The sequence below is a fragment of the Lissotriton vulgaris genome, chromosome 3_1, assembly GCF_964263255.1.
Source record: "Lissotriton vulgaris chromosome 3_1, aLisVul1.2, whole genome shotgun sequence".
In the NCBI taxonomy this organism is placed as follows: Eukaryota; Metazoa; Chordata; class Amphibia; order Caudata; family Salamandridae; genus Lissotriton; species Lissotriton vulgaris.
In genome coordinates, this window is record NC_141689.1 from 1,692,192,299 (window position 1) to 1,692,264,387 (window position 72,089).

The following is a 72,089-nucleotide window of genomic DNA, read 5'->3' on the forward strand; positions in this document are numbered from 1 at the left end:
CTGTACTGATAACAGAGAATTAGATACATTTTCAACTACTTATGTTTTAGGGAACTGATAGGACATGTTTATATATTACTGGAGGAAAGGAATGCGGCCTAATATGACATGTGCAAAAACACTCAGTGATGTGGCTTTAGTTAAAGAGTTTCATTTCTTTTAATTCTGAAATTACAAAGACCTGCAAAACAACCATATCAGTCTACTCTGTACTATACCATGTATCTTGCATACAGGTGTTCTGAAACTGTCCTCTATTTCATACCTGTTTTCATTGGAATTTTCTGGCACACATCTTGTCCATTCATCTTCCTTTTCTTCAACTGTGTGAAAACACGGTCCATTGTGCATTTTAAGAATACACACAAATTAATAAATCACATCATCTTCCACCAGATCTCTGCATGCGAAGCACCATCAAGTGTGTTACGTGTGTGTTCAGCACAACAATATAAAACCCGCCTAGAGCCAGATTTTGGCAGCAGCATGTGTGTTATGTCTATGAAGGTGCGAAGATCTGACCTCACAACAACATCGTGTCGAGTTATCCTTGCAGCCTTCAGCACTCACTGTGCAGACAGTGTACCGAGCAAAACTGATATCAGAGCAATAACATATTATTTCTCAAGTAAATCACGAACCTCTTCTGGGTTGAAAGCTAAAACAACAATTATGTGTCATGTGCAAAATGAGGCAGAAAGGTAAAATGGCGTTTAAACATTTAAAAGCTCATGCTAACTTAACACAGTATATAGAAAAGAATCAGCTATATGATAAGCTTCCTGTGATTAATCAAATGTCCTTTTGTTTGTTTCACCAAACATCCTTCGCAACCAATGACTCTATATTTTCCATCATTGATGTTCTCTGTAGTATTCCGTTAAAAGTGTAGTTTTGCAGCACTTCATAGAGACACATGATGACTTCTGTCTGGGTAATATGTGTCCAACATATTTGTTTCCAAAATATCTGTACTTTCTGGATCTTTTGTTGCTAAATATTCAATGTCATGTACAGATTTCAGTACTCGATTTCACATTGCTGGAAGACCTAGACTCACATAAAGGATTCTTCTAGATTTGGAGTATAGACTTGCAGATGATAACCGATCTAAGCATTCATATGCTCCAATTTCTGGATGGGAAAACATCTTCAAACTGAAACTGTATAATTTCTTACGCCACATGTCGAGCAACAGCAATGCAATTGTTCGCAACATATTGAATATGCATCTTAGCATTCCACATGGACAAAATGACTGGGTTGTAGTCATTTATGTATTTTGACTCTTCATTTCTTCTTAAGTTGTAGGTATTTTTTGGAGACTTTCTTGTGAGAATACGACGCAAAGATGACATACAACTGTTCACTCTTCCTTTGGTTATTACAGGATGTGGAAATGCAAAACAACATTTGGTGTAGAACTTGTCCTTAGATTTGTACTTTCGTCGACAGTATTTTCCACATCGATGGCTTTGGAATCGTAACACTTGTGCTATTAAGTTGTTTTCTTCTGTGCTTTTGGGTACATCACATGTTGCATATTGTTAAATAAAACTGAAAACCGTATCATCTGCATCTGTTCCAAATTTGGGAGCATCCTTAATCCATAACAGCATATGCATATGAGGAGCACCTCTTGCTTGATAATCCTTTCTCCAAATTGAGAAAAATCCTAATTTTAGGACTTTCGGTATTCACAGAAGGCATTTAGGAGTCCTAAAGTTAGGAGTCTTAACTTTACTACTACTAAATTTAGAAAAATCCTAATTTTAAGACTTTCTGTATTCACAGAAGGCGTTTAGGAGTCCTAACTTCTGTGAATACCGAAATGAGTAAGTTCATTCTGTGAATACCAAAAGTAGTAAGTGCATTTTGTGAATGCCAAAAGTAGTAAGTGGAATCTGTGAATACCAAAACAGTAGTACGTTTAGGATTGAGTCTTAAGTTCATTCTGTGAATCGGGCCCAGGGTCACTGCAAGAGTACATGTATTTATATGTCTGCAAATACATAAACCAACTAACTCATTGTCTCTCAATTTCCCCAAATGGACACCGACTCACAGTGTGATTCCAGACAAATACCAATATTTCTTATAAATGCATTAGTAGGGTAGTATATTGGTGTTTGGGTAGTGTAAGAAGTCTTGCTGTGATAGATTTAAGCATTAGGGTAATGAAATGGTGTGTAAATAGTGTAGGCAGTCATGCTGGGATAGTGTTCTAGCATAGTCCAGTAGTGTGTACGTACTGTACAGGGTCATGCTAGGGATAGTGTTTCAGGGTTTAAGGTAGTGCAGTGGTGTTTGTGTAGTGTAGGGGGTCATATCAGGGTAGTGTTCTAGGAAATAAAGTGGTGTGTGGGTAGTGTAGAAGGTTGTGCTGGGGTAGATTTAAAGTTTAGGGTAGTAAAGTGGTGAATGGGTAGTGTAGGTGGTTGTGCTGAAAGTAGATTAAGGGTTTACAGTAGCGCAGTGGCGTTTGGGAAGTGTAGTAGGTAGTTCTGGGATACATTTAAGGTTTAGGTTAGTGAAATGGTGTTTGAATAGTGTAGGCTGCCATACTGGAGTAGTGTTTTAGGGTTTAGGGTACTTCAGTAGTGAATGGGTAGTGTAGGTGATCGTGCTGGAGGTAGATTAAGGGTTTAGAATAGTGCACTGGTATTTTTGTAGTGTAGGAAATCATGCTAGGGATAGTTTCACTGCAAGAGAACATTTGTTTATATGTCTGCAAACACATACACCAACCAAATCATTGTCTCTCAATTTCGCCAAATGGACACTGACTCACAGTGTGATTCTAGACAAATAACAATATTTCTTATAAATGCAAAGGTATGGTAGTATAGTGGCGTTTCTGTAGTGTAAGAAGTCCTGCTGTGATAGATTTTAGCTTTAGGATAGTGAAATGGTGTGTAGGTAGTGTAGGGAGTCATGCTGGGGTAGTGTTATAGCATAGTGCAGTAGTGAGTACGTACTATACTGGTCATGCTAGGGATAGTGTTTTAGGGTTTAAGGTAGTGCAGTGGTGTTTGTGTAGTGTAGGAGGTCGTGGTAGGGTACTGTTCTAGGAAAGTACACTGGTGTTTGGGTAGTGTACAAGGTTGTACTGGGGTACATTTAAAGTTTAGGGTAGCGGAATGGCATTTGAGTAGTGTAGGCAGTTGTGCTGGAGTAGTGTTTTAGGGTTTAGGGTACTGCAGTAGTGAATGAGTAGTGTAGGTGATCGTGCTGGAGGTAGATTAAGGGTTTAGGGTACTGTACTGCTCTTTGTGTACTATAGGGAATCATGCTAGGGATAGTGTCACTGCAAGAGTACATGTATTTATATGTTTGCAAACACATAAAGCAACCAAATCATTGTCTCTCAATTTCCCAAAATGGACACTGACTCACAGTGCGGTTCTAGACAAATAACATTTCTTTTAAATACAGTAGTAGGATAGTATAGTGGTGTTTGGGTACTGCAAGGAACCCTGCTGTGATATATTTAAGCTGTAGGGTAGTGAAATGGTGTTTAGGTAGTATAGAGAGTCATGCTGGGGTAGTGTTCTAGCTTAGTGCAGTGGTGTTTATGTACTGTAGGGGATCATGCTAGTGATAGCGTTTTAGGGTTGAAGGTAGTTCAGGGGTGTCTGTGTAGTGTAGTTGTTGTGGTAGGGTAGTGTTCTAGGAAATAAAGTGGTGTTTGGATAATGTAGGAGGTTGTGCTGGGGTAGATTTAAGGTTTAGGGTAGTAAAGTAGTGAATGTGTAGTGTAGGTGATGGTGCTGAAGGTAAATTAAGGGTTTACAGTACTACAGTGGTGTATGGGTAGTGTAGGAGTTTGTTCTGGGGTAGATTTAAGATTTAGGGTAGTGCAATGGTGTTCGAGTAGTGTAGGCAGTCGTGCTAAAGTAGGGTTTTAGGGTTTAGGGTACTGCAGTAGTGAATGGCTAATGTAGGTGATCGTGCTGGAGGTAGATTAAGTGTTTAGGGTAGTGCACTAGACTTTGTGTAGTGTAGGAAATCATGCTAGGGATACTGTCACTGCAAGAGTACATGTATTCATAGGCCTGCAAACACATAACCCAACCCAATCATTGTCTTTCAATGTCCCCAAATAGACACTGACTCACAGTGTGATTCTAGACAAATAACAACATTTCTTATAAATGCTATAGAAGGGTAGTATAGTAGTGTTTGGGTAGTGTAAGGGATCCTGTTGTGATAGATTTAAGCTTTAGAGTAGTATAATGGTGTTTAGGTAGTGTATAGAGTCATGCTAGGGTACTGTTCTACCATAGTGCAGTGGTGTTTATGTACTGTACGGGGTCATGCTAGGGATAGTGTTTTAGGGTTTAAGGTAGTGCAGTGGTGTATGTGTAGCGTAGGGGGTCATGGTAGGGTAGTGTTCTATGAAATAAAGTGGTGTTTGGGTATTGTAGGAGGTTGTACTGGAGTAGATTTAAGGTTTAGGGTAGTAAAGTGGTGTTTGGGTAATTTAGGTGATCGTAATGGAGGTAGATTAAGGGTTTACAGGAGTACAGTGGTGTTTGGGTAGTGTAGGAAGTCATACTGGGGGTAGTGTCACTGCAAGACTACATGTACTTATGTGTCTGAAAAAACATCAAGCATGCATTCCATATATTACAGAACTGCATTTTACTATTAATGCTAAACTCATTTTGGAAACACATAACCAATGACTATTTTCTAATTCTACCAAAATGTGAGAACACAATACGTTTTTAACCAATTACATGTTAGGAAAGACATGAATTACCACAATGCTTCTCTCAGAGTGATTCCTAAATGCACAGACTCACTGTGTGATTCTACTCAAGCAACTCTATCCCTTGCATTTTACCAAAACACTTTACCACTCAACACTTTAGGTGACTCTACATATTGCACACCATTTTCTACTACACATTAGTATAGAGTGCCTCTATCAGAATAATTCCTAAATGCACACAAGATGCACTGAGAGACTCTGGACAACCAACACTATCCGTTGCATTTTAACAAAACACATTTCATAGTCTAGAGTGAGTATTGCATTTTAATGTAGTCATTTTTGCAAATAAATAAAAAATAACTGGTTTCTAATTCTACGAAAACATGAGAACAGCATAGTTATCTGTCTGCAAGCACATAAAATACACAAATGCTTATCTCAGAATGCTTTCTAAATGCACACACATACTCACAATAAAATTCTAGAGAAAAAAAAGTTGTCCCTGCGCTTCAGCAGGACAAACACATTAGTCTGATTAACATCAAAATGCACCACATACATTCCCTCAAAAAATTAATAAATCACCTTTCCAAATATTTTGTAGAATAAGAAGTATATCAGTCACACAGCAGACTTTCTTATACAGAATCTCTGTTTTCAACACCTCTCACCTGAACCAAGAATGGCACACTTTCCCTCTCATTTTAAACACATATACACCTTCACATCAAATCACATTGCTTCCCACATTAATTAAAAAAGAAACACATATTTCTATTGGTTACAGATTTCAATCCTTTCCAAATGACATACATCTCAACCCTACCCCCATTCTGCCTTCTGCATATTACCATAGAAACACTTCATGGAACACTTAACTGAGCCAACAGGTCAAAAGTTCATCGCACAATGTTGCTAATCAAAACAGCAAGTATGCTCGACTTCTCAATATTCCAGCTTATCCTATGTAATGTTCTTTTCAATCATTTTTTGTTAACTAATAAGAATCATGCTTTTAAAAAACAGAAACATGCACCCTAGTTTTCAGTGTAGAATGTTATCAAACTACCAATCATTTCTTTTCTTTTTTCAACACTGCATGTTATCCACCATTTTAGAAAAGTCTTAGTTTTTAAACTGACACTTTATTTACAGAGACCATCTGAGTGCATCCAGACTTCCCTTCAAGATGCTTAGAGTGTAGGTTGTGGGACACAACTATATTTTCTGTAGCCAAAGGTATGCAGAACACAAAGGAATTCACAAAGTCCTAGGTTTACCAAATGTAGACATTAAATGGATTGGACAGAGAGGATTAAAGTGGCATCAATTGATGCCATTGGTGAAATCATTTATGCATCTCCAACACCATGACCTCATAATTGTGCACTGCAGTGGCAATGACCTAGGCACTTTGACTGGGTTAGATCTGAAAATGCTTATGAAGGACACCTTTGGAGAATTGATGTTACTTTTCCCCCAAACTGCCTTTGCCTATTCTAACATATGTCAAAGGCAGAAATGGAACTGGTCCAATCAATTTAGTCCACAGATTGAGAAAGCTAGGAAACATGTGAATAAATCTGTTTCTGCTTTTCTCCGAGATTATAGAATGGGGTCCATATACCACAACAATTTGCGTTTCAATATGCATGTCATCTATAGGAGAGATGGTGTACATTTTACAGATGAAGGGAACAGAATCTTTCCGCTTGAACTTTAGACTCTGCATCAATACTTACTTGTAGGTACTAAAATGTCTCAATAAACACAAGGGCTCTTTTTAGAGCCACCTAACAACTAAACACATAAGCTTGATATATATCCGAAAAATATTTTTTGTCTTTTGGCTTGGAGTTGCGCACCCAACATGACAAAGTCGTGCAGCCGGCACATGCAAATCATGCACCACACCCGCTGGAGTCACGCACCCTACGAATTAGAAGCTGTGTATCCAACGCGTGCACATGAGGGGCCGCACTGAGTGCCGCACTGGGTGCGCGACTACTAACTTTTCAGTCAAAAATAAATTTGCCCCTATCACAAATTTGTATCGATTCCCCCAGGGCTTATATAATACGATGGGGACCGTGGGGGGAGCCCCAATGCCCCCGCGGTGCCAGCCGGCTCCCTGCGTCCATTGCTTTTCTTCAGGTAGAGCAGCTAACATGCTGCTCCCCCTGAGGAGCAGCAATCTGCTTTCCTATTTGGAAGAGAGAGGAGGCATAAAATGGCTGGCAACAGTTTCTAGTTTTGAATGTTGACAACCACTTGACTGCCAATTAGCATTCAGTGAGGTGATCGGCAGGGTGAGCTCATGGTGCGCTCCGGGTGCAGGTAGGGTGCGCGGAACCACCGCGCCCATTGATATAATGGATGTAATTTTCACAGGAACTACTGAATGGATTTACACCAAATAAGCAAAAGGCACGCGTCTAAACCAAGGACTACCTCTTTGCCAAATTTTGTGTAATTCCATTCAGCAGTTCGGGCTGTAGCTGTGGTTAAAGGTCCTATGGGAATGGGAAATTGCATGGGGAAAACACGTTTTGGGACCCCCTTTTATCTCTGCCCCCACTTAATGAATCATCGTGAAACCTTCTGGATAGGAGCGGACCGGAGCTGGTCATTTTGCGCAGATTCGTCAATCGGCGCCAAAGTTAATCCAAATAGATTGTTGCGGATTTTCTATGATAATAGGTCCTAACTATAACTATCTACTGGCGACCGCCATTAGATAACACACACACACACACACACACATATATATATATATATATATGTATATATATATATATATATATATACATATATATATCCTACTGGCGATAGCCAGTAGGTATATATAGTTAGGACCTAGCTACCATAGGAAATCCGCAACATTCTATTGGGAATAACTTTGGCGTCGGTTGAGGAATTTGCATGTAATTTTCCAAAGTTTTGGCCAGCTCTGCTCCGCTCCTTCCCTGAAAGTTTCGGGAGGATTCGTGAAGTGGGGGCTGAGAAAAAAGGGGGGTCCCAAAACGTGTTTTTCCCATGCAATTTTCCATAGGACGTTCTGACATGGCTACAGCACGAACCGCTGAACGGAATTACGCCACACTTTGCAAAATTGTAGGGACTGGTATGCAGATGTGCCTTTGTATATTTGGTGAAATTTTCTCCTGTGGTTTTTATGAAAATTAACTCCAAAAGCACATATATATCTGGGCGGAGCCTAACCACAGATCTCATCGTGAGATCTGATTGGCTGTCAGCACTTCATCCAAGAAGTGTTGGCAGCCATCTTGGGACCAATATACATGAAAGCACCTCATTAAAAAGCATTGTAGTTAATAGTTACATTATAAATCATTTGTTGATTGTACCATACTCATTTTAGGAATTGTGGTGTGTTCTAAGGTGATTTTACCATGTGAAAAAGTCTTCTGCTGGGCTATCATGAATCATGTTTGAAAGAAAACTATTATCTCATGCTTTTCCCACAGTGGTTCGGAAGGGAATCTATAAGCTAAACTGAAAGCATATTTTCTGTAAATTCACATTATCTTTCTCAGTCATGTGAGAATAAAGTCAGACATTCTAAGTAAAACATGTACATACAACAAGGACAGAGACTGTCAGTTGATTCCTTTGTGTTCTACTGCAGCCTCCTAGAGTGTTCTAAAGAACAACTAGAGCGCTAACAGTCCTACTTATTACAAAGGTATGGCCCACCTGAAGCCATCTTGATTGGAATAAAGTGGTAACTATTAAAACATTTAATTTAAAAAGGAACAAAATGAGGGGGTATATTTTGCCATAGAAAGTATGATTAGTGCTGCAGAAAAATAAATGTGGGCACATTTTTAGTGACTTCTCAAATCCTCTTCTATTTCATTAAAAAAATTCTGACATGCAGTCTCCCAAGATGGCCACCAGAGGCAAAAGAGCCCAAATGTAGCCCAAATATCACCCATATGTAGCCCAAGTATAGCCCAATGACAGAATGTCCCAGAGTGTTCTGAAGAACAACTAGAGCACTAACAGTCTTACTTATGACAAAAGTATGGCACACCAAAAGCCATCTTGATTGGAGTGAAGTGGTAAGTCTGAAAACATTTAATTTAAAAAGGAACAAAATGAGGGGGTTCATTTTGCCATAGAAAGTATGATTAGTGCTTTAGAAAGAAAAATCAGGGCACATTTTGAGTGACTTCTCAAATACTCTTCTATTTCATTAAAACAATTCTGACATGCAGTCTCCCAAGATGGCCACCACAGACAAAAGACCCCAAATATAGCCCAAATATCACCCAGATGTAGCCCAAGTATATCCCAATGACAGAATGTCCCAGAGTGTTCTAAAGAACAACTAGAGCGCCAACAGTCTTACTTATGACAAAGGCATGGCACACCAGAAGCCATCTTGATTGGAATTAAATGGTAAGTCTGAAAACAAAATGAGGGGGTTCTTTTTGCAATAGAAAGTATGATTAGTGCTGCAGAAAGAAAAACGAGGGCACATTTTGAGTGACTTCTCAAATCCTCTTCTATTTCATTAAAAAATTCTGATATGCAGTCTCCCAAGATGGCCACCAGAGACAAAAGAGCCCAAATATCACCCAGATGTAGCCCAAGTATAGCCCATTGACAGAATGTCCCAGAGTGTTCTAAAGAACAACTAGAGTGCTAACAGTCCTACTTATTACAAAGGTATGGCACACCTGAAGCCATCTTGATTGGAATAAAGTGGTAACTCTTAAAACATTTAATTTCAAAAGGAACAAATTGAGGGGGTATATTTTGCCATAGAAAGTATGATTAGTGCTGCCGAGAGAAAAAATAGGGCACATTTTGAGTGACTTCTCAAATCCTCTTCTATTTCATTAAAAAATGCTGACATGAAGTCTCCCAAGATCGCTACCAGAGACAAAAGAGCCCAAATGTAGCCCAAATATCACCCAGATGTAGCCCAAGTATATCCCAATAACAGAATGTCCCAGAGTGTTCTAAAGAACAACTAGAGCGCTAACAGTCTTACCTTATGACAAAAGTATGGCACACCAGAAGCCATCTTGATTGGAATGAAGTGGTAAGTCTGAAAACATTTAATTTAAAAAGGAACAAAATGAGGGGGCTCATTTTGCCATAGAAAATATGATTAGTGCTTCAGAAAGAAAAATGAGGGCACATTTTGAGTGACTTCTCAAATCCTCTTCTATTTCATTAAAAAAATTCTGACATGTAGACTGAAACATGCATTTTGAACACAAGCAGCAGACTTCCCTGGTGAGCAGTAGCTTTACTACAGTGATCTAATGAGCAACGAGAGTGCTAACATTCAGAATTTATGGCAAATGTGTGACACATCTGAATGGCTTCTTGATGGAACCAAAGTAAACAAGCATTGAAAATGCAATAGATCTCGCCCTCGTTTAAGTTAAAGCCATTCTGTTTGTAATGAGGTGGCTTTTTAGCTTTGCTTTTATTAGTGTTTTTAAAACTTTCATGTAAATACCATGCATATGTATGCATATATGTATATGTATGCATGCATTTATATTTGTATTTATATAGATATGCAGATTATATATGTTTATAGATGTATGTATATATATACACATACATATATAAATGCATATGCATATATACGCATATATATGTGTATATGTGTGCATGTAGAGAGAGGTAAAGAGGTAGAGGTGTAGAGGTAGAGAGGTAGAGGTAAAGAGGTAGAGGTAGAGAGGTAGAGACTAGTAGAGAGAGAAGTAGAGAGAGGTAGAGAGGTAGAGAGTAGAGAGTGAGTAATAGAGAGTAGAGAGTGAGTAGTAGAGAGTAGTAGAGAGCAGTAGTGAGAGTAGCAAAGAGTGAGTAGTAGAGAGTAGTAGAGTGAATATTAGAGTGAGTAGTAGAGAGTAGTAGAGAGTGAGTAGTAGAGAGTAGTAGAGAGTAAGTAGTAGAGTGATTAGTAGAGAGCAGTAGAGAGTGAGTAGTAGAGTGTAGTAAAGAGTGAGTAGTAGAGAGTAGTAGAGAGTGAGCAGTAGAGAGTGAGTAGTAGAGAGTAGTAGAGAGTGAGTAGTAGAGAGAGAGAACAGTAGAGAGTAGTAGAGAGTGAGTAGTAGAGTGAGTCGTAGAGAGTAGTAGAGAGAGAGTAGTAGAGAGTGAGTAGTAGAGAGTGAGTAGTAGAGTGAGTAGTAGAGAGAGAGTAGTAGAGAGTGAGTAGTAGAGAGTAGAGACTAGTAGAGAGTGAGTAGTCGAGAGTAGTAGATAGTGAGTAGTAGGGAGTGAGTAGTAGAGAGAGAGAGAGTAGTAGAGAGTAGTAGAGTAGTAGAGAATGAGTAGTAGAGAGTGAGTATTAGAGAGTAGTGGAGTAGTAGAGAGTAAGTAGTAGAGAGTAGTGGAGAATATTCCAAAGTTTGGCACAGCACCACTTGCACAATAAGTCCAATCAAATCATATCACTTAGAGTCCTTATTGAAGCGCTGAATCTTGGAGTATATTCAAACGCTTTTATTTTCCTTAAGTTTATGTACCACAGCCAGCCGACGCATTTCGTTCTGTACAACAGAACTTCTTCAGGGCATACCTATTTCCTTCAAGTTATGTCGGTATCCTGTTGTCATATAACTAGATATTTCTTCCAAATGTTAGACGAGACGTAAGTACATTCTTATTCAAAGTGACTAGGTATCAATTCTACCCACACAATTCGGGCAGACTTGAGTAATTTATAGCGTCCTCAAAGTCAGTCTTTCAAAAATTCCAAAGTAGAGGACATGATAATCCAAATCCAAATGTTTTTCAAGAAAAGTCATTTTCAATCGTTCGGAATATCGGCGTTTGGGCAGATATGACCCAGAGACCCCCGGTATGCAAGGGGAATTAGTCCCCCCTCTGCAAACGCGCCAGTGGCCTGCGTTGCAGAGAGGTGTAAAAAGGGGCATAGCCTCTTTACAACTCTGTGCAATGCAGCCCCCTGGCGCATACTGGAGGTACCAGGTGGGCTAGTTGGCCCCCAGGGACCCCCAGTATGCAAGGGGAATTAGTTCCCCCTCTTCAAACATGCACGGGGCTGCGTTGCAGAGAGGTGTGAAAAAAGGTGGTGTGGCCTCATTACACCTCTCTGCAATGCAGCCCCCTGGCGCATACTGGAGGCTCCTGGTGGGCTAGTTGGCCCCCAGGGACCCCCAGTATGCAAGGGGAATTAGTTTCTCCTCTGCAAACACGCCAGGGGGCTGCGTTGCAGAGAGGTGTAACAAGGGGCATAGCCTCTTTACACCTCTGCAATGCAGCCCCCTGATGCATACTGGAGGTTCCAGGTGGGCTAGTTGGCCCCCAGAGGCCCCCAGGATGCAAGGGGAATTAGATCCCCCTCTTCAAACATGCACGGGGGCTGCGTTGCAGAGAGGTGTGGTTTCATTACACCTCTCTGCAATGCAGTCCCTTGGCGCATACTGGAGATTCCTGGTGGGCTTTCAGGCCTTATATAGTTAGGAATTAGCTTTAAAAAAACTTTGAAATTCACTGAAAAAACCATAGGTTTCAGGCCTTATATAGTTAGGAATTAGCATTTAAAAAAAACTTTGAAATTCACTGAAAAACCCATAGGTTTCAGGCCCTATATAGTTAGGAATTAGCATTTAAAAAACCTTTAAAATTCACTCAAAAACTATAAGTTTTAGGGGTGTTATAGTTAGCTGGACATTTCACTCATACAAAACCATTGAAATTGCTCCTATATAGTTAGTTGTACTAACTATATTTCGCGCACCCGAAATCCACTGCTGATGATGTCACATATTACATCATTCATGACATTGTCAGTGACATCACTGGTGACATCTCAAATGACATCACTGATGACATCACTGTTGACATCATCCACGTGACAATCACATACACCTTTTCATACACTAGATAATGTAGGATGTCTGTTTAATCAGAGAGGCACACAACTTTGATTTGAGAAGCTTTCCTCATTTCTTCTGATTCCCATAACTACCTTGCAACCGCCAACTCAAAGTACTCCTGTAGATTGTTGCAGGTCTGCACATCCAATTTCACAGGATTAATGAGAGCTTTCAATATTCGAACTGCTTGTCTTCTCTTAAAACTCAATTTTCCAAGCAAACAAATCCCTTCCCTTAGAGCACCAAGGTGATGGACCTGTTTGGAACTTCCTTATTTATGTTTCGAATTATTGACCTCTGCTTCAAGTAGATGTTAAGTAATGCTATGAAGGAAGTGAGTTTCAACAAAACAAAATACCTCTGACACCATAAATCACACTGTATTTATTCACAGAAGTCCCTTTTATTGACTCTGTGCTTGTTTAGTTATTTTTTGTGGTTATTTATACTTTTTACACCTAGGTATTCCTTTCACCTTGTACACACACGATTTTCAATTTTCTTAAAAAACATTTACATTTAAAAAAAAACAAAAAAAAAACTTGACAGTGCTCTCGTGCTTGAATTGCAATATAACAATACAGATGACTACATTCAAATATTTGAGATTTAATGAAAATTACACTTTCATTCTGTCACTTCATAAGACAACGAACATGTAGTGCTATTATTGACTGAAAAATGTATTAGCACAATTTGAATTCCTACAAGATTGTCCTGTCCTACTATTATCTTTTGTGTCAAGACCATGGAGGGTGTTAGTCCTGTACACATATCTTGTCTTCTGGTCCTTTCTGGGTGGTCTGAAAGAGATTTACAGTTTTTGTGGAGGTGGATTTATCTTGTTCCAACTCAGCCAGCTGAAAGAAGCAGCAGCTTCTTTTTAACTAAATCTTTCTAGACCACTGGATGTGCCGACGCGTTTCGACCTTGCAGCTGTGTGACCACAACACTTTTTTTACATCAAGGTCTTCATCAGGGCTGTTTTTGGTTGAGGTTAGACAACTTTTGGGGTTGCCTTTGTAGCTGAAGAGAATTACTCTTTTCTGCTACCATATCTCCTGTGTCTGAATTGGACCGAGAGAGGGCTTGATCTTAATTGTCGACTTTTAACAGTGTTATTTCAGCTCTTTTCTTCTTTGCTGTTACCAGTGTCAAATTTTCCTGGCACTTTACTCCGCGGCAATGTTCACGCTCAGTTCGGAAGTGAGGCCACTGCAAAGTTTGTGACACAGTTTTCCAACATTATATTTGCATGGTTTAAGTGCGCTTATGGGTGACACTCAACTGCCAAATGTGTGACACTTTGTATGAAACTATCTCTCAATAAAACCAAGCAATAGAGTGCTTGGAGAGAGAGAAATATTACAAAGTACACATTTTTGGTCAATGAGAAGTTCTAAAATAAATCCCTTAAATGAAAGTAAAGAATACTGATACATCTGTTCAGGGTGTCAACATCACATTGTAACAGTAACAAATTGTTGTAACTTTGCTCTTGGTATCTCCCACCCTCCTCTTTTCCCCCCTCCATTTACTTCCCTCTTGGTATGGCCTGTGCTGTCACTTGAGGCAGCAGTAGAATGTTCAGGGTTTCGGTCCTGTCAAGCTGGGAGCACCATGGTGATTTGAACTTAATAAACGTTCTGGAAACTAACCACGTGTGGGCTACTTTACTACATTTGTGGCGACGAGGTAAACGGAGCTGAGCCAGGGTCAGTGGGGTGCTCTCCCGTGGAATAAGTTGAGCTTGGACGAGGAAAAAAAAAGAAGAAATGATTTGATGATCTACTTCGGGCGTTCTTATGAGATTGAGATTGTGAAGAGGAGTAAGACCCGAGTTGATAAGCTTTGAAATAAGCGAAAGTTCGTGAGTTGAGCAGTGGAAGTTTATGAGGAAAGCTGAGCGAAGGAGGAAAGAAATGCCTTTTTAGTCGCTTTCACCGCGAACTAGAAACTAGAAAAAAAGAAGATATGAAGATATGAAATGATAAGCTACTTCGGGCGTTCTCATGAGATTGAGAATGTGAAGAGGATTAAGACCCGAGTGGATGAGCATTGAAAAAGGCGAAAGTTCGTCAGGTGAGCAGCTGAAGCTAATGAGGAGAGCTGAGCGGAGCTATGGAAAAGGCGAAAGTCCGTGTAAAAAGGGGAGGAGTGAGACCCAAGTAAATGGCGAAAGTTCATGAGGTGAGCAAGTTCAGCAAGTGAGGAAAGCTGAACAGAGCGGGGAACGCATTTGCAATCGTTGACTCCATGTTTGAATTTGGTAAAAATTGAGCCTTGGTGACAGGGTGAGAAAGCGAGCGAGGCAGGAGTGCCCAGAGTTCTCTGTTTCAACATGAGATATTGAGGGGAATCAGCAAAATTAGCGTTTGGAAGTAAACCCTCCTCAGCCTTTCTGTGTGCAGCCAAAGTTCCTTTACGTTTTATAAAATTCTCCACAAATCCGCCGAGGAAAAACAAAATACAAAACCATCACAGGGAAGACACTGCCACCGTGTGGACATTTCAAGCATTGAAGTGTGTGATAAATCTCTATTCAGCGCATGACAGTTCAACTGTGTAACGGGGAAGTGAAGCAAAATTTAGTGGCGGTTTCCTTTGGGTGGAAAATGCCGGAAGGAATGAAGTGGAACTCTCCTCAGTGATTTGCGTAGGAATTTAACCACACCAGAGCAGAAGAGCAGCGCCAGAAAGAGTTGAAGGAAAGGAAAAAGAAGACCCGGAGCTTCCTAGTATCTACTAAAGGCAACTTGGTGAGTTATTGGGTCTGGGAGGAGGAGCAGTGAGAGAGGCAGGGAGCGAGCTTCTCCCTGAAACGGCATTTGGAACTTTTGTGAGGCACGGCTTAGTGCAAGGGGGAGCCATCCTAGGGAGAACTTTAAGGTTACAAAGGCTGTTGTGATTTGAAAATAAGCGCGAAAAGAAGCAGCTAAGCTCGCAGGAGAGCATGTGGTGGTAAAGAGAATTTGAGTATCCAATAGTTTAACACGCAGAGCGAGACCTGGTTCATGGAACAATTACATTAAAAGTGCAGCATAAGTGGTATCTTAACAGATGTGGTGGAAGAGAGACATTGAGTATTCAACACGATAACACGCAGAGTGAGGGCAATGCTCAGGGAATAATCACATCAAAAGGCGGTGCATAATTGGCGTCAGGGCAGTCGCTATCCCCTTGAGACTTTATAGGAAACGCGAGACCTGGTTCATGGAACAATTACATTAAAAGTGCAGCATAAGTGGTATCTTAACAGATGTGGTGGAAGAGAGACATTGAGTATTCAACACGATAACACGCAGAGCGAGGGCAATGCTCAGGGAATAATCACATCAAAAGGCGGTGCATAATTGGCGTCAGGGCAGTCGCTTTCCCCTTGAGACTTTATAGGTACAAGATTGAGAAGGTAAATCTATAGAGGCTTCAAATTATAACTTGACGAAGAGGACACTGCAAGCACTCCAATTGTGTTTCCTTTTTGTTTTCCAGTGTTCAGTCAAGAGCAACCGTCATAACGCAATTGCGTCTAGCGGCCATTTTGTGTCAGGGAGACACCTATCGTATTTGCCTATTAAATGCGCGTGGGTTGTCATTAAAAGAAGCTGATCTCATATTTCACCAGTCGAGAGCATATATTCCTACTCTTTTCACCCTTAGCGTGTTACGCTAGTAACTGTACCGAGAGAAACCTATAGGTTGTGTTCCATTAACCCGGCTTTATAGCAATATTAGCATGGAAATAAACAAAAGGAACAACTTATCTCCAACGGAGCCATGTTTTGAAAGAGAGGGCAATGATACTAATACCAGGGAGGAGTGGATGGTGTATATTCATAATTTTGAAGCAATAAAAGAGAATGAAAAAAAAACATTACTTCCCAATGAAATGGTGAAAATGTTGTTTAATAGATTAGGTGAAGGAGGGAAAGAAGCCTACTTTGACATTGAAAAGAAGAACCAAGAGGGAGCTCAGAGAAAGGTAGGTGTAGTAGTTTTGGAAAATATAGTGGATCAATACATGCAAGTTAAGTCCCGTGATGTACAAAGGTACGAAGTTATCGGTGATGACAAAGTGGGAAAGAACATGAGTAAAGGTAACCCGGTGTGTACTATCAACTCAGGAGGTAGTGAAATTGAGAAAAACATTGATGCTAGGTCACATTATTCTACTGTGAGCACGAGTTGGTGGAAAAGTAAGTTAGCTGGAGCTTTTGGCTTTGAACTCAAAGGGACCAACATACCTCTTAATACGCATATAAGCGATGACAATGACGTAAAAGGGAGCAAAGAGCTGGAATGGAGACACAAGAAAAGAGGTACAAGTAATACTATTTACGTCACAGTAATTGAACCCTTCGATCTAAGAGGGGTGGAACAAAGGAAATCTAGATTTATGATATACCTAGAAAGTAATGAACACAAGAGTAATCTGGAGAGAATCAACAGTGAACAAATAGCCAGGTTTGAGTGGTTTAAAGAAAGGAAACCACCATATAAGGGTGAGATGGCATGGAAAGGATCTGCATGGAGAGTGGAATGGAAAGCAAATGTTGTAATGGACAATCTCAAAGTAAAACGTGGGACGCTTAAAGGACTAGGAAGGAGAAAGAATATGAGCAAGGAATCTGTGAAGGAAAAAATTGAAGAAGGTAGGAACAAAGAAATAGAATTTGTTAGTAAAGAAAAATGTAAGGCAACCCCAACCAAAGGAGTAAAGGAGAAAAAGTGTAGTCCTATTCACCACAATGTTTGGAGAGAGTGGCTAGAAGTCTCACGGAATGAACCCACGTCAAGAGGTTCAGGGGCTGAGTATGGAAAGAGATTCGAAGTGGAAGGATGGCCTAGACCAGACAACAAGGATGAAAAGGTGTATGAGGTCCGTGGTGTTACAAGGCGCAGACGCAGTGCGGTCTGGTCCAGGAAACTACCCAAGGTTAAGACATTGAAGTTATAATCACTCACCAGGAGGAGGCGGTGATACGAGGGAGAGAAGTCCGGATCACTTCAGGGAAAGAGTTCCCCAGTATCCGGGAGCAGTGTAAAGAGGCACACCATCAGGTGCAAAGCTCATTCCTCGAACTTAACTTAGGAATCTGACTGGTGGCTGGCTGGCATAGCGTAAAAGCAAGCGTCGTAGGAAACTTATACCCGGCAGCATACGCCTGGGCAGTCCGGGTTTCCACGTTGGATTAAGGCCAGGACATTCGGTTGGCCATCACTGAACTAAAACTCTCGTTGAAAGTAATACCTCCTGTGTATCTTTGAACGGAGGATTTCTAGAAGTGTGACATTGGGTTGGCCATCACAGAGCTAGCAACTGTGGTTGACAGTATACCCCATGTGACATTTACTGAGAACAACTATAAGTCTGAATAGCGAGCCCCCACGGCCATGATTATGGGGTGTGATATCCAACCTGTGTTTGCATTATTTCCTTGAGTACAGTCACCCGTATTATTTAGAGCATTATGTCTCAGGTTCTCTTGTTAAGTATTAGGGGGTCAGGGTGGACGGGATGTGGGAGGGGTCCAGCCCACATTTTACCCCTCCCTATCAGATTTAACCGGGAGATTAAGGGGATCTTTTCCCTCTCCACGGTTGGTAGGAACAGGGGTGACGATTATACCCATTTTCAGGTTACCTCTCTCCCGTTCCGGGATTTCTCCACCCCGCCCTTTTCAGAAACTGTTCATTTTGTGTACATTGGTCATCTGCCAGTCTTGGTAGAGGCCTTAGGGGGTTCATCCCTCCAGACGTCCCGGGTCCTCACCGGGGCTTAGGTCTTCTGTATGGGACCCCTAGCCTTTCCTGTCAGCCCTTCTGCAGTCTTCCCTTCCCACCTTGCTCACCCGTCCATCTCTCCCTCATTTTTCTCTTTCTCTCTCTCTTCCCTTCTTCACCCTCCTCTCCACTTCGCTCCCTTGCTCTCTCAGCAATCCTATGCCTTTTCCTCTTTGTCTCCCTAGGGAGGATGATGTGTTGTAACTTTGCTCTTGGTATCTCCCACCCTCCTCTTTTCCCCCCTCCATTTACTTCCCTCTTGGTATGGCCTGTGCTGTCACTTGAGGCAGCATTAGAATGTTCAGGGTTTCGGTCCTGTCAAGCTGGGAGCACCATGGTGATTTGAACTTAATAAACGTTCTGGAAACTAACCACGTGTGGGCTACTTTACTACACAAATCTAATATCAATAGGGCTAAACGTTTGAGAAGGGCTGCATAGTGTGCAAAGGGAAGCTTGTCTGTAAAATAAAATTGTGGAGACAGCTGCGGGTAGGGTCTGTGTCGTGAAGCACAATGACAGAGTAGGCGTTTCGTTATCCACATATGGACTCTGCCACAAGTGGAATGGGGGCAAGATCAGCAGAAACCCTCTCTGAGAAAATAGAGTGAGCTTCTGGTTCTAACCTACAAGAGCCTGGATATAAAAAAGAAAAATAACATCATGGCACAAGTTTCATCCATGGACGAGTAACAGGTGTTTGAACCTGTAAAATATGCATTGCTCTACTGTTAGTTACAACACCTATATTAACAACATCAAAACATGAAAGCCTAACAGGAAGAAACATTTCATCTCTCATGAAGAAATAACATCCGTGTATGTGACGTTATATTGACCCACTGAAAAAGTAGAACATTATGAGCAATGTATCTTGCAAGAATCCCTCCAACAGGAAACACAGGCAGAAATTGCATATGAGTGCACAAGCAAGTTTACACAAAGTATCCGAAGAACGGTCTCTGTTCAGATTGACTATGGTGTACTTATTTGTTTTCAAACTAGACCATCTTTATGAAGGCAAGGTGGCAAAAAATAAATTATCTTCAGATGGGTTAAAATTTATTGTTTTCAAAATTTTCCTTTGCACCATTAAAAAGATCAAATGTGATGTCTGATAAAGAAACCATAGCCACAGAAGGAGTCATTCAGTACAAGCAAGCCTTCCCATTAAAGCTGGGTTTGATATCATCAAATTTGCCTTGGATGCGGTAATATTAAAATGTGCCCAAAACTATAGAGGTGAAAAAATCATCATATAACATATCTTACATACCATGCTATTTCACTTGTGTTACCCTGATAGTTAAGCACATGCTACTGATATTAAATTAGCACGCGGCAGAGTGTGTAACTAACCTTTCACAAGTCCCTGGGGTGTTTCAAAGCTGAGCGCTTCACCGGCTAGCTTTGTTTACACAGACTTGTACTGCAATGAGTCTTGGGCCTTCGGGTGTGGAGGGTCAGGGGCTACAGGTGCAGGCGGTACTTTAAAGGTATATTAGAGCAATGGAGAGTCTTAGGCAGCTCTCCTATCTAAAAGAGTGTCTCGCTGTGATTGGCTGAAGTTTTCTATGGTAACAGGTCTCTCTTCATAATTGTTTTCTTTAAGGATTCTGCTAATTTGAAAAACATCCTGGTGTCAGTCATGCGTCCCGACGAACCTGTCAATGTTGGAGAGCACACTTTGGGGCAAAATTACAAGAAAGTGACGCATCTATAGAGATGTGTCATTTTCCTTGCGGCACCCTAAAAAATGCTTGCGCCACCATGGATGGTATTGTAAATACGGCGCACCATGGCGGAAGGATTGACAGATGCGTCAGAAATTCTGATACATCTGTTGGGGAAAAAGTCACACAATGCTGAAGTTGTGTCGCAAGCACGACGCAACTCCAGCAATGCATTTTGTGGCCTATTCCCACTACACTGTGTCACTCATTACGCCTGCTTCAAGCAGGCATAATGTTTTCACACAGTGGCGTCCTAAAAGTGCACAGTGAAATCTTGTAGATTTCACTGCGTCACTTTTACGAGGATTTCCTGTGTAGGAACGCCCCCCTGCATACATTACACCTGACGCAGGTATAATGTGACGCAGGGCTTTACAACGTGAAGCATCTCCCTAGATGCGTCAAGTTGTAAATAGGGTGCATTGTTTGCACCGCGGTTGCAGCACAAAAAGTGACGCAATGGCAGCGCAAAGAGGTGCAAGGGGCTTGTAAATCTGAGTACACTGCTGGCACTTGCATGGGCGTAATAAGTGTGGGGGATGCGGGGGATATTTTGGAGTGGGGGGACACAGGGGAAAAGGGTGAAGGGACGAGGTTGCAAAAAAATTTACCATCTCCTTTCTCTGATTCGCAGGGCCATTAGTGCATGAAAATGCTACCAATAATGGCCCTGCACTTGACCTGTGACCTGCCTCTAGTTACCTGTGATCGTGTGTCTCAGCCCGGGCTGCTGCAGCTTGAGCTACTGTAGGCTTGGCTGGGCAGTGTCTGGCGTGTTACTTCTGCTGTGAAGGAGTTGTTCACAGGTCTTGACAAGACCAGTTACATACCTTTGGAACTGGTTATGGAGGATTTGTTTGTTATTTCGCTGGTTTCAGTAACCCCTGGGGCCCCACTCTGCCCATTCACTATTCTTGACATTTGTATTTTATTTTTTGTGGGAGAATGCATTTTGTGAAAAGGTCACTTTTCAAAAAGAAAAATACCAGCCACTTGAACAGGACGCTCCCTCGGTGGAGCGGGGGCTGTAACGCACGGAGACCAGTTGGAGGGCTTCCTACCTGCGAGGCAGACGCTGCACAGTTGCTCCTGGGTCCCTAACGCTGTGGTCTCGCCGCCGCCACGCTCCATCTCGCGGCTTGAGACTACAGCTCCCAGGGTGCTTTGCGGCCACTTCCTGCTTCCGGCCACAGCGCGCCCGGAGGCGCTACTTGAACAGGACGCTCCCTCCGTGTCGCGGGACGCGCGCGGGTCGGCGCCGGGCTAAGCCCGGGCAAAGGGCGGGCCCTCTGAGGCCCTCAGAGGTCATCAGTGGTCGGGCGGGCCACCTATCTAACGTCCCGCTTGAAAGGTGAGCATTTCATTTGGCTGATAAAATGGGCAAACGTAACGCTACTAGCGACACTACAGACTTAGTTACCCAGGACGCTGAAACCTCTGCATCTCTCATTACGTCCTTTGAGACATTAATAGACACTGCATTTAATGAGATCGCCGAAACTGAGAGGAGGCTTTCCATGGGTCCACTTACCACTAATCAACCAAGTGCAACAGGTAGTTTAAGTGGTAACATGCATATATTTCCTGAAGTAATCGTGGTAAAACCACAATCTGCTGTTAGTTTGCCCATTGTCCTTGAAGACGAAAATACTACCATGCACACAGCCCCAGTCTCAGCTCTGGACCCTACCTCTTCATCACCAACCACTGAGGTCACTGAGATCACTGAGAATACAGGAGCCAAGCGTAAAAGGGGCCCAGTAAAATTAACACACAATAAAAGGAAGCAGCCCCCTAGGAGTGCTAATCAACAAACACCACAAAGCATGTGGAGCAGGGGGAAGAAACAAAAACAACATACAGTATCCGTGCAGGACCAATCCCATCTGGATGATGTCGTTGTTATAAATAATGACGGTTTAAATTCAATGACTATTTCCACTCAGACTGAATTCCCCAATGTAAATAGTCTCCATTCTAAATCAGAGGGGAATCTTATCGAGGCCATTGCGGATACAATTTTTAAGCAACTCGAAGGTCAAATGATCAAACAATTTAATAATATTTTTAAGAGACTTGACAGACTGGAAAATCTAATCAAAAATGATGATGCCAAGAGAAAAGGCACAGTGTGCCTGGATAAAATAAGAGGTGAACGTCTGTTAAAAGACCTGGAATCTACCACCCGTGCGCTCACTAGCGGCGATCACACAAAAAATTGCAATCTGCCCACAATAAATAGGGTTAAGGAATCACAGGTCGCCATTAAGCCACCTACGAATACAACATCTGTGGCGATCACAAGCATAAGGGAAAGTAATCCCCCTGACTCCGTGACTAAATCTTCCTCGCCCCCCACTGTTGTTACTAGTGCCCCTAAGAATAATCATCAATGCAACTCTGCTACAGGCACTACAATGCAGAAGGCTTCTACAAATTCCAGCCAGCGCCACAAGATGACCCCACATGAAGACACCAGGCGTCTCAAACTTCAAGGCCCTGCCTTACATCTTCCACCTGAGGCGTGTCCTTACGTCTTAGTTCTGGCTGGCATCCCACCTCTCAGGGAAGGGCAAGGAGAATCGTGGGTCCAATTGCACAATAAATGTATTGACTGGCTAACCAAGCACAAGGGGGTTGGCTATGACATTTCTAAAGAAATTATATCCACACGCCGAGTAACTTGGGTTGGTCCTCTTTTTAAAACATTAATGGGGACTGTATCATAGTCAATTTCAGGAACCCGGGCACTGCGAAGTTTCTGTTAAACAAAAACTTTGTTCAACATGGCCCATCCACTGTGGTGACCCCTTTACCGCTAAATTATTTTTATCGTCCTCCACACAGAATGATGCAGCCTCCACCTGTATTCCCACTACATAACAGGTTCTCAATACTTCATGACTTGGGCACATTGGATTGACTGTCTCCCACTATTGAAGAACCTGTCTCTGTGTGTCCGGTTCTTGATCACACAGTGGAAATATCATCCGAGGTACCCCCGCCAACACCCAAAACTTCTCTGCTTGAAACACCATGCGAACAACAGGGGCATACTACAACAGTACTTTCCCCAGGAATTGACCAGGACCCTTGCTTGAGGCCCGATAAAAATCTGTCAATCCTTAGTTGGAACATTGCCGGCCTGAAGGCTAAGATGGAAATTACATCTTGGAAGGATTGGGTCAATTGTCATGATGTACTAATGTTTCAAGAAACCTGGTGTACTGATGACCTGCTATTTGAGGGGTACAGCTGCCATAACAGGATTGTCTCGGCCCCCCCTTTAGGCCGTCCTAGTGGGGGCCTCTCTATATGGGTCAAAATATCTGCAGAAGCTAAAGTTGATACACGATTAAGTTGATACACCAACTTAATCGTAATTTTATCCTTTTGTTTGATTTTATTGATGGAATTATGGATGGACAGAAATATGGGAAATTTGACGGTATTTGTCTAGGAGGGGATTTCAATGCACATATACACTTTAGAAACCCACCCTGTAGAAGAGGTATCGAACTGTCAAATTTCCTTGCAACTAGAGAACTTGTAAATTGCATGGAGTATGCTGGCACGGAAATCAGTGCTGCCCCGTTTCCTACTTTTATTGGTCATGGGAGCGGTACTACAATTGATTATGTATTTGTTTCACCTCCCGTCGCTAATGTTTTAATGAAGGCTGAGGTTGTGTGTAAAGTATATAGCGACCATTACCCTATTGTAATTCACCTATTACTCCCGAGGGGTAAGTGCTCACAAAATGAAATAGGTGCAAGAAACTTGGAAGTTTCAACTGACAAACTGAGGGTAATCTTGAGGGGCGTGGATAACAGGGGAATCCTGGCAAAAGCCATTAAAAAACATCCAGCTTTGAATGACAATTGCCTCACCACCAATGACCACGGGGGTAATATAATTACATCATTTAGTGAACTCTGCTCTGTAATAAAAAGTGAGATTTCCAGACCTGCTTCGAGGAAATCTGAGGAAACACCTAGATGGTTTGATGCCTCTTGCTCTAAGGCAAATAGGAAGTTAAGGGCTGCCCTAAAGGCTGAACCCAGGGACATTCCTCAGATAAGGCTACTCAGAGCAGAGTACAAATCTACCCTACGTATTAGAACTAATGAATTGGTTAAGACCCACTGGGATTCCCTGGCACGCTCGGCCAAATTGAAAGACACTACTGGGTTCTGGAGGGAGGTAAAGAGCCTAAGATCCATAGGTTCGAACTTAACGGCAATTAATTGTAACATCACCGGACCTACGTGGGTTGAACACTTTGCTAAAATTTATGCTACACCGGACAACCCCGCTTTAACCTCCCTCCCGTTAAGCCCCCTTAACATCTCTGTGTCTGAGGTCGAGGATGCTATATCTGAAAGTGCAGGAAACAAAGCGCCTGGTCCCGATGGGCTCTCAATTGATCAGTTAAAGTGTGAACTTAACTTTTGGGCCCCACTGCTATGTAACGTCTTTAATAATTTAACGAATGAACAAATCCCAGAAACATGGTCTTGTAGTACTATCGTGCCCATTTTTAAAAAAGGGGACAGGCTGGATCCCGGGTGCTACCGCCCTATATCGTTAATCGATAACACCTTGAAAGTCCTGGGGAGGGTTATCTTTAAAAGGATTAGAACTGGGCGGATGAGAGTAAGATTCTACATCCCAGCCAGCTTGGTTTCCGCAGCAATGTTGGCACGGTGGAACAATGTTTGAACTCGAGTTTGATTATGGCAAAATATAATACAGCTAAAAAATCCCCTCTATATTTTGGTTTTATGGACTTAAGTTCTGCATTTGATTTTGTTAACCGTTCTCGTCTATGGTCCACCCTTCTTAATTATGGTTTGGATGATCACTTGGTCCACTTTTTAGCTTTTTTACATAGTGACCTAAGAGCACGTGCGCATATTAACCAATCTGGCGAAGTTTCTGACGACATTAGCATTGGCAGGGGGGTCAGACAGGGGTGCGTGCTGGCCCCCCTCCTCTTTTTTCTTTATATTAATAATTTGAGCTGCTCGCTGAGTACTTTATCAAAAGATGTACCCCATGTGAATGGAGTTCCCATACCGACCCTCCTTTACGCTGACGATGCGGTCCTAATGGGCAGCACACCAAAGGCACTTCGCACTTTAATCTCAGGCGTTTGTCCATTTTATGGCAGACCTAGGCCTGACCACTAATTTAAAAAAATCTCTATTCATGAGCTGTGGCCCCAAAAAATATAAAATTGTTGAGATTAAATCAAGGTCAAATGTTTTGAAAAGCACTTGTACTTTTCCCTATCTGGGGTTGCTATTTTCAAATACTGGTTCGTGGCAACCACATGTATCTTATGCTAGGAATAATTTGGGTAAAGCCATATATTGTGTCACCTCCCTGAGACAACCCAACCAAGCTGATGTGATTACACCACTAGTAAAGATTTACCAAACCCAATGCATCCCAACTGGTACTTATGGCGCCGAGGTTTGGGGTTATACAAACTGTACCCATATCCAAACCGAAGAAAATAGGTTCTGTCGGAAGGTGCTGGGTGGGGTCATTTGCTCCCCTCACTATATATGTCATAGTGAATTAAACATCTCATATATAGAAGATTTTGTAAAATCCAGACCAGCACTTTTCTGGCTAAAGATATGGATTAACCCGGCTGCCATTTTGACCCGTGATATAATCTTGGACTGTTTAAAATGTGACAGGGCACACTGTATACCATGGTTAAAAGCTGTAAAAGAATGCCTTGATAGCGTAGGACATGGTTATTTGTTTACTTCACCCAGTTTAATAAATCGCTCTCACAAGACTATTATTCATAGGGCACTATATCATTTGTATAGAGAAGAGCGGGAAAGGAAGAACCTGTCAAAGTGCACCGTTATAAAATACATGGGCTATTCTGAACCTCAAATTAAACATCCAGGCCCCCCACACAGGTATTTACGTTTACACCTTGGCAGATGGAATAGGAGCTTACTGTTTCGTTTTCAAGACGGGAGTATAGTAAATCTACTAAACTTCCCTTTGGGTTACAACAAACATCTAGAAACTCTGTATTGCCCTTGCAACCCTAATGTGAAACAGAGCCTTATGCATTTTTTGTTTTTCTGCGGTTTCTATAAAATTCTTTCCGCTCATTACTTAATGCCCTATTATAGAAAACATAAGTTGACTAGCTTTAGAAAAGCACTGAGGTCCTTTTTATTATTGGGATCAGATGAAGTAATATTCAGAGTGAGCTGCTTCCTCAAAGCTGCCGTTCGATCACGAGCCACTTTATATATTGATGTATAACATCCGCACATTGTACTTTTTGTGCACTTTATAATTCTTCCTTTGCACATTTAGCATTTTTTGCACATTATTGTCGTGGACCCATTAACGATGCTGCTGCTATTATTCATCCATTTTTAACTCTGTTTGTTAGAAAACATTTTTAACTGTATATAATGTTGTTTTTAGCAAGGAGGGACATTCTGTGTGTTACTGTGAAATTGATTAATTGGTTTATGTCTTTCTGCCAGCTGTCATATTATTATACTCTATTGTTTTGAAATTGCACTTGCATGTACTTTTATGGATGTTTTTATTCCGAATAAAGATCTTTTGACTTTGACTTGACTACCAGCCATTTGTTGTTGTTTAGAGAGTCTTCAAAGGCTTCACCTTGTAACTAAATAGGGATGTAAATAAAGTGGTATCCATTCATTTGTAACATGACTTTTCTGTCTTTGTTTAATTAAACATGAACTGTAATTATTAGTCATGGATCATTAATGCAGCCCCAGAACACTAGTATAAGTTCTTTCTATTTATATTTGCTGTTTGACATATGCACAAATCAGTGCTAAAAATACCTTCTTTAGCTGATATTGCATATTGTTGTACTGGCTGGGACATCAAAATACGGGTGGTGCTGGTAGAAATCCGATCAGCTAGCAACCCTAATCAGGAGACTGACGGTTTGTTGCAGGATCTGCACATTATTTATTTCCACAACCCTCCATACCTGATTGATTACATAAGAGAAATTGTTTAACATATCATAAACCCTACGCCAGCTGGCAATAGAATGCTCAGGTACTCCGGGTGTCTGGGTATTCATTCTGCATTTAAGACAACTCACTCCTCATCCTCATCACTCACCATTGACTTTTACGCCCACCCTGCTCTCACAGCGATCACATTTCTCACCATGCACTCATGCCATGCACCCTCCTTCTTCCCTGTACTCACATGAGCACAGCGCTCACCCTGCATGCATATGACACTATACTCCCTTGTCACTTTCACTGCTCACCCTATACTCATAACATTCATCCTCCTCTTACCCAGCACTTACACAAACACACCGCTCACCTTGCACACACAGCAACCACACTGCACTCGTGTCCCTGGCCATGAACTCACACCATTCTCCATCTACTTCCCTGCAGTCACATCAGCACATCGCTCACCCTGCACTAAAAGGGATCATGCTGCACTCACACCACTCACCATGCACTCAAGCGATTCATCCTGCATTTACACGAGTATACCACTTACTCTGCACTCATGTGATACTTTACTCACCTGTCACTCTCTCTGCTCTCTTTGCAATCTCACTCAAACAAGACACATTTCCCACCATGCATTCATTCTTCCCACTCTGCACTTTCACCCACATCCAAACTCGTATGTCACATCACTAACCCAGCAGTCATTCCTCTCGCCCTACAATCACACTGTCACATTACTCACTGTGCACTCACATAAGCACTCCTGTCACTCACACAGCTCACACTTCACTCACATCTTCACGCACCTCTTCACCCGCATCTTCATTCACATGGGCACAGCGCTCACCCTGCACTCACACAACACAAACAAGTGAAGCACTCACCCTGGAGTTGCACCACTCATCCTGCACCCACACGGACAAACCTATCCGCCTGAATTTATTCAGGCACTCTGCTCATCCTGCCTGCACACAAGGACAATAGCCTGCATGAACTCATAGGGACGCACTGCTCAGTCTGCACTAGCTCCTTTGACCATGCACTCGCCAGTCACTCTCATAGATCACCCTTCACTCTAACCGCTCATCCTGGACTGAACACAGGCCCACCACTTACCCTGCATTTACACCACTCAAACCACCCTGAATTAATTCCTCCACTCCTCTCACCCGACACTCACATGGCCTCCTCCCAAATTGCATTCATGCAGCTCACCTGATACTCACATCTTCACATTGTTCACCCTAGACTTGCACCACAGAGGCTGCATTAACTCACACTATTCACCATCACCCACTGTGGTGGTGAGCCTCAGCAAGGTCTACCAGTGCAAGGGGTTCACCCTTCTCTGCACAAGTTCTCAGACCAATAGGATAGAAGTTAGCACAGAAACTGGAGTAGAAAATACAAAGTTTATTAACCTCATGAGGTGGAACTACATTCACACAACACCCTTCGGCAATGTGTGAAGTAGCACACTGAATAGAAGGAGCTTGGTCCTTTTATACCCACACAGGGGCTCAAAAGAAGGGGGTACAAGTACAAGAAGTAGGTTTTAACATTTAGGCACATATAAGGTCATACAGAAAATACAAAGTCAACCAGTGGGAGGAGCTAGCAGTTGCTAATTCTGGTGAACACATCCTGACATTTACAGACTAACAGTAGCTGCATGGACATCTGCAAGCTCAACTGAGCATATGCAAAGTGGAAGAGGCTAAACATAACCTGTCTCTAGGCAGATTTCAAGAACAGACAACAGCAAGGTAGGACAGAGCACATGGCAAACAAAATGCCTGCCAGAAATACAAAATGGATTCCACAAAACGGACAAGATAGCCTCTAAATACAGGATGGCCCCTGTTAATGCTAACCCAATCGCTGCCAAATTACAACAGACGACCCTTTTAGCATTAGCTGAAGACATTCATTTATCTGGGGTAATCTAGATATGCATCCTGCACATCGATGCTCATCAGTTCAGTGACCTCTTTATTTAGAATTTGTTGTGCTTTCATTTCTGCAACATTTCTTTTAGCAGGTGTACAAGCAGTGATACAAATAGAGCAAAGCATGGGTCGACATTGCATACATATGCAGCATGTAAATAGTATCACCACTAGTATACATAGCATAGTCAGTAGCTTCCCGCCCCAAGTAAGAAAGAGTGTCCACAACCAGTTTGAAAAAGACCATGTAACAGTCTCTGGGTGAATCTCCACAGCAATCTTATGTAGTTTAGAGATTGCATCATATACTGAAGGTGAGTGATCCAGAATGAAAACACAGCAGCTGCTGCCGATGATACGACATGCACCACCTCGATCAGCCAAAATCACAAGTACCATGCGATTCTGGAGTGCTACAATCCTCGCAACTTGTAGCTATCGCGTAATGTTCCCAAGTGCCATGCTGTCTGATTGGTAACAACTTCCACATCACAAGTCAATCGCCTTATCTTTCTGCTGTTCAATGCAGCACCCACAAAAAAGAATAAACCCAAGTTAAAGTCGACATATTGTTGCAAAGCAATGTCAGTTTGGTCAACTTCATCATACTTATTGTCCTCTTATTTCTGTTCTTGGAAATGTCATTGTATAGCTTGAAGTTGAGATGATATTATGCAGGTGCCAGAAACACAGGGGGCAACAGAAAGGACAGGTAGCAGATCACCCCACAGGTAGTCGGTAGTATCCCTTATTACCACAAACGAAGTATGTATTATGCGAAGACGTAAAACTGCTGTTATTGGTACCTTCAATTGTCAGACTTATAGTACATTCACTTCTCCCCACTGAAATTCTCCCAACACTACTAATACATAAGTCTGTTTTAGCTCTTGTCACACAAATCACAAAAGGTCCATTGTTCTTCATAGTCCTTGTATTTGTGAAGACATGTGGCAAATAAATATTGTCAGGTTGGTACTCCTCCCATTCCCATTTTGTTCCTCTAGCGTAAGGGTAACCATTTTCATCAGGATAACATTCTTTATTAGGGTGATAATTGATCTGTCCTACTGTCATCTCTGTAATGTTGGCCCTTTCAGAGGCAAACAAAAGCGCAAACCAGGCTTGACAAGAACCGTTATGAGAGAACGCAAGAGGAGTAAAAGGTGTTCATTCTTTCTTTTGGTGTGAAGGTATCATCCCACACACCCAACAGTCGGTAGTATTCGTGGCATTATGTGTGTGATGCAACATCTGGATAAATGTATTGTTTAGGTAGGATTGTCAATGCTTCTGCTCATGATAGGGAAGCATACAATAGTAATGCTCAACTGGTACAGAAGTAGTGGCAATCAGAAATTGTCGAGCAGGAGCCACTTTCTCAACAAACCAAGTTATTGCTGCCATAGCCACTGTAGCAACAACAAACCCTATAACACAAATGATTTTCTTATTGCAGATCTTAGCAACATTTGATCTTTCAGCTGACATTATTATTTTGTCGTAAAAAAACCCATTTGTTGGAGCTCTTATCCCTGGGCAGCCGTTGATTTCTTCACTGAGGGTCAAGACGGGTGTCACTTCACAGGACTGATACCCCCCCTGCCACATTGGCACTCCGTTTCACCAACCCAGGGCATTAGCTCAACCAGTCTTTTCGATAATGCAGGATCTTTCCTTGGTCTCAGTTGGTATTCGATGCCCCAGAAATCGTGTGGTCCGGGAAGACTTCCTCAGATTCGTCAGGTGGGACGGCTTGATTTTTCTCCATATTCAGAATCTCTCGATGGTCTGTCAGCACAGCGGGTTCCACCAAGGTAGGCGACACACACTTGCAGTGTGTGCTATGGACCCAGTTCTTCCTGTTCGTCACTCGAACTGCTGTCCTCGTCATCACATGGTCTCCAGGACAGAGTTCGTGGGCCTCACCTATAGATCTTTCCGGAAGAGCTTCTCGACCTGTTGATGAATAGAGATCAAGCTGTCGGTCAACTGTGCCAAATAATCATTCATCAGAACACATGGTACATAATGTACGGGCGTGGCTTAGGAACTCCCCAAATGTTCATCGGTCTCCCAAATACCACTTCATATGGTGTAAGGCCAGATCGTGAATGTGGCACCGATCTTATGGACAACAATGCCAAAGGTAGTGCATCTGGCCACTTCAAAGACGTGGAAGCAAGTATTTTAGCTAATTTCACTTTTAGTGTAGCGTTGTCCCTCTCCACTAATCCTTCTGATTGCGGGTGGAAGACTGCATGGAATTTCAGTTGATTTCTAATCCTTTCAGGACATGCTCAACAACTTGCCCAATAAAATGAGGTCCGTTGTCACTCCACAAAAGTTTGCAAACACCATATCTAGGGAACAACTCCTTTAGTAGCACCTTCGCTGTAGTGAGAGCTGTATTATCCTTTGTAGGTTATGCCTCTATCCATTTACTGAAGGCACATACCACCACTAGGACATACTTTAAGTTATTGCAGCGTTCAAGTTGGATGTATTCCATCTGCAAAACTTCAAAAGGTGCAGTCGGTGTAGCAAACCCTCCTGTAGGAGTTCGTGTCCCTTTACCAGGATTATACTGCCAACAGATCAAACAGGACTGTACTATTCTTTTAGCTGTGCTGGCAATTTCAGGATGCTGCGAAACTCGCATAAGCAATTTCGTTATTGCTAGTGCTCCAAAATGTGCCAGCCCATGTGCCATTTGAACCATAGTTTGTGAATAGGCTGCAGGCAGTTTCCACTTATCCATGTCTTTGTTGCGACAACAACCTTCATCGTCCAATATTCCTTCTTTGGCCCATTGCACAAGTTCTGCTAGCACGTCCTGTCTAGCATCATACCATCACTCAGCTTGTGACTTCACTAGGTACATGGAAGTAGTGCTTCATTGCATTGCAGTCTCACGAGCTACGCGATCTGCAAAGACGTTGCCTTGTCCTATCTTATCAATTACTTTCTTGTGCACGCTACACTTAATAATAGCAATTTTCTTTGGATATGTAAGTGCAGTCAAAAGATTATGCAATAGTTCTCCATGCATTATCTGCATCCCGTGGGACGTAAGGAAACCTCTTTCCTTCCAAAGTAGGCCAAAATCATGGCCAACTCCAAAAGCATAGCGGCTGTCTGTATAGATGTTCTCACGCAAGTCAGGGCTAAGTTCACACGCTTTGTTAAAGCTATTAGCTCAGCTGCTTGAGCCGACTTCTGTGGTATGCAAGCTGTTTCCACTACTGTCTCACGTGTTGTGATTGCATATGCAGCTGAAGTCGTATCATCTGATAACTTCAAACAGGCCCCATCAACCCACAGTTAACCATCTATATCTGAAAGGTGTGTATCTTGCAAGTCGACGCAACCCTTTGTCTGTTCCTCAGTAAGGAATATACAATCATGAGACTCTTTTGACTGAGGCTGATTCACCGGATATGGTAACAAAGTAGTTGGGTTCAGTGTCAACTGATTCCTTACCCCATCCTAGGCAATCCTATGCATAAACTGAATCTTTCAAATCGGATGGCACATAATTGGGCATTTGATATTGATTTTGTCTGTCAAAAGCATTAAACCCATCCTGTCCACACATGTTAGAATCAAACCTAGCACGATTATCCGTGCTTCCTCTAGACCCTGAATATCCTGAACGATTTTGCATTTGTCCCCGACCACGTGGATACTGGTGAGCACGTAGTGCCGGACAATCAGAAGCCCAAAGTCCAAATTTCTTTGAATACCCACACTGATCAATGGACACATTTGAACGAGTATAAGGGGAAAAGGACGAACCATAAGATTCACGTCCATCTCTATCATTGCCTCTAGAAGGCGGACGATAAGCCTGAGCCAACATAACCTTTGTTTATAATTGTTTGGTCTTTTTATCCTCATTGCCTTTCGCTTCTAATTCCTGTTGTTCGTAATACTGAGCCATATTAAAAGAGAAACCGGGGAAGAGGAAGTCCATGAACTCTCGCTGGCCTTTAGGGGACTAGCTATTCCTGGCAACAGGTTTGTGACTTATTTATCGAGGAACAGATGCCTGCCCATGTCATCGGTCAATGACTGGCCACTAAAATCGTGGAATGCTTCTTCAAAGCTAGTAAAGAAGTCGGAAACCGACTCATCTGCCTTTTGCTTACAAGATTATAACACTGCCCAATCTACCTTTTTAGGGGGAATCATCGTCTTTAACTTTACTATGATAGCTGCAGGGAGACCTAAAATCAACTGACACGGTTTCTGCGCAGGTTCTCTTTCTTCATCTAATTGTTCTAAATCTTTCCCTAATTACCCAAAAGTCCCACGATCATCAAATTTACGCACAGTTCTCCACATATCAAGGGTAATATCAAACCGAAAAACAGGTCAAAATCAGGTAAAGTCATAGTACAAGAGCTAATAGCACTCTCAGCTTCCTCATAAAAAGTTGCTGGATTTTTCTGCGGATCAGGTAATGCAATTTTAAGAGCCATAACGACCACTCTATTCCAAGGAGTGTAAAACCAATTATAAATAAAATAACCCTTTGCATCAGTAGAAGCTGTATCATCACTTGTACCCGGTCCTTTCGGAAGAACATACTAAGGTGCGGCTTCCTGCATTGGCTTCGCATGAACTATCATAGTCTTATCTGTTCCGAAGATAGAAGCTCGGGCCACGCCGGTCTGAAATGTTTGTGCAGCTGTGTTTGCTGCCTTTTTCTCTTCCCTCAAATGGACTGTCTCAACACATAATTTAACCATACGCCTTATTGAATCAGCCACCTGAGAAAAGATAAAAAGAACATCATGCATTTGCTTACAATCATTTGCTATATTAACAGGCTCCAAATCGTCAGAATGTTTCCTAAACCGTTCAACAACTTCTGAGGCAAACACCTCTGTAAAATATACTTGTTCCCTTTCCTGCCAATCCTTCATGTCATCTAAAAGTTCATAAGCTGGAGTAATATTATGGGCGGCTTTACGAGCAGCAGATCTAAGCTGAGACGCACGCTCAGCAGACCAAATAGAATGAGTTTCCTGTGCTTTCTCGTGGTCTGCAGGAGAATCGTCATCTGACTCATGAGGAGCAGAAGGAAAAATATACGGAGGTGGAGAACGATCTAATAACAAGAAATCATCTTGAGGTTTATTAAGGATAGGATAGAGTGTTCTTCGAACAGCGTATTGGCCAGTTACCTCTAAATGGCGCTCCTTATCTTGCCTCTCTTTTAGTTCTTATATTTCTTTGTTTTCATTTCTAATGCTTTCGCATGGATGTTCTTTCGCTGTTCTTTTTCAATCAAGGCTTGTTCACGCTTCATTCGTTCACGCACTTCTTTCTCCCACATTCGCACACACTCAAACATATTTTGCCTAATCTTTCGCTAAAACATACATTGTTCCACATACTGAATCTTTCATAAATTAAGTGACCCATGCATAGGCCAACGCAACTCAGGATCCTTACGAGTATATTTAACCATAACGTGCTGTACATTATTGAAGAAATACCATATTTAATATACATGTCCCTATTAGAAGTCCCCTGCGGGGGGGGGCGTTGTGCTTCATCAAGTCTCAAACTGGTACCACTACAAAATCAACACATCCTAAGTGTGCTAGAAACAGGCATGCCAAAAATAGTGCAGAATATGCAGTATTAAAACCAAAGTAGCACCTAAGGTACTGTAGTACGTTGTGCCGTTCAAATCAATTCAAAGCAGCGAAAATTCTCCACATTATCTGTCTATATAAATTACAATTCATATATTATTCCCATACAAATCCAAGTTGGCCAATACAAATTCCAAAATTCCAAAACCACAGTAAGCGTTACTAAACTACCTTACCAATCCCAGGCATCAAAAACCAACAGCAAGTGCCGCATAACGACTCTTACCAATAACTTGGTGTCCAGATTCCAACTGCCAAGTTCTCAAATCGACCAAATGGTCACTGCATGGTGAATCAACAGAGGAGATCTCAGTCGAGGACCGGCACCACGTGGAGGGTCAGATCAGAAAGAGAGGAAAAACGCTGTGGTTGCCAAGACGCGGGTCTCCTCGGGCAGTGATCGTCCTAAGCGATATTCCAATCCTCTGTTTTCCTCTGTTTTGACCACTCCTTCGAGTCACCAATGAGCCCCACGTGTCGGGCACCAACTTGTGGTGGTGAGCCCCAGCAAGGCCTACCAGTGCAAGGGTTTCGCCCTTCTCTGCACAAGTCCTCAGACCAATAGGGTAGAAGTTGGTACAGAAACTGGAATAGAAAATACTAAGTTTATTAACCTAATGAGGTGGAACTACATTCACACAACACTCTTCGGAAATGTATGAAGTAGCACCCTGAATGGAAGGAGCTTGGTCGTTTTAAACCCACACAGGGGCTCAAAAGAAGGCGGTACAAGAAGTAGGTTTTAGGCACATATAAGGTCATACAGAAAATGCACATTCAACCAGTGGAGCTAACAGTTGCTAATTCTGGTGAACATATCCTGACATTTACAGACTAACAGCAGCTGCATGGACAGCTGCAAGCTCAACTGAGCATGTGCAAAGTGGAAGAGGCTATATATAACCTGTCTCTAGGCAGACAACAGCAAGGTAGGACAGAGCACATGGCACACACGTGGTAGCACATGGTAAACAAAATGGCTGCCAGAAATACAAAATGGATTCCACAAAACGGACAAGTTAGCCTCTAAATACAGGATGGCTTCTGCTAATGCTACCCCAATCGCTGCCAAATTATAACACCAGCACTTACATGAGCGCACCTGTTACTCTGCACATATAAAGATTACACAACTGTCATGAATCCACACATATTTGTACAAAAAAAACATAGAATACCTGCTTTTTGCTTGGCACAAAATGCCTACTTAATTCCATATTAAATAACATGGCTGGTGCTAGAGTAGAGAGTGGACTGATAATGTGGAATGCCACAAGGCGGAGACTAGGACTGAGGCTTTGGGGGATGGTGCTGGATGGAGGATTGTGTGACATCTAAAGCCATTTCTGACTTTGCATTCACTATATTGCTTTATTACGGAACACATCGTTTTTTTCACATTGCAAGTTGGGTCTCAAAAACTCAAACATGTAAAGAATTACTGGATGAAATCCATGGTTGCAGAAGAAGTCAAGCTTTTCATTAGGTCAATTGGATGCTGTGATATTACATATTAGAACGTAGATTAGTTAATTTTAAATATTGTAACTGCTTGATCCACTTATAAAACCAGAAATATGCCCTACCCCTCTTTTTTAAGGAAGTGCACTTTTCATTACATCATACTTATAAAAACATTGTTAAGGCACCATATTCTTTTTTTTGAATAGCGTATAGAGAATATGTTTTAATTAAGTTTCACAAAAAGGCAAGGCAAGTATAGCAGGGCAAGCTTTTCTAACACAAAAAAGCAAATTGACGAATGGATGTATGAGTGGCAGTGTGTATGTGTATGAGTAATATAGTGAGAATGTGTGCTTGAGAGAATGTGCGTGTGCCATGGCATGGGTGTTATGCATGAACATGTGCTGCTGGTCCGGCATACTGGAGGTTAATATTGCCTTATGGATAAGGGCACTTACAGCACATGGATGGGAGGTGTTACATATGGCAAACTGCAGGCCCTGAAATGCTTTTATGAAGATGCCATAATTGGCTGTGGGGAGTGAAGCGGTCTAACTGAGAAATCTGCTAATGCAGTCATACCCAGGGACAAAGAATACGCACCACCAAACCTGGCCGAAGGCCCTGACATGATGCACATAATTCTTAGCATATAGGGTGGATCCATCACAAAATGTTAGAACTGATATTTGAGGTAACTCTTGGCCTAACATTTAATTACTCATTTTGTAGGGGTGTCAATGGCAAAATGCTGATCTTTATACACAGGAGGGAATTTTTCGGGATACCTATGACTGTGGCTGAAGTATCCATAATAAAGTTCTGGCACTGTCGCATTGAATGTACTTCTCTGCATAAGGGGCTCACCCAAGAAAAAATGAGGACCTTGATATAGTGGATGTTATTTCGGACTTAAGACATTTGAAAAAAATCAGATCTACTCCTAGGAAAAGCCAGGCTTCCCTGCTGCTCAAGGAAAGTATTGGAATGTTTCATGTATGCCCTATAAGAGTCTGCAGCATTTTGGAATTTTGATCCTCATATAATGGCTATGAGGTTATCTCTGACCCAATATCTGGAAATTCTTGTCCTGCCTCATTGCTGGGAGCAGGACTGACTTTAGAGTGGCGCGACTGGTGCAGTCATACGTGGCATTGACTTTTGAGGGGGGCACTTCGTTTAAACATAATCTTTAGTTTAAAACATCCATGAGCCTCCTTGTGCATCAGGAAGTTTTCAGGCAACACTAAAAAGGGCAGAAAAATCTGGTGGTAAATGTTCCTACTAGTGAGAGTTCGGATTTTTGTCTAGTGGAAGTTTTGGCTCATCATGAAGCAGCGCAGAGGGTTAATGTGCGTGCGGCAAAAATCGCGTACTGTGCTGTTCACAGAACTGAGTGCGAGTGAACTATGAGTAGCACTATAACAAAAATACATGGTTTTTTCACATTTGGTCTAATTACTTTGTGGATGTAAATAACAATAAAGCATACATGCAATTTGTGACTACGTGCCTGCCTTTCACAATGTTTCACCTACAAACAATGCTATTGTATTAGTTCAAAAGGCATACTGTCTCACGCAACAGGTGGTTTGTATAGTGTCACTTCAAAGTCCACAAGGTTGTATCTCTCGCCCCAGCAATTTAGTATCGCCTACACCTCTTAGCACTAGCCTTTGACCTCCTGAAACTGTGAATGATGGTGTGGCAGGCCAGCACTGGCACTTTTCAGTCAGTGCATGGCACCCGCACTGAGAGTACACAACCCTTCAACTTCTTTCCACACATGCCTGTAGAAGAAGGCAGTAGACTAAGTTACAAGTTTTTACTCAATCATTTTCTGAATCCTAGGACGCAGACCCCAGCGGGCAGGCAAGTATGATGTCTGTGGGTGCTGGAGGATCAGGAGATAAGGGTGTGTCATGGCATTGTTCTTTCGCTGCTGGTGGGACTGCAAAAGCATCCTGCACGTGGGGCCAGTAGCACCTCCTGCAGAGGAGCACACAGCACGCTGTCGTGGTGCCACCTTGTCTCTGTGGCCACAGGCACAGAGAAGAATAATATTGCTACTGTTGCCTGGCCAATGACAATTAAAGACACAGGAGCCAAGTGAGGCCGGATCCTGCACTTGTTGAAAGTTTCATGCCGGACGTATGTTGCACAGCGTGGCTGGCCTGACCAGCTCCGAAAACAAAGTATCAAGCTGTGACCATAGCAAAGAGATGCCAGTCCCAGCCCGCCTGGAGTAAAATTCTCTGCAGTGACAGATATAGGCAGCAGAGGTGCATGGAGAGAAACGACCAATGATTGCAGCGCTTCCTTGAACTAAATGAGTCTCTGAGGAGCTGTAACTATGTGTGACTAATGCATTTTAATGAAATGATGCAGATATCAGCATTAAAATGTGTTAGTCTAACCCCTAATGTAGGGTACTTGGCAGTGCTGCAATAGGACAACCCTTTGATTAGAATGCCATCTACTCACATAGTAATTCACAAATTGGGATTTTGCAAATAAAGGTCTACTCATAAAGACGCTGCTACCATTTTCTGCAATGCAAGTGAGAAAATTATGAATGATGCTATAAAGGTATTGTAATGGAAATATTCTCGAAGATTTATTTATTCCATTGGCAAGAAAAAAAAATCAAAATGGTTGTGTTTAAGAATAAAACAGGCGTTTTAATTTAGAATGGTGATTTTTTTCTACAAGACATAAAAACTCAAAGGGGTATATTCACAAGAACCTGTGCTAAACATCACCAAAATATGCTAATGCACCTTTACACATCGCAGCCTGTCACGGGAAAATAACGCTCTGTTAACGTGGAATTTACAACAAGGCGGTAGCATGCGATAGTCTGCCAAAACCGCTGCCAATGTCGGTGATACAACCACCTCCACAGAGATAAAAACACAAACCCCAACACAAACAAACGTGCAAAGAGCCCATTAGCGATGAGGAAAGCAGGGTTAAGCACCTCCAAGCCTGCAACACAGACGGCAGGCAAGAATAAGCACAATAAAAGCCTGAAAAAAGTGACAATCCAAACAGAAAACAACAGCTAAGCACAATGGAGGCAACCCAAGTTAGAATACAACCCCACAAGCCCCATTGGCAACAAAACATTGTACATTGCAGGCCATCTTGGACAAGGTGAGTGCAGCCTGTGAGCGAAGGAGGACAATGGAAGAAAACCAGAACATCCGAATGATGCGAAATGCACAAACAATCAGAAACATGCCAACAGGAAGGCAGCAATGCACACCGGAGGTGGGAGCCAGCGCCACACCAGGAACTGGATGACTTGGTGAAAATGGGATGTGTACACGTTGGTCTCACTTCAGGCAGTGCATAGTGTGGGAGTTGCAAGCAAATGCTATTGTATCTTTCAGGGAGTGCCGGCCACATGCAAGTTCCTGCTCGGAGCTGTAGATGTGCTACCGCCTGATAGTTCAGACAAAGGACCTTTTATCCATACAGTAACTTCACCATCTGCATGCATACAGGAGATGTACAGAGGCTGGTCGCGGGTGTAGTGGGATGTCTGCGACCCTAGGAACACCATGACACTGGCCTTTGAAGGTGTGCGGCCAGGTGAGTGTAGGGAAATGGACCGGACAGGGCGGACCCAGGTGTGATCGCACTGCAAATGAGGCCAGGCAACTGACTCATGCATCCGCAGTGCTGATAAACATAACAGTTGGCATGCATGTGCCAAGACCCCGAGCGGTTTTGCGCTCCTACATGTCCCTGTACGTGCGGGTCCACCCTCCTGATGCATGCTACATTGCAACATCGACAACTGTGGCCCTGGTGGTGACTACACCCCAACACAGAGACACACTTACCGCACTTCCTGCCCAAGGCCAGGTCCGAGCCACGCCCTGCTCCCCCTGCCGAATCAGCACACCCCTGCGCTGACCTGACGTATGCTGGACCAGCACACGCCGCTTGTGCATGCAGGGGAGTGAGTGCGCAGCTACATGTCCAGGGTCACTGCCAACGCTGAGGTGACATGGAAACGTCTGCTGAAGAGAGCACACTGATGTTGCAGGGCCAGTGCCCATCATGCTGACACAATGACCACATGGACACACTTGCTCAGATTGTATGAATGGCTACGGGCATGTGCGCACTGCCACATTTATTAGCAGGCACACATACCGAGTGACACCTGTGACACACATACCGAGTGACTTGCTGCACAGGCAGCAAGGGCTGCCTGGTGCAGTCAGAAATCGACAACAGTGTACATCATAAAGGACAAAGCCATTCAACCATAATGGCCCCATCACATGTGCAGCACAGAGTTAGTGGCCCCATATACACAGCATCCTGCACGGGCCCATCGCCACGGGACGCTGACTTGCGGGGCACTGGGGCAGGGTCACAAGTGCAGAGCAGGTTTCCTTAGATGCAAAAGGACCTTGTCGCAGAGTGTCTCAGTGGACAGAGGAAGGTGTTCCCCCAAGACATGATGCAGAGGGCAGGACCACGCTGAAATTGTCATTATAGTGGCGAATAATGGAACAGACACATGTCGGATACCAAGTCCGGTCCAGCCAGATGAAGATGCAGGAAACCACCAGGCCATGGACTAAGACGCCACCAAGGTCAAACCAGATAGTGCCCATCACTCATTGCGCACAGTTAGTTGCACCAGTGCTGTTAGGAGATGCCGCGTTCGATGAGGTGTGTCCAATGGTGTGGACTCCTCCACATCTTACCCAAGACATATTTTCACATTTGTGACCTGCTGGTCCGCAGGGTAGGCCTGAGCCCTCATCCATGTGTCGCCAGCTTGCATTGAACATGGTTAGTGGCATCTCGTGTGGCCGGCTCGCATTGAACAGGGTTAGTGGCACCTCGTGTCGCAGGGTTGGGTTGAACAGGGTTAGTGGCACCACGTGTCGCAGACCTGCCATATGGAATTATGCCTCACTGATCGAAGGGAGTCTGATGCTGTGGCCGCTGCCATGGACTTGGCATCACTGCCCTTCAGGACTCAGAAAACAGTTCCACAAGTGGGACCTACTGGGCCGAAGCAGAGGTCGCAGGACTGGTGCTTGGAGATTGCACCGGCACATGGTGGGCCCTCTTTGGCACACACCGGTGTAGGCAGGTGAGCGGAGCCTCGTTGATGTGCTGGGGCAGACATGACGGGTCGGGGGATCAGTGGCCCCGGGTACAGCAGGTGCTCAGGGTCGCAGGCCCTGCCGCACTCAACGCAGGACTTCTGGCAGGCGCCGCCCTGGCTGGTGCGTGGTCCATTCCGAATGAGAATCACGACCAGTGCGACTGGCTTTTTGTTCACACCCCTACTCAGGCGTGGCGTACGCACGTCTTACCCACTATGTACGCGCATGCAGTGGCGGACGTAACGTGTGACATTTCCGTGTTCTGCCCCACAGGCTGTGGGGACATGGTAGCGTCCACTGGCCACTACACTCCATGCACCAACAGTTGATCTCCACATGGCCATTTCCGGGGTATGCACTCTGTGGTCTGTCCGGCATCTCCACGCCACACTTGGTATTGGGTAGGTTCACATTCCTTAGTTACCTGCCGCCCTGGCACATGCCTGCTCCATGCCTCTCCTCACATCTAGCTATTGTGTGTCTGTGGTGCCATGCCATGGCTGGGTTGTGGGCATCACAAGGCTGGATTCCCAATGGAGTCGTATCTGGTAAGTCGGCATGTTGTGTGTCATGTTGGATATAGTTGTGCTGCGTGCCCATTGGCAGTGACGTGAGTTGCATGACTGTGGGCGGTAGGTCAGTTTCAGGTGGGTCCACTGTCATTGTGTATGCGTCCTCTGTGGTGTTCCTGGGGGGGGGGGTTGCCGGGTCCGGGGGGGTGGCTGACCTGGGTGTGGTTACAATGGGTGTTGTGGCCTTCATGGGTATCGGAGCTGCATGATCATTGTCTCCATGGCATCTGTGGGTTTTCAGGTCTGGTTCTTGGCTGGGCTCCCTTTCATGCTGTGGGTAGTCGTCCTGCTTAGCACCAGCAAAAGGCAGGTGTTAAATCCCTGGTGCTATCCCGGCTTATCGTCTGTTTTTGTTGCGCTTCACAGATCTGGCAGTTCGTTGTGAAAGTGGTGTTGTGTTTTTTTCATGTGTTTTTGCACGGGAACGCCTACTCTGCATCTCATTAGGGTTAGTTGGTGATGTCCACCGTGGAGATACATGTTGGGGCAGTTATCGCGCGAAAACAGGCAATGGCTGCAGTTTGCACCAGCTTGTAAATGCGTGTGTGATCTATCTTTTGATGTGTTAAGGTGGGAATAAATCTAAGCAAAGTCCTTGTGAATATCCCCCCTAGACTTGAATCTTGTGCCCTCACTTCCTCTAAGTTTGTCAAGTGTTACCTCATCTCATATGTAAAACTCAAGCCGCTTCGTTCTCTTGGCTGTTTGTGGACGAAGGAAGCAGAAACTACGAGTCCCGGGGGGGGCGCTGACAAGCCCACACCCGAGCCTGCTTTCCTGCTCACCGGCGCCTACATAGCGCCTCACCGCTCCCGCTGGCGCGGGAGCCGCTTCGTTCTCTTGGCTGTTTGTGGAGGAAGGAGGCAGAAACTACGAGTCCCAGGGGGCGCACTGACAAGCCCACACCTTAGCCTGCTTTCCTGCTCACCGGCGCCTACATAACGCCTCGTTGCTCCCGCTGGCGCGGGAGCTACTTCGTTCTCTTGGCTGTTTGTGGAGGAAGGAGGCAGAAACTACGAGTCCCAGGGGGCGCGCTGACAAGCCCACACCTGAGCCTGCTTTCCTGCTCGCCGGCGCCTACCTAGCGCCTCGTCGCTCCCGCTAGCATGGGAGCCCCTTCGTTCTCTTGGCTGTTTGTGGAGGAAGGAGGCAGAAACTACGAGTCCCAGGGGGCGCGCTCACAAGCCCACACCTGAGCCTGCTTTCCTGGTCACCGGCGCCTACATAGCGCCTCGCCGGTGGCGTGGGAGCCGCTTCGTTCTCTTGGCTGTTTGTGGAGGAAGGAAGCAGAAACTACGAGTCCCAGGGGGCGCGCTGACAAGCCCACACCTGAGCCTGCTTTCCTGCTCACCGGCACCTACATAGCGCCTCGCCGTTCCCGCTAGCGCGGGAGCCGCTTCGATCTCTTGGCTGTTTGTGGAGAAAGGAGGCAGAAACTATGAGTCCCAGGAGGCACGCTGACAAGCCCACGCCTGAGCCTGCTTTCCTGCTCACCGGCGCCTACATAGCACATCGCCACTACCGCTGCGCGGACACATGCGGACGCGTGCCGGGTGAAGCCCGGGCCAAGGGCTGGCCCGTCTGAGCCCGTCCGAGACCGGTCTGAGGACAGGACGGGACGACCCTCTAATACTGATGTGGTAAGGTTAGTTCTTCACTGCATCTTGGATCTCTCCACAGCGGGTACTTATTCATTAATTCATTTGTAAGTTCCCTAACGAAGTTTCTCAACTGGATTAGCATACTGAAGGGAGTCTATATTCATTGGAAAATGCCCTCAAAAGCACCGAAGGGAGGGAAAGTGACTGCCACGGGCTCCAATTATGGGTATGCTAGATCACTTTATTGTGCGAGCTTCATCAATCTTAGCTCACGAAATAGATCGTACTGAAAAAAGACTGTCCCTGGACCCATCATTCAACAAAAGGTCTTTAATAGGAAGGCTGGCAGGGGCGGCGTCCCCATCTACCATTTCAGGCCCAGATGCTCCCCTAAACGAAGGTGTGGGGGGGATCAAGGGGACTATGGCATTCACTCAGTACAAATCCTCTCCACCCATGGTGTTTCTGGATGTTTAAGCCCTGTGGAGGGTAACGTGTCTGATGTTCGAACTGGCTCTCCTGAATGCAGTATAGTGACCGTCCCTCCGGAGAATACTGCAAGGGCCCCACTTACTCGTGGCGCGAAATCTGGACAATCATCATTGGTCACTAAAAGGAAACATGGAGGTGCAGCTAATAAGGGCAGAAAAGCCAAAGTCAAGAAGCCAAACGCCTCTGTAGAAACATATGGAGTAGCATCAACATCATTAAACAACAGTGTGGAGGATATGACTATGACGGGTGTTGTGGAGGGCCCAGCATCCCTACCCAGGAGGGAGTTACCTTTGGAATGGAGCGAGGATATGTGGGACAAACTTGAACAGCTCTTTTACAGGTCTTGTAGTCCCATTTAAAAAAGACTGGACACCATTGAAGAGAGAATCACAATCTTAGAATCTGAAACGGACAAGACAAAGGTCAATAGCAGGCCTGGGCCTGTGGATGGTTCCTTGAGCAGGGCTGGTGTTGGGCGTGATTTTGAGGACAGATTAAGCCCTATCCCCCCAACCCAGCTAGTGAAGACTATGGCACAGAAAAGTAGTATCACCATGATAGCTAGGGACCTAATCTCGCAGACTAGCAAATGTGGTGTAACTGGCGTACGGCCTACTTGTGACAAGGGTGACAGGGTGGGAAGTTTGGATATAGGGTCGCATCATCCAGATAACAGTAATAGGATACCAAAAGAAACACCTTTAGATCATCTGCCATGCATAGATCTCCCCCCGGCATCCGCACCATATGTGTCCATTCTAATAGGGGTCACTCCACTGAGGCCAGGCCAACGTGAGAATTACGCAGAATTGAAGAACAAGTGCATTCATTGGCTTAATGTTAATTGGTCTCTACCCCCTAGGGTGTCAGCAGAAATTTAGTTTGGAAGGCGGGTGGACTGTGTTGGGCCAAGACATAAAACTATCAAGGTGGATAGTGTCATTATAGATTTTAGAGCCATATAATACATATATGGGTGGGAATACCAAGGTGCTGATTCCCAAATTAAATCACTTCCCTGGACATATTTCTATCCATCCAACTACCAGGGTTCTCTGAATGATTGAGGAGGGGGGAGTGGGTTAGCTCAAAGGCCTAGGGTAGGCCCCGGTGTTTGCACTGGGAACAGGTATGATGCACTATCAGGTTTAGAAAAGTGCGATTGACGTCAAATTACACGTAATAATAGCGTCCCTGTTAGTGCCCTGCAGACCCACATCCCCCATAGCTCTGGAAGTAGTTTGGATGATTTAGGACAGTGGTTCCCAAACTTTTGACTGCTGAGGACCCCCATTGAGTCACCACTGGAAGCTGGGGACCCCCAAGCAATTTGTATGAGTTAAATTTCAAAATTAAAACAGTAATTCGAAAAAAATACACACATGTGCACACAAAACAAATACTCAAATTACTAAGGATTTTGAGGCCCGATGTACGACCATTTCATTTAGCGCCTTGCAATTGGCGACACATTGCGAGTGGCAAATTGCGAGTCGCTAATTGAAATGTACAACAGTGTGTTTAACACTGTTTGGGATTCCCGATGGGGTCGCAAATTGCGAGGTTCATTAATATTAATGAGCCTCTCGCAATTTGTGAGCCCATTGGGAATGCCAGCCCTCCCAGGGATGGTGGCTTGCTGGGCTCTGCAGGCCACCATGTCTCGGACTGCTTTTAAATAAAGCAGTTTAAAAAAAATGCAGCCTGTTTGCCATGCATTTAAAATAAAAAAGAAAATGAAACGTTTTCGTTTCATTTTCTAAGGGCAGGGAGAGGTCCCTGGGACCACTGCCTGCCCTTAAAAAAATATTTTGCATGCATTTGCAAAGGGTGAGGGGTCCCCTGGGGACCCCTTCCCATTTGCAAATGCATTACCATCTACTTGAAGTAGGTGGTAATTGCGACTGTTTTGCCACCGCAAAACATTTGTACATGGTTTTGAGACTCCCTATTTGGAAGGGAATGCCCATTCCAAATAGCAAGTTGCAAAACCTATTTAGCGAGTTGCAAACAAATTGCGACTCGCGAAATAGGCTATGTACATGGCTCAATAGGTTTTTGCATGCATAAACGGGTTCGCAAACCCGTTCGCGCATACAAAAACAAATCATACATCTGGCACTTAGTATTTTATATTGAAGTAATAGCCCCTCTGTCACATGTATTTCATTTGTTTTATAGCATCTCTCATACCATTGTAGGATGTCAGAGCACTTTACATTACACACATATAGAGACATTGAATCATACATGTAAATCAGTGTGTATATTAAATGTTTAAAGAGTCCTTGGTCTGGAAAAGCACAAACTCAGGATTCAGAACATAACAGTGGCTAGCACTGACTTTAACATTAAAAATGCATTTCCACCCAAATAAATCTTTTTAGCAGCATCAGGATAATGAATAACTGGGAAAAAAATATAAGTTAATAACTGGTACCATGCAGTTTGCAAGCAGCTCTTTGATGACAGTTTATAGGTCCCTCTGCTAGATTATGATTGTCACTTATGAAGTGCACAGTAACAAGAGAATTTATGTGACAAAAGCAGTAACCACGAACCTATGCACATAAAATACTTATTTTTAAGATGCATGATACACGTTCTTTGCAGTAGGCACATTAACCCTCTGTGCTATATTAGTTTAATCAAAGCTGCCAAAAACAAAACTCTCCTCAGCTCCAGCAGGTACATTAATCACTGGCATTCTCTTAACACTTTTATTGTTGCTGGAAGGCTGCTAATTATACACAAACGATTCTGTGCTTTTAAAACTGTTGCCTACCGGACCCCCTGGGAAAGTGTCACGGACCCCTGGGGATCCGCGGACCACAGTTTGGGAAACACTGATTTAGGATATGGTGAACCTAATCCACCTATATCCCTGTTTGGTAGAGTCACTTCCTGACTGGTCAAATTTTATAGAAACACACAATATATGTCTCTTTCGAGAGACTTGGGTGGTAGAGCCCGTACACCGCCCTGGATATATTTCCTTTCAGGTTCCGACTGCAAAACAAGCAAAAGGTCGACCATTGGCTGGCTTAGTGATTTGGGTTGGGCAGGCCTCACGGTGTAAAGTATCCCAAATAGCCACAAATAACATCAACATTCTTGCAATAAGAATTATTCCTGAGCAAAGTCCTGGTATAAATATTTATAATGTTTATGCAAGGGGCCTCACTGGTGGGCGACGCTCAGTAGTGGTAGCAGCCGTAGAACGGTTGCTGGACGATATACCGAGTAACATCTGCCCAATAGTCGGGGGGGATTTTAATACCACTTTTTAACCACAAGGGCATGAGGACAAGTGCCTCATGGAAGAAGAAGATGCAAAAAGGTGCGTACCCATCCTCGAGCTTGACCCAATTAAAAAATGGACAGAGGCGGCCATCCAAATGAAGGGGATGTGCATAGGTGACCAGTTGAGGGCTGCAAATGGGTGTACACTGTCCGATAGGAGGGGGGCTGATACTTTTGATAATGGCCACAGGTCTAGTTGCATAGATTATGTGCTAGTGAGTTTACCTTTGTGGCAGTCCCTTAAAGATATGTTGGTCATTACTCGAGTTGAAAGTGATCATAATCCTCTTATCGTCACGTTGGTTGGGCTACCAGTCAAGGCTCTACCTAGCAGAGAAGAGTCGGTGGGCAGTGACTAGGCATGGGCGGATTTTGCAGATTCGCAATCCGCGAATTTGCGGATTTGCAAATTTGCGGATCGCGAAAATCCGCAAAATCCGCGGATTTTGCTGACTTTTTTTTGTGTACGCACGGGTTTCTGCAAGTTCGCGAGGGTTTTGTACAATTTCGCAAATTGCGAAATTGTACAAAACCCTTGCGAACTTGCAGAAACCCGTGCAAACACAATGTGCTCAGCCTACTCATGTAACAGACATGCCGGCTGTGTGTGCGCCCTGGAAAGCCCACGGGTGGGGGGTGCACAGCACTTGCATCACCCTCTCTCTGCCTGCCATTGCGCGCATTGGCGTTTCAATGTCCGATCCTGCACACAACACACTTCCAAAGCCCGTACATGCCAGTAACCCGATTCAAGGCCCCATTCTCCCGATTTTTTTTTTTAAATCTCCCACTTTGCTCTTCTGAAATGTTGGCATGTATGATGTAACTATTTTACAATGGCGCCAGCAAGCTGCCAGCGCCGTTGTAAAATAGTTACAAAGTTAGCTTGCACAGGAAGCACTTAGATAAAATAAAGCAGCACCTGCTTCGTTTTATCTAGTGGTTCCTGTGCAAGCTAACTTTGTAACTATTTTACAACGGCGCTTGCAGCTTGCTGGCGCCATTGTAAAATAGTTACCTGAGTGGGGGTTCAACTTTTGAACCCGTTACGTCCGCGGATTTTTTTTTTGCGGATTTTGCGGGAAATCCGCAAAATTCGCGGATTGCGGATTTCCCAAAAATCCGCAAAATCCGCGGGCGTAACGGATTTCCCGCTCATGCCTAGCAGTGACCTGGAACTCTAATGATAACCGCCATCTGAAATGGGGTCACGTTATAGAACGCCCGGAAATTCTTTTAGATTTGAATAACGAAGTAGACAAGGTCTTGGAAGTATGAGGAACTAGTGAGGGAAACCAGACCCTGAAGCCACAAATAATCGAGATGCATATCACGCTCTTTGCTTGTTTAAAGCTATTCTTCTGTAAACCTGGTAATAACAAGAAAGGTATGATTAAAAAACCGGAAGGATGGTTCAATAAGGATTGTCGGCACTCACGGAGGGCTTTGGGGATAGCTTTGAGATCGGGGGACTCGGGTAGAGTAAGGTTGGTGCGGTTCCTGTATAGAAAAACTGTCAATGAAGCTAAAAAACATTGGGACCAGGAAAGATGGCAGGAGCTCAAAGAAGCATGTGAGTCACGAAACTCTAGTCTATTCTGGAGCAAGTACAAATGTGACGGGGGTGCCCAGATCCCCCGCAGAATAACGTAGATCAACATTTATGGGTTGATCACTTTAAGCCACAGTATGCTTCCCTTGAGGAAGAGCAGAATACTGAACCATATGATCACATCTTCTATAATAGTGGGATATTTACTTTAATGGAGGTGGAAAGTGCATCAGAATCTATTACACCAGGATGTGCCCCTGGAATCGATAATTAAACAACAAGGGGTGGTGATGGACAGAGTTTCTGAATAAAGCAGAATACTCTCACCCAGTCAAGAGATCAGGGCTAGATCCAACACCGTTTTTTAGCTCACTGCACCATCCCAGCTCAGAACCTGGCTATATGCAAATTAGTCTGTTCCTGTCCCAGTGCATGATGGGAACAGGGCAAACCAAACTACAAAGCCAATTCTTTCACTGGGAAGGAAACAAGCTTCCGGGGACCGGTTTCTGGCATTACAGCCATCTTCGGCCCGGCTTGCTTGAATCCTGATGGTGCAATGAGCAAGGGACTCACATCTGAGTATACCCTTCCACGCTTATGGTGGTCAAAATAATTAAACAACAAGGGGTGGTGATGGACAGAGTTTCTGAATAAAGCAGAATACTCTCACCCAGTCAAGAGATCAGGGCTAGATCCAACACCGTTTTTTAGCTCACTGCACCATCCCAGCTCAGAACCTGGCTATATGCAAATTAGTCTGTTCCTGTCCCAGTGCATGATGGGAACAGGGCAAACCAAACTACAAAGCCAATTCTTTCACTGGGAAGGAAACAAGCTTCCGGGGACCGGTTTCTGGCATTTCAGCCGTCTTCGGCCCGGCGTGCTTGAATCCTGATGGTGCAATGAACAAGGGACTCACATCTGAGTATACCATTCCACGCTTATGGTGGACAAAATAATTAAACAACAAGGGGTGGTGATGGACAGAGTTTCTGAATAAAGCAGAATACTTTCACCCAGTCAAGAGATCAGGGCTAGATCCAACACCGTTTTTTAGCTCACTGCACCATCCCAGCGCAGAACCTGGCTATATGCAAATTAGTCTGTTCCTGTCCCAGTGCATGATGGGAACAGGGCAAACCAAACTACAAAGCCAATTCTTTCATTGGAATCAATGGCATCCCTGCGGACGTTTTCTTAAATTACAAGCCATCCTGGCGCCTATATATTAGACATGTGGCAAATACCATTGCATGTGGCACACCAATCCCGCTTTCCTGGAAAGGGGCGGAGATAATTCCAGTGTTTAAGAAGGGTGAAAAATCAGTGGCACCAATCACCTTATATAGACTCTTTCCAAAAGATCATGGGCAGGCTGATTTTACATAAGCTCCAGATATGGATAGAAGATCTTCCATTTCATTGAACAGGGTTAGTGGCATCTCGTGTGGCCGGCTCGCATTGAACAGGGTTAGTGGCACCTCGTGTCGCAGGGTTGGGTTGAACAGGGTTAGTGGCACCACGTGTCGCAGACCTGCCATATGGAATTATGCCTCACTGATCGAAGGGAGTCTGATGCTGTGGCCGCTGCCATGGACCTGGCGTCACTGCCCTTCAGGACTCAGGAAACAGTTAAACAAGTGGGACCTACTGGGCAGAGGTCGCAGGACTGGTGCTTTGAGATTGCAACGGCACATGGTGGGCCCTCTTTGGCACACACCGGTGTAGGCAGGTGAGCGGAGCCTCGTTGGTGTGCTGGGGCAGACATGACGGGTCTGGGGATCAGTGGCACCGGGTACAGCAGGTGCTCAGGGTCGCAGGCCCTGCCGCACTTGACGCAGGACTTCTGGCAGGCGCCGCCCTGGCTGGCGCGTGGTCCATTCCGAATGAGAACCACGACCAGTGCGACTGGCTTTTTGTTCACACCCCTACTCAGGCCTGGCGTACGCACGTCCAACCCACTATGTACGCGCATGCAGTGGCGGACGTAACGTGTGACATTTCAGTGTTCTGCCCCACAGGCTGTGGGGACATGGTAGCATCCACTGGCCACTACACTCCATGCACCAACAGTTGATCTCCACATGGCCATTTCCGGGGTTTGCACTCTGTGGTCTGTCCGGCATCTCCACGCCACACTTGGTATTGGGTAGGTTGACATTCCTTAGTTTCCTGCCGCTCTGGCACATGCCTGCTCCATGCCTCTCCTCACATCCAGCTATTGTGTGTCTGTGGTGCCATGCCATGGCAGGGTTGTGGGCATCACAAGGCTGGATTCCCAATGGAGTCGTATCTGGTAAGTCGGCATGTTGTGTTTCATGTTGGATGTAGTTGTGCTGCGTGCCCATAGGCAGTGACGTGAGTTGCATGACTGTGGGCGGTAGGTCAGTTTCAGGTGGGTCCACTGTCTTTGTGTATGCGTCCTCTGTGGTGTTCCTGGGGGGGGGGTTGCCAGGTCCGGGGGGGGGGTGGCTGACCTGGGTGTGGTTACGATGGATGTTGGGGCCTTCATGGGTATTGGAGCTAAATGATCATTGTCTCCATGGCATCTGTGGGTTTTCAGGTCTGGTTCTTGGCTGGGCTCCCTTTCATGCTGTGAGTAGTCATCCTGCTTAGCACCAGAAAAAGGCAGGTGTTAAATCCCTGGTGCTATCCCGGCTTATCGCCTGTTTTTGTTGCGCTTCGCAGATCTGGCAGTTCGTTGTGAAAGTGGTGTTGTGTTTTTTTCATGTGTTTTTGCACGGGAACGCCTACTCTGCATCTCATTAGGGTTAGTTGGTGATGTCCACTGTGGAGATACATGTTGGGGCAGTTAGCGCGCGAATACAGGCAATGGCTGCAGTTTGCACCAGCTTGTAATGCGTTGTGTGATCTATCTCCACTTTTGATGTGTTAAGGTGGGGATAAATCTAAGCTAAGTCCTTGCGAATATCCTCCCTAGACTTGAATCTTGTGCCCTCACTTCCTCTAAGTTTATAAAGTGTTACCTCATCTCATATGTAAAACTCAAGCCGCTTTGGTCTCTTGGCTGTTTGTGGACGAAGGAGGCAGGAACTACGAGTCCCAGGGGGCGCACTGACAAGCCCACACCTGAGCCTGCTTTCCTGCTCACCGGCGCCTACATAATGCCTCGTCGCTCCCGCTAGCGCTGGAGCCACTTCGTTCTCTTGGCTGTTTGTGGAGAAAGGAGGCAGAAACTACGAGTCCCAGGAGGCGCGCTGACAAGCCCACACCTGAGCCTGCTTTCCTGCTCACCGGCGCCTACATAGCGCCTCGTCGCACCCACTGGCGCGGGAGCCACTTCGTTCTGTTGGCTGTTTGTGGAGGAAGGAGGCAGAAACTACGAGTCCCAGGAGGCGCGCTGACAAGCCCACACCTGAGCCTGCTCTCCTGTACACCAGCGCCTACATAGCGCCTCGCCGCTGGCGTGGAAGCCCCTTCGTTCTCTTGGCTGTTTGTGTAGGAAGGAAGCAGAAACTACGAGTCCCAGGGGGCGCGCTGACAAGTCCACACCTGAGCCCGCTTTCCTGCTCACCGGCGCCTACATAGCGCCTCGCCGCTCCCGCTAGCGCGGGAGCCGCTTCGATCTCTTGGCTGTTTGTGGAGAAAGGAGGCAGAAACTATGAGTCCCAGGGGGCACGCTCACAAGCCCACGCCTGAGCCTGCTTTCCTGCTCACCGGCGCCTACATAGCACATCACCACTACCGCTGCGCGGACACGTGCGGACGCGTGCCGGGCGAAGCCCAGGCCAAGGGCTGGCCCATCTGAGCCCGTCCGAGACCGGTCTGAGGACAGGACGGGACGACCCTCTAATACTGATGTGGTAAGGTTAGTTCTTTACTGCATCTTGGATCTCTCCACAGCGGGTACTTATTAATTCATTAATTTGTAAGTTCCTTAACAAAGTTTCTCAACTGGATTAGCATACTGAAGGGAGTCTATATTCATTGGAAAATGCCCTCAAAAGCACCGAAGGGAGGGAAAGTGACTGCCACGGGCTCCAATTATGGGTATGCTAGATCAGTTTATTGTGCGAGCTTCATCAATCTTAGCTCACGAAATAGATCGTACTGAAAAAAGACTTTCCCTGGACCCATCATTCAACAAAAGGTCTTTAATAGGAAGGCTGGCAGGGGCGGCGTCCTCATCTACCATTTCAGGCCCAGATGCTCCCCTAAACGAAGGTGTGGGGGGATCAAGGGGACTATGGCATTCACTCAGTACAAATCCTCTCCGCCCATGGTGTTTCTGGATGTTTAAGCCCCGTGGAGGGTAACGTGTCTGATGTTCTAACTGGCTCCCCTGAATGCAGTATAGTGACCGTCCCTCCGGAGAATACTGCAATCTGGACAATCATCATTGGTCACTAAAAGGAAACGTGGAGGTGCAGCTAATAAGGGCAGAAAAGCCAAAGTCAAGAAGCCAAACGCCTCTGTAGAAACTTATGGAGTAGCATCAACATCATTAAACAACAGTGTAGAGGATATGACTATGACGGGTGTTGTGGAGGGCCCAGCATTGCTACCCAGGAGGGAGTTACCTTTGGAATGGAGCGAGGATATGTGGGACAAACTTGAACAGCTCTTTTACAGGTCTTGTACTCCCATTTACAAAAGACTGGACACCATTGAAGAGAGACACACAATCTTAGAATCTGAAACGGCCAAGACTAAGGTCAATAGCAGGCCTGGGCCTGTGGATGGGTCCTTGAGCAGGGCTGGTGTTGGGCGTGATTTCGAGGACAGATTAAGCCCTATCCCCCCAACCCAGCTAGTGAAGACTGTGGCACAGAAAAGTAATATCACCACGATAGCTAGGGACCTAATCTCGCAGACTAGCAAATGTGGTGTAACTGGCGTACGGCCTACTTGTGACAAGGGTGACAGGGTGGAAGTTTGGATATAGGGTTGCATCATCCAGATAACAGTAATAGGATACCCAAAGAATCACCTTTAGATCATCTGCCATGCATATATCTCCCCCCGGCATCCGCAGTATATGTGCCCATTCTAATAGGGGTCACTCCACTGAGGCCAGGCCAACACGAGAATTATGCAGAATTGAAGAACAAGTGCATTCATTTGCTTAATGTTAATCGGTCTCTACCCCCTAGGGTGTCAGCAGAAATTTAGTTTGGAAGACGGGTGGACTGGGTTGGGCCAAGACATAAAACTATCAAGGTGGATAGTGTCATTATAGATTTTAGAGCCATAGAATACATATATGGGTGGGAATACCAAGGTGCTGATTCCCAAATTAAATCACTCCCCTGGACATATTTCTATCCATCCAACTACCAGGGTTCTCTGAATGATTGAGGAGGGGGGAGAGGGTTAGCTCAAAGGCCTAGGGTAGGCCCCGGTGTTTGCACAGGGAACAGGTATGATGCACTATCAGGTTTAGAAAAGTGCGATTGACATCAAATTATGCGTAATAATAGCGTCCCTGTTAGTGCCCTGCAGACCCACATCCCCCATAGCTCTGGAAGTAGTTTGGATGATTTAGGATATGGCGAACCTAATCCACCTATATCCCTGTTTGGTAGAGTCACTTCCTGACTGGTCAAATTTTATAGAAACACACAATATATGTCTCTTTCGAGAGACTTGGGCGGTAGAGCCCGTACACCGCCCTGGATATCTTTCCTTTCAGGTTCCGACTGCAAAACAAGCAAAAGGTCGACCATCGGGTGGCTTAGTGATTTGGGTTCGGCAGGCCTCACGGTGTAAAGTATCCCAAATAGCCACAAATAACATCAACATTTTTGCAATAAGAATTATTCCTGAGCAAAGTCCTGGTATAAATATTTATAATGTTTATGCAAGGGGCCTCACTATTGGGCGACGCTCAGAAGTGGTAGCAGCAGTAGAACGGTTGCTGGACGATATACCGAGTAACATCTGCCCGATAGCCGGGGGGGATTTTAATACCACTTTTGAACCACTAGGACATGAGGACAAGTGCCTCATGGAAGAAGAAGATGCAAAAAGGTGCGTAACCATCCTCGAGCTTGACCCAGTTGAAAAATGGACAGAGGCGGCCATCCAAATGAAGGGGATGTGCATAGGTGACCAGTTGAGGGCTGCAAATGGGCGTACACTGTCCGATAGGAGGGGGGCTGATACTTTTGATAATGGCCACAGGTCTAGTTGCATAGATTATGTGCTAGTGAGTTTACCTTTGTGGCAGTCCCTTAAAGACATGGTGGTCACTACTCGAGTTGAAAGTGACCATAATCCTCTTATCGTCACGTTGGTTGGGCTACCAGTCGAGGCTCTACCTAGCAGAGAAGAGACGGTGGGCAGTGACCTGGTACTCTCTAATGATAACCGCCATCTGAAATGGGGTCACGTTATAGAACGCCCGGAAATTCTTTTAGCCTTGAACAACGAAGTAGACAAGGTATTGGAAGTATGAGGAACTAGTGAGGGAAACCAGACCCTGAAGCCACAAATAATCGAGATGCATATCACGCTCTTTGCTTGTTTAAAGCTATTCTTCTGTAAACCTGGTAATAACAAGAAAGGTATGATTAAAAAACCGGAAGGATGGTTCAATAAGGATTGTCGGCACTCACGGAGGGCTTTGGGGATAGCTTTGAGATTGGGGGACTCGGGTAGAGTAAGGTTGGCGCGGGTCCTGTATAGAAAAACTGTCAATGTAGCTAAAAAACATTGGGACCAGGAAAGATGGCAGGAGCTCAAAGAAGCATGTGAGTCACGAAACCCTAGGCTGTTCTGGAGCAAGTACAAATGTGACGGGGGTGCCCAGATCCCCAGCAGAATAACGTAGCCCAACATTTATGGGTTGATCACTTTAAGCCCCAGTATGCTTCCCTTGAGGAAGAGCAGAATACTGAACCGTATGATCACATCTTCTATAATAGTGGGACATTTACTTTAATGGAGGTGGACAGGGCGTCAGAATCTATTACACCAGGATGTGCCCCTGGAATCGATGGCATCCCTGCGGACGTTTTCTTAAATTACAAGCCATCCTGGCGCCTATATATTAGACATGTGGCAAATGCCATTGCATGTGGCACACCAATCCCGCTTTCCTGGAAAGGGGCGGAGATAATTCCAGCATTTAAGAAGGGTGACAAATCAGTGGCACCAATCACCTTATATAGACTTGTTCCAAAAGATCATGGGCAGGCTGATTTTACATAAGCTCCAGATATGGATAGAAGATGAGCAAATTTTATCCCCACTTCAGGCGGGATTTCGACCTCTTACAAGTACCATAGACCAGGTCTTCCATTTCATTACTATTTATTGGAAGACCAGTGTCCTAGTGAATGGGGCGTTGTACACAGTATTAGTAGATTTGAAGGCAGCCTTTGATCTAGCACTGCGTAGCAGGCTGAGGTGTGTCTTGAGTGAAATGGGGCTGGCGCCTGAATTGCTATCCCTTATCGTCCGCTTACATGAGGATAACCATGCGCATGTTCGGTGGGGGGCCAGGGGTGAGGTCACTGAGCCATTTCCCGTGAACAGGGGAGTGCGACAGGGTTGTGTGTTAGCACCGACCCTGTTCTCTCTCTTTGTGAACGGGGTGGCCAATTACCTTTCGTTGGCCCCCTCCGATGCCCCGTGTTGGCCGGCGAACATATACCTATCCTCATGTTTGCAGACGACACTTTGATTATCTCCAGTACACCTAGCGGCCTGCAAAAAGCCCTACATAGGTTTGAGGATTTTTGTTCCATTCGGGGCTTAGTAATTAACACAGAAAAGACAAAGTTTATGTATTTTAATGAACACAGTCATTTCGGGGTAAGGTATATATGAACAACGCACCCCTAGAAAAAGTGGATGCCTTTACTTATTTGGGAGTCACGCTGCAGGCTGATATGAGGTGGACAAACCAAATGGATGTGACAACACTAAAGTATAAACAACAGGCAGGGAACCTTGCAGTTAAATTTAAAACATCCCTCTCCAAACCGATTAGCCCATTACTGGAGATCTATACCCTGAAGGTTTAAAGCTCTGCTCTCTATGGATCAGAGCTTTTGGGTTTCACGAATATTAGCCCCCCCTAATTACAGCTGAAAATTATTTTTTAAGAAAGGTCACTATGGCTCCAAAGTGGAGCACACCTATGCGACCGTTATTGCTAGATCTTGGTAGAAGATCAGTAATGGATCTGGCAAAACTACGCCCCCTTTTAAATTGGCGTAGATTGTGGAGTACTGTTGAACTATCGCATTATGCTAAGGGTGTCAAGGATGTAATGGATGGAGATCGCTTTCACAAGGTTAAATGGTTGAGGGAGATCAGAGCATTACTGGTAAACTTGGGCCTGAGTGAACTGTGGGATGATCCCCTCAATGCTGATTTTCCCTCTATGAAGTCCCTGAAGGAAAAGTACTGGGAAATGATTATGATTACAGCAAGTACTAGTGGATCAGCAAACCATCTAACAGGCTGGTTCCTAGAATTTAAGTCAATGCCCGTTTTAGAACAATATTCGGATGCCATTGAAAAACTATTTGATAGGAAATTGTACTTCCAGCTAAGGGTTGGTACTTTACCTGTTAGGTAATTTAATACCAAATGGAGAGGGGCTACCGAGCATGCATGTCCTAAATGTACAGATAGACAGGAAACGATTAGTCATCTGTTTTTTTTCTGTCCTTTGTATAAGAAACCCCATTCTAGGTGGGTCATACCCATTTGTAAGCTGCTAGGCTTTAGAATGCACAAAGTGGCGCTGAGAGTCCTTACTACGGACTCAACCCTTCCAATAGCAATCGCATTGGCCAAGTTTTTGGGATGGGCATGGTGTATCCAATCTAGGGCGCTCCTCTAGGCATGCACTAAGTGATAAACCTTGAATGATCTTTTGTAATACAATTAGTGACTGCGAGTTATGAAATGTTGTTAGCGGCTCATGTTGAATTTTATGGTACTGAATTTTAAAATGTTTGTAGATCTTTTTTATTCGACAGCCCAAATGTTTAATAACTTCTTAATATGTTTTTAGGTTTGACATATTTATATTTTTAAAATGTGTAAGTTGTAATGTGTATGTTTGTGCTTTTATGACAATTCTATCGAATAAAGCTATTTTAAATTTGAAAACTCAATTTAGTGAAGGGCCCGGCCTTATCTTCTTAAATATTTTAGGAAGTATTTGTCACTAGGCATATCTCACTGGTTTAAAAAACACAATGCACTTTGCCATAATGCCCTAGTACTGAATATTGCTTTTACTTTTTCAAAGTACATAACATGAAAACAAAATTTCCTTGCAGCATACTTAATATAGGTTCTGTGAAGATGAATGAGAGTAATTGCTATTATTTTTGTTCCTTGCTTCCACCTTCCCATTGTTTGATTTATTGCATTTGAAAGAAGATCTGTTATTTTCTCTTTCAAATATAATTCCTCGCCTTCCTCTCTTTATTACTAATTATATCTACTCTCTGGAGGATATTCTGTGCATAATTATTTTTCAGAATTTCAGAGCAGTTTAAATATTCAACCTTCTTTGAGTAGATTACTGCTGTCATTTGGTGCACGTTGTGAGATGTATGTCAGGCACATCTTGAGTCGAAATACTGTCTGCAGATGGTCCACTTCATTTTCTCACTTCACACATGAATTTTTTGCACAATGTTTATATTCTGAACTCTTTTAAATGTTTAACCCATTTGATGCGTTCGTCGGCCGATGCGGCCCGCCCACTCTGTCAAACAACCGCACCGCGGTGGAATTGCCGCCGCCGTTAAGGGGTTAACACACAAATAAGTAGAAGGAGATCAAACCACAACATGTCCTTCTGAGACAAACATCAACCACAAAAAGGTGGGGTAGCTGTTAAAAGAAAATGAATGATTGTGATCCCATATAGGTATTCAAGTCAAAATACTATTTGGAAGTTACAGAATTACTGTCCAAGTGGCTAGGAGAGGGAAGAAGATTCTTATGGAAAAGGAAGCCTCACACATATATCTGTGCCATGATTCATCCTCCGCAACCCAAAATATGGCCCTCTGTGTACAAATACTTCGTGCCCCCCCCCCCACCACACAAATTAGTGAGAAATGTTATAATGACCCCAGACAAGAAATGTGTCATCTGGAGATGCTTATTTTGTCTAATTATTATCAGATTGAGTATAAAATGTAGTTCCAATGTGGATGTCATACATAAAGGCAAGCATGCACTACACTTTAATATATCTTTGATAATTACCCCTAATTCTCCGAATATGCCCCCCTGTATCGTCCATCATGGTGGCAAACAATGAATTATGTGCTGTGCATGAACACCTAAGTCACTTCCACTCAACATCAGAGAGACAAAGTAGCCAAACTGGCCACTTTTAATTGTGATGCCTTCCAGGGACCCTTACAAATTACAGCCAATAAAAATTAAAAGGGAAAGGTGAACTCACGAAATGAATTGAAACTTATACTCCCTCCCGTTTGAGCAGTTTAATAGTGAAAATCACATTTTCCGAGAAAATAAAATACGTTTTTTCCATCCCTTTTTCGCAGTCCTGTGTGGTTTTTGTCATATTTACTGTGTTTACGCGTGGAAGGTGGAATATAACCCAACCAAGCAATTTACCAGTCTTCTGATCCTGGAATGCGATTTGATGAGGTTATAATTTCTGAAATTTCTAAAATATTTGTAATAGATTGTGGCCACTTCCTTCTAAAATTGCAATACCATGCATGTCGTAAATTCATACATCGAATGCGTCATATCACTGCCAGTTTTGATTTGGTCAATATATTATAGTACCTGAATGCTGTCCTCTGTCTCTATACTTGCAGTGGGTCAGGCCTTTATTTTACTTTGTTTATAATTTACCAATATAGCACACCTATTTGAAAATGTTCATGTTTGTTACATTTCTTTCTTTACAAGTATTTTTAAAGTAAGTGAAAAGAATCATAAATACAAAAAGGGTGTGATGCTCAAATGCTTCATGGAAACCTGCTTCCAGAAAGTCTTAACATTTAATGCATTTTTCATCATTCTTAATGCTCCACTTTATATTTGATGGTCAAATTTGGGTGATTTGTATGGTAGTTCCTGTTGGTTTAATATATTGGACTGATATATGATGTATTCATTATTTGTATTCCCTGTAAACAAATAGTCTGAAATTAATTATGGGGTGAATTAAATGTATTTAACGTTTTTTCAGTCCCTATGCTTTGTAGAGAGTAAACTTTTTTTTCTGAACTCTTTTGAATTTAGTTATTCAACCGTAGGTAATTTATTTACGCTGTGCCCTTCATTTTTCAGAAGTGGTTTTCGAATGCCATGTTTATCAAAATGAATTTCACCATTTTTTTTCCAAACTGAATACTTCCATTCTAGCATATTCAATCCATAGGCAATTATCATGATCACCCTATGGTTCATGGAGTCAAGGAAAATATTATAAGATGTATATGCTAATTTATGTCTATTTATATACATGCCAATTTCTCCTTTAGCCTTTTTGCCAAAGTCCCAAAAGATTTCTCACTCACCCCCACTTAAATAAATGCCTGAGTAAGTCCCCTGGATAAATGTGTTTCCAGATTTGTCTTTGACCGTATTCGTACCCTGCTAACATGTCACTATCTAGAAGAAGCAGCAAAACTCAGGACAACCTTAACAGAAGGTTCCAAAGTAACTTTCCTAAGCTCCTGTAGTATAGCATGGAGATTTCCACCGAGCACATATAGAAGGGATTAAATAAATGATGTAACAATTCGGAATTACCATTTAATTCTATGTCTTCATGTGGTCTTTTTTCGAACATGCTGACTGGAGGATATCATTGGTCAAGTAAAAGTCTGCAGTGTAATATCTAAGCTGAAGTCATCATTCAATTTAGTAGGTAGGATATAGTCTGAAAGTCAGTTTATCTAAAATATTGTAAAAATGAGGAATGTGCTATTTTGATACTTGTAATCTACATAGCACAACCAACGCTTCGACTTTTTAAGAACATTTTTCCTTCTTGTTTAAAGAGCAATGTTTCTACATGGGAACAGTGAAAAAAATGTGAAGTCTGAAGACTCTAAAATGCACAACAATTCAGCTTAGTGCAATCGTTTTTCCTGAAAGTAGTCCCTTAAGGGCTGCTGAGTGACACCAAGTAGGCATCGAGAGAAAAGCTCTAGTTTTCTATGTTATTCAGAACACCAAGGTGAAAAATATCTCCTTTACAAAATTACCAGATTCAAAACTATGCTTGTTTCTTCAAGGCTAGGCATTAAGGCCTGGCTGCAGCACTGCAGGCCTATGCTGGTACTCACTTTGCCTAAGTTGAATGGCAAAGCTAAACAAAGGTGTACTGCAACGTGGACTGAGAAGCTTTGAGTACTCTGTAGTACTTACTAGAAGGTGAATAATGTTGCTTCAAGAATTAACTGATACAAGTGCAATCGAAATGAGTGGTGACTGTGCCTAGTGAGTACACTCTCTATCTGGACTTCAATATACTGTTGTGTCATACCCTGACCCTGCCTATGGGTTCTCATGTCCAACACACATCCAGCACGTGGTTGGCCGCAGGTCCTCATTGATCGAGAAGGTCCAGAATGGTACCAGATTATTTGGCTAAGGCACTGTTCCTAACCAATTTATTAACAATCTGATCTGCCTTAGTATTACAATATCCACATTTAGAGACCACAACAAACACTAAATCGAAGCTAGGAGATCAGCAAATGGTTCCAGACAGTTTTCTGAACTTTGCAAAGCCCTAAGACCTTTCTGATTCGTTTGCTTAGTTGCCTTATAAGTGTGCTTCTGATTGGCACCCTGTTATTTCTTCCAGCAGTTCTTAGTAATTGTGATCAGCAGGATTGCAGTCAGTGTTGGCTTTTGAACCTGTAGCAAAGTAACCAGATTTATGTGGTAAGATTGTGATCCTTTGGTTGTAGTCCATGTTCATGATCAGAAAGTGTGGGGAATTGGGATACTGGTTTTGGGGGTGAAACTGTAATTAAGGAGCAATCACAATTCTTGCCATGGCGAAACACGAGCAAACCCAATATTAATCTGTACTTAACCCTCTTGTAGCTTGGCGGAAAACAGTCAGGCTTAACTTAGAGGCAACGTGTAAAGTATTAATGGAGCACCCAAATATTAATAGAGTGAAAACACAACACAAGAAAAGGCCCACATTGACTTAGAAAAATAGAATAAAATGTAATACTTTATTTTACACCAAAGCAACAAAAATCCAAGTGGTAGAACTGGCGGCATGCAATTTTGAAGCTTTTGTGAAAATCAAGCGCTAAGAAGAAAAAAGTGTCAACTGCAGCTCTCTGGTCGCAGTAGACTGGGTCCAAGTCACAACTTTGGGCCGACCATGATGGAGCACGAGCTAGATACAGGACGAGGTTCAGTCTGCTGAAAAGTACCTTTTGTGCCAGGGTGTTGAGATGCAAAGTTCTTGCATCAAGCTGTGCAGACTGGCGTTGAGGAACTGTGGAGGAGAAGCCGAGATTAGTGGTCTGGCATACAAGATACGTCATGCAGTGGCGGAGTCGATTACCATTGAGAAAGAACTGCGAAGCAAGGTCCTGACTTGTCGTCGAGGAAGATGGTGGGGCTTATGGAGACTTGAGCTGCAATAAGGTGCATCCCATGTGGCCGGTGCTAGCAATGACTTGCACTGAGGTGCATTGAGGATGAGCTGCATTGCTCTGGCCTGGACATAAGGCATGCTGTGTCAAGGTGCGTGGAGAATTGTTGACATTGAAGAAGACTCTTATGTCCCTGTGGCTTGAGCAGCAGGCCAGCCAACTTACGCATGGAGATTTACTGGAGTTCTTGGTCCAAACAGTTATGCTCGGTTCAGCAGGCCAACTCACAGCAGCATAAGAGTCCTGGTACGGCAGTAGCAAGCCTTGGGCAGCAAAACAGTCCTTGGTTAGAAAGCATGTCAGCAAGGCTGACTTCACAGTTGGGCAGTCCTTCTTCCTGGTGGAATCCACAGGTCCACAAGCGATCTGAAGGGTTGTGCCTGAGATCCAATAGTTATACCTGGGGCCCACTTTGAAGTGAGAAAAGCTTGTAGAGTCCTCCCTCAACAGAAGTGTTTTTAAGTCCCTGCATCCCTGCCTTGACCCCAGCTTGGCTGGGGCAAAAAAGACTGATGCCAAACACATTCTAAGTGCAAGATAAGTATGTGATATATCCACCACCAAGCTAGAGCCCATGATGCCAACACCTATTTCCCGTTTGTCTCACTGTCTGGGAGCAATACATAAAGACCAACTGCCTGCTATACCTAGTCATATGATCCAAGATACAGGCTGCGGGCACCAAGTGATTGGGACAAGAAAATGCCATTTATCTAAAAGTGGTATTTTCAGAATTGTGAATTAAAATAAATGTTTACCATTAGAAAGGGATTTAAATTGCAATTATTTAGATACCAAACTCGACTTTCCTACCTGCAGCCAATTGAACATTAACATTTATTTAAGTTAAACAGATAACACAATGTTATTCTATGGGAGAGGCAGGCCTCACAGTAGAGAAAAATGTATTTAGCGGTTTTTCACTACCAGGGCATGTAAAACTTAAACGTACATGTCAAATATTTAAATACACTGCACCCTGCCCTGTGGGCTGTTTAGGGCCTCCTGTAGGGGTAACCTGTACGTATTAAAAAAGGGAGGCTTAGTAAGACAAAAGGTTTATTTTTGCCAGATCGGAATGGTTGCTAAAAACTGCACACACAGGCTGCAATGACATGCCTGGGACAAGTTTTATAAGGCTACTTAAGAGGGTGGGTCAAATCCTGCTGCAAGCCCACTAGTAGCATTTCATTACATGCCATGGGAACCTGTGGTACTCCTTTACTAGGGGCTTACAAGTAAATAATTTTAATGTGCCAATTGTGTGTAAGCCCATTTTACAATGTTTAAAGGAGAGAGCACCTTAGCACTGGTTAGCAGTGCTAAAGTGTGCAGAGTCCTAAGGCCAACAAACAAATTCAGCAAACACAGGAGGTATAAGGCAAAAAGGTTTGGGGGAAATCCACCATAAGTCTGACAGGTCGAAGAGATAACAAACATCAAAGTTACATGAAACTGTTCAAACAGCATATATTTGAAAACATTGTCTAACGTTTTACATCAACTACAGTGTGCTGCTTTATTTTCTCATTTTCTGGAGAGTTTTAGTGTTCACGATCACCCAGTAATCGTGTTTAGTCTCTGTAGTTTATAGCTTTATTTTCAGTGCATGACCATTTTAATATGTATTATGCTATACATTAATATGAAAAAGAATTTCCACCTTCTGAAGATACAATTGTTTTACATACGAAGACATGTCTAACTCAATTTTTTCACCATTGAGACAAAGATGAATCTATCCTGCTGTGACAAAAAACACACACAAGTTTTCATCAGTTAATAAACACAGAAATCAACCAATTTTCAGATGCCTTGTGTGACCAGTGCAGTATTACTATGTCCATATCAATTAAGAATATATTTAAAGTATGGTTCTGCTAAACAAATGCACATGAATGCTTGAAAATCAGAACGCGCTACGCCGACGGTATATAAAACCAGAAACATTGTCAGTTAAATTTTGTAGTAAGTCATTAAGCTTAGGTCAAAAGATGTCTGTGATAGACTGAGAAATAATTCCTGCTGCTCTTTAATGTGGGAATGGCTATGAAGCCATTTCCAAACAATGTGAATTTCCCTATGATATAATGGGAAATATTATTTACAAATGCATAAAGATTCAAACAGCTGCTAATATTTCAAGGAAGCATGTGGCACAGAATCAGACTCGATACTTCCATAGATCACAAAGAACTCCAAAGAAACATTCTGGACTTTCCATTCCTCTGTTAATACAGTAAATGTTTGAATTTATGATGTTTTCATTAAGAGCAGCAAGGATAAAATGCCTTCTCTCCAAAATATATATTGATTCACACATTAGCTATCTAAAGATATGCAAAGAGTACTCAATTGAACCAAGCGTCTTATTGCACAATTGTCTATGGAAATATAGAGTGGAACAGAATTCTCTGGTAACTCAGACTTTCCGTCAAGTCTTTAACAGCATAAAACATATAGACAATGATCACCTTATATAAAAACATTCTCTTAAATGACATACAATGTTCAAAATATATTAAAAAAATGTATAAAACTCAGTTAAGCCTAAATGTCCTAAAATATGCAAGATATTTGGGTCTTCACCTAGGCCTTGTGAAGTTGATGCTAACCCCACTTCATAAAATACATACATATACCTACCTTCTCATATACACATAAAAAGCTTTTTTAAAGCTATCATAAATGTCCAAATGGCACATGCTGCATCCAGGAAGTGCATATTGGTAAGAAGTGCTACAGCTTGTGCGTTATTCCAGATGCATTTTTTTTAAATGGGCATAGAATAGTTTTCTGTTGGGGAAGTTCTTTGGATAGTCTATTAAATGTTCAAATGATCACACTTAGTAGTCAAATCACATGTACATTTACCTGAAGATTCGATCATTGCAGATTTTATCTTGTCATTGGTGGAACATGGATTAATACCAATTCTCAGCCTTAGCAATTCATATCTAAGCCAGCGATTTGGTAATACACCCACGTAAGGGAACCATTGTTCATTTTGCCAGGAGTTAAGCATAAAGTGGGCTGTGTTTTTACCCTTTACATACTGCCAATCATGTTCTCTGGACAATTCATTTCCTGATGCCCTAAATTCACTCTTTCAAGGACTCTATTTGTAAATACTGAGAGCACATCTGAACCTTCATTTCCCTGCAAATATCCTCCAGGTTTTTTCTAATACCCTTAGCCCATTTCAAATCCCTTTGCCTAATCTCGTTTTTACACTAGAGAGACATTTTGACCCTTGCCAACAGTCAAACATTGCCAAAATCGGATTATTGTCGCTTATGTATGCTCCATTACCTCATACCTGTCTCCATTCTTACAGTTTATATTGCTGATGATCCTGTCAGTGATAGTAAGCTTTTTAGACAATTCCTCTCCTCAGTGTCCCTACCTTATTTGCCACTAAGACATAGCAGCTTGGCTTAGCACTGAAATTGAGGGAATATCATGGCAGCATGAGCCTTTAAGCTGGGCCTTTGGGACATTTCACAATAATCCCTTAATCCCTATTACATTTTTCAGGCCACTTACCAAGGGGAGGGTCTTTACTTTTGATGATTTAATGTGAACATTTTACTTCAAGGACTTATCGAACCAGACCCCTAAATATTTAAATTCATTGACCGATTCCGCTTGGTGGTGCCTTATGCCAAATAAACGTTATAGTTCTTTTCCAAAGCTTGGCACCTTAATCTTCTTCATGTTTACCACTAACTGTTCATAGTTACAATGTTGCATAAAAGCATCAACTTCCTTTGCAAGCCTATCTCTGTTAGTTCTAAGGGGCAGATGTACGACCATTTTTTGCAGTCGCAAAGGGGAATTTGACCCCTTTTCTCCAGCAAAGAACGTCTGCCCAATGAACTAACCCTATTTTGCGAGTCGCTTACCGATTAGCGACTCGCAAAATATGGTTAGCAACTCGCTATTAGGAAGAGGCATGCCAAGGGCGTCCCTTCCTAATAGCGAGTCCATAACATATGTATGATTGTTTTGCGACCGCAATTGCGGTCGCAAAACACTCGCAGTTTACCACCCTTCTCAGAAGGTGGTAAGGCACTCGGAAACTGGAAGCATTTGTGAATGAGTGCACAAATATTTTTTAGGAGCAGGCAGTCGTGCCAGGGACCACTGCCTACCCTGAAACTGCAAATTTTCATTTAACTTTTCAAATGCATACCATTTTCCTTTAAGGAAAAGGGACTTCATTTTTTAAAAAACTGCCTTATTTAAAAAGCGAAAGACATACAATTGATGGATGGAATGCAGAACAAATCAAACTTTTCACCCCCATTCCAGAGATCTGGGTTAAATCCATCATTCTTTTGCTCACCATGCCACCCCAGTTTAGACCCGGCCATATGCAAATCAGTCCTGACCCTATGCCTCATGGGAACAGTCCAGCCCGAACTGCCAAGCCAGGTCCTCCCTGGACCGGAAACCAGAATCCTAGAACTAGTTTCGGGGTTTCACCTCTCTTCAGCCCACCCAGTGTGCCAGGTATGCCTAGACGTGGGTCCTGGGTAACCCTGGGCATAGTTCGCAAAGTAGTGTTACTCGAAGCTACGCAAAGTGCACTTCGCCCTACCCGAGCGATGCGTAGCACTACGCAAACTGCGTAGTACCCTGTTCGCGAAGATTGCACAGTGCTGGATGCTTTTCGGCACTGTGCAATCATTGAAAACGGCATCTTGTACAGTGCAAGATGTCTTGTACTGCTGCTCGAGTATATTTTTACTCGAGCTGCAGCTTTCTCAACGCGGACTGGTAGTTTCTCAGCACAGCGGTCGCAAGCATACGCGCCTAATCACAATGAGAAACCTGACCTCTCCGTGTTGAGAAGCTCGCCGGGAGGTTTATTTTCCAAGCTTGCCATCGGCAACTTGATATTGCTGATTGCAAGCGAGGAAAAAGTCACGATGGGATGTCATTTTGCTTGCTCGCAGTCGCCAACTTGACGTTGAGGACCGCGAGCAAGCAAAAAATGACCGCTGCACCATGCTACGCTATGCGTGTTTGCACTGTGCTACGTGCATTTCGCGTAGAGCGAAGTAGCGCAAACTTCGCAAACTACTCAAGCGTAGCATAGTGCTTTGCCCAGGGTTAGTCCTGGGCTCACTGGGCCACTGGATTCAAGCTATCCTGGCTGAAGAGGGATGAAACCCCTAAACCAATCCTAGGATGCTTGTTTTCAGTCTAGAGAGGACCTGGCTTGGTAATCTGGGCTGGACTGCTCCCAAGAGGCAAGCAGACTGGACTAAGGAAATGCCCTCTATGCAGGAATTAACAAATCCCTGCTCTGCAAGCTCCAGACTATCCAGAACACCGTGGTCAGACTCGTCCTCAGCATCCCACGACATGAACACATCACCCAACACCTGCGAGACCTTCACTGGCTCCCCGTCGAGAAGAAAGTAACTTTCAAGCTACTCACCACCGCCTACAAATCCCTGCGCAACACCGGACCCCAATGCCTCTATGAAAGAGTCTCCTTCCACGTACCCAAGAGAAACCTCCGCTCAGCTGACCTCATCCTCTCCAAGACCCCACGCATTCGCAGAGCCAGAGTGGGTGGAAGAGACTTCTCCTACATTGCGGCAAAGACCTGGAAGGAGCTCCAAATCAACATCAGCTGCTCCCCCACTCTGCATACCTTCAGGAAGAGCCTCAAGAACTGGCTCTTCAGCTGACTCGGAGCTACATCCCTGCCTCCACGCCTTGAGCCCTCACAGGTGAGTATCGCGCTTCACAATTTCCAGATTGATTGATTGATGTCACTCAGCCACCCTTCTTCCCAATAGGCTGGTGAGAAAAGAACCATATACCTTTTCTCGTGATTCATATCTCCCCAGGACCTTAATGTACCGGAGTACGGAATGGTTATTTCCAGATCTTTCTTTTCCCTATACACCTGATCAATCAGCATGACTTGCCTTGGCCCTAGCCCTGCATGGTGCCTTAGAAATAGTTTGTTCAATTCACCCACATCAGGTATTTCTGATTCCAGAACAAATCTCTTCTTTTAACACCTTGCTTTCCTGTTTTACAAGTGATGTATTTATCATACCTTAGTAACTTCATTCCATTTGTTGTTCTTCGTGAAACCCACTTGTATAAGATCCTTTGTCCCTGTTGCTTTCAAGCTACAGTATTTGGAGACTAGTAATTCCAATGTGTTCTTTTATGTTGCTCAGTATGCCACTGTAGAACAGTCAGATGCATATTCGAGTCAGTCAGTGCAATAGGAGCGATTCAGTCCAAACTTCCAAGTTAGGTCCTATCAAGATAGGTAGACAACTAAACTCAGACCAGTTTTGGCTTTGTTGGGCCTCATCTGTTAAGTGCAGTTTGTGTTCTATGTCACAGTTAAGTTTGGGATGCTCATCCAGACATAGTTATTGCACTTAAGTCGTTTCATTGAGAAAAAAAAATAATGAGAGGAATACCTGAGCTACTCTCAGCCACTGATATATTTACAACAATCCACACTCTTTGGAGGGCATTTACATTTTATTGCACATGTAGCCACTATGGTGTACTGTACCAACAGTTAACCTGACACATTTTCTCTTGTGTTAATCCTTGATTGCTTGACCACAGTTACCCAGCGACTCAGGAGACTTTGGATGGCAACTGCTCATCTATTTAGCACCCTAGCTAGTGGGGAAACACCAACAGTATCACCTTTGAGAGCGATTGATGGTGTCTGATAATACAAGGAAAGGCGGCCATGCTTGACAGTGATGCTGAATAAAGTGAGAGTCCAGATAAACCTGAAGAGGTAATACAAAACTCACGGATGCTCCTGAAGTCTCTTCAACTGTATTTGTTTTCGTTTTTTTACATATATTCTGGAAAGCATTTTAATAATGATCTATTATTGAACCTCACTCAAAGTGGCATTTAGGAGCATCGGTCTTTAAAGAAAAACAGCTGATTATTACATCTGAAAATGAAGATAGCACCCAACCCTTTAAAATAAATGCATTTTCGCTATCAGATACTTTGCAAGGATTAGAGCCGTATAAAGTTGTTCTTTGTACAATACAAATATTTCTCATTATCTATCCTATGAAGTCACAGGCATTTGCTGGTATTGGAAACTCTCAATACTTTAAATAGTTTCATTTTTTACAGCACTGCAACGCTACTTCATTGGATACCAGAGCAATACCCTTTAGAGAGCATATTTCTATGTCATAAACCCCACAACCGTAGTCTGCTTTGGGTCCACATATGGTGGGTGATTCCCAACAACACAAACTGGGACCATGCACTCAGTTAGACAGTTCTAGATGCTTTCTCTTCCTAGTGTGGCCTACTGCCACCGGCCGAAAACTCCGCCACTGGGCCGGAATCTCCACCATTGGGCCGAAATCTCCACCATCGGGGCGGAATCTCCATCACCGGGCCGGAATCTCTGGTCCGAGTGCGGATAGAAAGTTAGTATGAGTTAGTGCATTCTGTGAATACCAAAATGAGTAAGGGCATTCTATGAATACCAAAATGAGTAAGCGCCTTCTGTGAATAGCAAAATAGTAGTAAGTTTATGATTTTGTTGTAAGTTAGTTCTGTGAATCGGGCCCTTTGTTTATAAATCCACTCGGATTAACACCTCAGTCTGATACCCTTCTTTCACTGCCTCCTCATCACCCTCCAACCACACCAAGGGTTCCACCTACCAGGTATTTAGGAGATTGTAAAGATGCACACGCTATTTGCTAAGTTACAGGTTTTAGTAAACTCGATTACCACCTAGAGAAATCACAGGGATTGTAGCAGGGTTTCCGTTCTCCCACAGAACTGTGCACAGAGATCTAGAACCTGGGTGAGTTAGGGTGACCCAAAACTCACCTTTGTTTCAGAAATCCCCTTACCAAGCTAGCTACAGTGTCTCATCGGTAGTAATATCTTACCAATGACTTAGACAATCCAGAACATGAACTTAGAATACCTCAGGTATCGTGGAACACATGAACACTCTTTCGTTATATAATTATTACAAACCGAAACTGGGAGGCAAAGAACACACGTGCAAGTTTGAAATGTTTATTTTTCAATGCAACATTCTCAAACGCAGTATCTTGTATAATATCAACATACATTAAAAAAAATCAGAGTTAGCAGCATATTCACTAATCCATAGTAAGCAAAAGGTGATAGCATGTTATGATGCAAAAATCTATAGAATTATGTATCACCTATATTTCGCGCACCCTAATTAGCATATTATATTATATCTAAGAAGGTCTCATCTGGGTTCTATCAGGGCGGACCCATACCTCTAATTCTCAGTAGGAGGAGATCACATCAACAGCTACCAGCTCTCTGCATGCGAAGCATCAAGTGTGTTGATTCATTCCCTGTAACTGTATCTTAAACCCGCGTAGAGCCTAATGTTGGCAGCAACATTATTTGTGTTATGTCTAACGTGGTGCGAGGATCAGGCCTTCAGCAACCTTGTGTTAGGTTATTCTTAGAGTGTGCAGTTCTCGGTGTACAGACAGTTGTACCAAGTGTACCAAGCACGACTGATACTAGAGCAATAACATATTATTCTCAAATAAATCACATCTTTCGTCTAGGTTGAAAGCTACAATAACAATTAGGTGTCGTGTGCAAACTCAAGCTGAAAGGAAATATTGTGTTTAAACATTTAATAAGCTCATGCTAACTTAACACAATATATAGAAACGTAGTAACCATATGACACCCTCCCAATGATCCGAGGACGGTTTAAAAAGGAGAAAACACAAGCTAATACCATATGAAAGGTAAAACATGAAAGCAGAGTTCAATGATATTGAGCTAAGCTAAATGTATGCAAATGTATGTAAAATTTAAAAACTAAAATATGTATGAATGCCTATAGTGGCCACACAAAATATAAAAGTCGAACTTAAGGCCTACTCTCAGTTCATAGGCCCAGAGCATATGAAAATCGAATGTTCGTATTGAAAAAGGCACCATTCAGAATTACTAAAAAGTCACGTGCCATAATAATGAAAGTCTTCAAAGTCACTCATGGGTTGAATGAATATGCAAAATAGGTAGCTACAGCTTCCAACATGAAATCACTGTCATCATCCGAAAACAGTTCAGCCATCCAATTAAGTAATGGGAAAGAACATACGTGCTCCTCCAACACCGATTCCTCTAGCAACATCAGAGGACAACTCAGTGGGTTCTCGAGAACACTATGTGCCAGAAAGTCATGCGCCGCTGCGAATATGTCCCACTGACCCATTAGTCCATGCATCGCTGCCACAGCCATAACCCTTTCGCCAGAACAGACCAACTCGTGAGCCACTACGGGGTTCATCAGCTGATCAAAATCGACGTCAGGAGAAGTCGGTAAACAGAGACACAAATCAATGGCCCAGTCGAAATCACAGCTCAGGCAATGAAACACGGGCTGGACACATGTGAAATAGGAAAATCTGAACGATAATCCAAAAGCCATGCTTAAAGTCGCAAGCGGCAAGGAGCCATAGTAATCAAGCATCCGGTTGCGAAACTGCATCAGTAGGGGCTGAGTGTTTCCTTGCGCAGGATGGGCATCCATGTTTTATAAAG